The sequence below is a fragment of the Gobio gobio genome (assembly GCF_949357685.1).
Source record: "Gobio gobio genome assembly, chromosome: 16".
In the NCBI taxonomy this organism is placed as follows: Eukaryota; Metazoa; Chordata; class Actinopteri; order Cypriniformes; family Gobionidae; genus Gobio; species Gobio gobio.
The window spans coordinates 36,752,723-36,815,669 of NC_137109.1; the positions used below are offsets into that span (position 1 = coordinate 36,752,723).

General features: G+C 38.5%; 3 protein-coding genes across 6 annotated transcripts; all 3 read right to left on the reverse strand.

The window, feature by feature from the left end:
- Positions 1–22,855: 22,855 nt before the first annotated feature.
- Positions 22,856–36,780, reverse strand: cenpi (centromere protein I). Its single transcript, XM_079838860.1, has 20 exons — positions 36,520–36,780; positions 36,135–36,272; positions 35,775–35,893; positions 35,406–35,513; positions 35,226–35,274; positions 35,089–35,135; positions 34,872–34,961; positions 34,646–34,777; positions 33,975–34,100; positions 28,622–28,742; positions 28,386–28,480; positions 28,022–28,139; positions 27,322–27,386; positions 26,935–27,044; positions 25,981–26,116; positions 25,698–25,822; positions 24,757–24,805; positions 24,062–24,280; positions 23,580–23,621; positions 22,856–23,422 (listed from the first exon to the last, which is right to left on the reverse strand). The coding sequence occupies exons 1-20, from the start codon at positions 36,680–36,682 to the stop codon at positions 23,282–23,284; spliced, it is 2,193 nt and encodes a 730-aa protein (XP_079694986.1). The 5' UTR covers positions 36,683–36,780; the 3' UTR covers positions 22,856–23,281.
- A 746-nt stretch (positions 36,781–37,526) lies between these two features.
- On the reverse strand, positions 37,527–41,132 carry tmem35 (transmembrane protein 35). Its single transcript, XM_079839917.1, has 2 exons — positions 40,871–41,132; positions 37,527–39,292 (listed from the first exon to the last, which is right to left on the reverse strand). Exons 1-2 carry the CDS (start codon positions 40,988–40,990, stop codon positions 38,930–38,932), a joined length of 483 nt encoding a protein of 160 aa, XP_079696043.1. The 5' UTR covers positions 40,991–41,132; the 3' UTR covers positions 37,527–38,929.
- Positions 41,133–42,619: 1,487 nt separating this feature from the next.
- Positions 42,620–51,157, reverse strand: arl13a (ADP-ribosylation factor-like 13A). Of its 4 annotated transcripts, none has more exons than XR_013818194.1 (11): positions 51,050–51,099; positions 49,836–49,949; positions 48,109–48,179; positions 47,756–48,005; positions 47,332–47,437; positions 46,929–47,134; positions 45,386–45,482; positions 45,031–45,298; positions 43,901–44,020; positions 43,261–43,655; positions 42,624–43,015 (listed from the first exon to the last, which is right to left on the reverse strand). XR_013818194.1 is itself a non-coding variant. In XM_079839119.1 (10 exons), exons 1-10 carry the CDS (start codon positions 51,067–51,069, stop codon positions 43,591–43,593), a joined length of 1,326 nt encoding a protein of 441 aa, XP_079695245.1. In that variant the 5' UTR covers positions 51,070–51,157; the 3' UTR covers positions 42,620–43,590. The 4 variants fall into 4 exon arrangements, 2 of the variants coding, with proteins under 2 accessions (XP_079695245.1, XP_079695246.1); XR_013818195.1 differs by having other exon boundaries at positions 42,648–43,015; positions 48,100–48,179; positions 51,050–51,124; XM_079839119.1 differs by having other exon boundaries at positions 42,620–43,655; positions 48,100–48,179; positions 51,050–51,157.
- Positions 51,158–62,947: the final 11,790 nt, after the last annotated feature.

The following is a 62,947-nucleotide window of genomic DNA, read 5'->3' on the forward strand; positions in this document are numbered from 1 at the left end:
ATCAAAAAATACCTGCTGTGAACAAACGTTGAGGTATTATTGAAGGTAGTGCTTTTGGACCGACATTTCTGCCATACATTACAGCTTTAGCATCAGACACCCCGGTGTCAATCCTCCAATAAAACCAACTCCAATGGGGAAACATGTCATTTATGAGAGTCATTTGCATTTAAATTCAGATCAAAAATTGAGGATGTAAAGCTGAAAGGCCATGAAACAGAAAATGAAGCTTCAATAAACTGGGAAAACTGTTAACACACAAAATCAGATGATGATCAGATCTGCTTGAAGAGGCAAGGAGATAATAACAGATGCGCAACTGTAATGGATATTGAACTTACTAAAACACTAGAATAATTGGGACTTGATTATCTTGGAGAGCCTCTCTATCCAGGTTTAGTATACCGACAGTTGGAATGAGAATAATGACGTGGACTGTCAATAGTGTGATAGTGAATTGTGTAGATGAGGTTTGCCAAGGCTTAGTTAATGAATTCACTCCTCATAAATATTCAGTTAGTGCATTTACCAACTGCTTCTGAATGTAATTAATAACATCAAGGATTGGTGTAATACATAGAACTGATAACTATTTCAGTCCTAAGACCAAGGTGCTGATACTTCAAATCAATCACTTCAAGACTTTCCATATGAATTGAGCTGTTCTGTCCAAGATTTTCTGAAGACACACGATTGCTTAACAGATTTAATTTAGTCTTTTAGTCACATAAACATTAATCAATTCACACATCACACATGGTGAATGGAAGCTTAAGCATGTAGGGTGACCACCCGTCCCACTTTGCGTTGTACCGCACAGCATTTTCACCCCTTGTCCCGCATGTCGCATTTTGAGAAAATGAGAATATGATTTAATGATCATATTGAGAAAAAATGCATGCGTTCTTTTGCCTTTTTAACAAAGAATATTATTTATTATTTTTGCGGCATTGTTTTTCACCTATATTTAACAGCGCTTCGTCAGAAGTAACATCCCGCCTTACACAAAAACAACAGCCGTTTTTTTTTATCCTATCCAATGGTTGAAAAGAAAGGAGTAAACACGGTCACTAGTAGGTTGTGACGGCTGTCAATCAAAATGTGGAGCGGTGATTCGTTCCATGTGTTCCCTGTCAGAAAACGAATGGATAATTCTGTATATAAATTAATATATTAGACTCTCAATTGACTCATTTCATGTTATTTTATTTGATCATTATTTATTTTGTTGGATTTTAGTGAGACTTGGTCAGAACGGTTTCAAAAATAGTTATCTGCATGATGCCTGCTGCCTTTGGGCTCAGTGATGTTGAAATTAAATGACATGTAAAATAAAGATTATACAACAGTTTCAGGTTATGTTTTAGTGTTGGTAACATGCCCCACATTGTCCCACACAAACGTAGTAATCGTCCCACATTTGGTTTGTTTGATGGTGGTCACCCTATGTTCACTTGATGTGCAAGAACCAATGAGGTTCATTCTTGTGTTACGCAGCACGTTTGAGCTTCAGCAAGAACCAACAAGGTTTGTTCTTGTGCGTCAAGCAGGTTCAGTTGAGCTTCTGTTTATGTTCGCTGATCAATGTTTATATGTGTATAAAAGCCTGAATTCAATCTGTTCAACATATAAAGCGATCGTGTCTCTTCAGAAATGTTGGACTAAACCGCTCAATGCATATGGATTAGTTTTTCTAATGGATTAGTTCTCTTTATGAACTTTTGGAAGCGTCAAATTTTCAGTTGCGTAACTGTCAATGGAGGGACAGAAATCTCTCAAATTTCATCAAAAAGATCTTCATTTGTGTTCCAAAGAAAGTCTTACGAGTTTGGAACGATATGAGAGTGAGTAAAGGATGACATTCCTTTTCACAATTTTCATTTAAAGGTGAACGAACCCTTCAAGCCAGTAAAATGAGTTTCATCCAGTCTGGACTAGCGGTCATTGATAAGTCAATGCAAGACAATAATTTCAAAAAGAACTGTCATATTGAAAAAATTTGCCTATACAGCTCAAATACTGTGCCAGCTTTAACAAGATTACAGTGAGTGGATTACACAACTATGCAACATTCTTTAATCTGACACCTCTGTCACAGATGTGAAGCCTAAGCGGTGATCGTCTTCATAAAAATGGCATTTATGTCACTGCTATATATTAAACGGGCAATAAAAAGAAATGTGAGCGAGCATTAAAGTAGATCAAATGTGCATAGACACGTTTTGCCTGTAGCAACTCAGCAGTAAGACCTGGTTAGCACAAGTAACTTAATGCTGTTTAATTAAATCATGTCAAGGATAAAGGCATCCTAACAATACATTAGAGACACTTTGCTTGCTGCCCTAAAATTGATGTTTTAGCCTTTCATAGAGGACATTACAAATCAGTGTTTGTCCTCCGGAGGGAAAATACTTTCATAGAGCTACACAAGATTATGCCTTTCATAGTTTTATGCCAGGTTAACATTCGTTCGCCTTCCTGTGACTCATCACATTCCTCATCGAAACAGATCAGGAGAGGGAGAGAGCACTCAGAGGAGATCAGCTCTATAAATAAAGAGGATAAGGCATGATTAGCATATACTTCCTGCCCCCTTACGTATGCCAGTGTCTCAGCAGACAGGAGGCAGCAGATTGTTTCAAATCTCCGGCCTCTCCGGAGCGCCACAGTCTGTGGCGAACACAGCCCGCCCCTTCATGCCATTAACGCTGGGACCTCCGGAGTGTTAGATCAGGTATTGGGTGCCAAACTAGTGGGGAAGAGGAAGGCTTTATCACGTTTCTTTGAGGTGCCTGGTTTTAAACCGTCCTCGATCGTACGTGGACGTTCAAAAAGGTCAAAGCCAATCCACAAAATAAGGTCATGCTTTGACATGATCACACAGTCGAATCATTTGGATCTGGTCTGTTGAACAGCTTGCCGGCTGTTTAGAATCGAAAACTTTAGGTCAGATGAGGGAGAAGGTCAAATCATCATGCCCTGGTAGATACAAAAAGATTAACTAGAACGCTATATGGAAAGATAATCTCGTAATTTCGCATAAAGTTAGATTAGCCACAAGAATACTTTTGGATCTTTGCGAGATCACTGTTTCCATAGGAACACAACGTTTAACAGCCATCAGCACTCTCAAAATGAAGCAACAGACATGATCAACAACCAGAGAATGATACAAGAGAAGATAAATGAGGAAAGAAACAGCTAACAATTGTTAGCAGATAACACAGAGCATCCCTTGATCCGATTCATTTCTGATGTAAAAATAAATCAAATTAATATGATAAATAAATAATAAAATTCATTAATTAAAATACATTAAAAATAATAATACATGATCAAATAAAATTGTTATTGTTGCTATTTATTATTGTAATTATTATTAAATTTGTATTATAATTTAGTTATTCTACAGACATCATTTTCAGTGATATACTGTCCAAAACTTCAATATGAGTCCAACAGAAGTTTCACCTGCAGCTATAATTCATTCCCCTTTTGTGTCTTTAGTACAGTGATGAAATTTTATATAATAAAATATAGAGGAGCAATTTGAACCGTGTTTTAAGTATCACAGCTCTCTTGAGAGATGGCAGGCAAATGGTGTGCATTAATAACCTAACAATAACAAAGACGAAAAACAGATGCTGTAGGCAAAACACAAATATTCACTTAAAAGTTTCTTGTAATGGTAATACATGGTAACTCTGGTAATAAAATCAAATGCTGTAAAGAGTCATAGCTTAATTAAAACTGTATAACTAAATACAATCATGCATTAATTCTCAAAGCGATGCTTGCCTTCACATGCCGCCACAACTGATTAGTCTTAGACCGATATATCGGCCGGCCGATATAATCGGCCCGATATTTGCAGTTTTTACGTGTATCGGCATCGGCCGATACAAGGCTGCTGCGTTTGCCGATATTTTTTCCCTGCATTATTTACAGACAGGCGTCCACAGGCAGCTCTCACCGTCTTCAAACTGTCTTGCTCTCCCTAGCGCATATTAATCAAAATCAATTGAGAATTGACACGATGGTAAAAGGTTGAAAGACCGAAGTTTCACGTGGAGCATTGGGAGATTTTTTCCTGAATTACAGCTGGTGTTGCTCTACAAGAGATAAAGTTAAGTGCACATACACTCTAAAAAATGCTGGGTTAAAAATAACCCAAGTTGGGTTGAAAATGGACTAACCCATCAATTGGGTTGTTTTAAGCAAACATTTAACCCAACCGCTGGGTCAAAACAACCCAATTGCTGGGTTAGTCCATATTCAACCCAACTTGGGTTATTTTTAACCCAGCATTTTTTATAGTGTAACCATTAAATTACTAGGTTGTAAATAGTTTTAAAATTAAGTATAGTACAGTCAGTGTGCACTTTATTATGCTGCTTGCTTGTTGATACTGCGTGCAAATAGTGTAATTATTTTATTTATGCTTAAATATTTATTTTCAGAATTTATTTTCACCACTGAACTCTTTTTCTTGTTCTACCTCACCTGTTTTTACTATTTGTTATACTTTTTATTTTATTTGTTATACTTTTTATATACTTTTTTTTTGTTCAATAAATGTTCCTTTTTTAAATTGTAAATTTTAAATTGTTATCATCATGATCATTGTGTCATTTTTATGATGTAAATTGAGAGAGCAAAAAGCAGTATCGGCTCCAAATATCGGCTCAAGAAAATCGGCAGCCCGTATCGGTCATCGGCTAAGGCTGATGAAAAAAAATCGGTATCGGCATCGGAACTAAAAAATCCATATCGGTCGATCCCTACAACTGATGCGGAGGAAACTGCCAGGTTTAAAGGGATAGTTTACCCAAAAATTTTAATTGTTATTTTTTACTCACCCTCATGTTGTTCCAAACATATACAACTACACAACTACCACTATGATGCTTCAAAAAGTTCATAAAGAGATTCTAAAAAAAATGAACTGAGCAGTTTATTCACATTAGAACATAAACAGAAGCTCAACCGTACATGCTTTAATAACGCACAAGAACAAACCTCCTTGGTTCTTGCGGAAACTCACACGTGCTGTGTAACACAAGAGAATAAACTTCAATGGTTCTCGCACATCAACCGAACATTCTTGAGGTTCTGTTTACCTCAACGGAAATTACTAAAAACACTGAATTATGCATGCCAGACAAGTAATTTGACAGTCATTTTGTAAAGAAAAACTACGCACCTGGGTACATACGTATTCAAACGCACTTGCCTAAAGACTAAACATATAATGCTTGCATGCATGCCGTCACCATTCTCACAGATTCATGTTTTATGAAATTTAGACGAAGATGATAACGGTATCGTTTCAAAACTATTTAAAAACCTATTTCAAAGTTTGCGTTCTCAAGCCACCAAACACTGTTGTCATGCAAATGAATAGCCAGAATGCATTAAAAGTTAAAATGGTGTCGTGTGTGGGCCCCAAAGTAACTATGATTATTTTTCATTAGTTGACGGAAATGAATCAATCAAAACCCTACTTTAGCTGGACAATAACTTGTTTCTAGAGCTGTTGTACAGCCAAAACAATCTCTCTTCCATTAATTTCATATTATCACTGTAAAGCTGCTTTGAAACAATCTTGTAAAAAGCGCTATATAAATGAAGGTGACTTGACTTGACAACTGATGTGTGAGTTGATTAATATGTATATGTGAATAAAAGCTTAAATTCAATCTGTTCATTATATAAAGCGATCATGTCTCTTCAGAAAGTTTGGAATAATCCACTCAATTCATATTAATTAGTTTTATGATCTCGTTATTCACTTTTTGAAGAGTCGTTTGCTGCGTCCGAAACCTGGAAAATGCTGCCTTCGGAGGACACATTTCAAGATAGGAAGGCATCAAGGCACGTCCAAATCTAATGTTAGCTTCACTTCCTGTCTCCTGAGAGACCTTCATCCGATCGATTTTTGCATATATGTATCCTTCGCTGCCTTTGATATCCCACAATCTTGTTCCTTCCATTCTGTGACGGTTGAGCTGGGGAAAAATGATGCCGTCCGAAAGTTGCGTTTGCTGGTCATTTCTAGCGAAAAATGACTAATGTAGTAATTAAATATTTAAATATTAAATAAAATTAAATATTCTCACCAAAGCTCTCTCTATTTTGCTGTAGATCATTAAACGGTTACACTGCCTAAGAAGTCTGCCGAAATTAGTTTTGTGAGGTGCCTTCATGCACAAACTCTATTGTCTGATAAGGCAGCGAGGCAACAAGTCAGCTGCCTAGGTTTTCGGACGCAGCCAAATTGGTAGTTGCATAGACTTATGCCGCGTTCCAAGCAACCCATAACCCGTGTTTTTCCCAACCTTCTACCCGTGAAAGTGCACTGGAACGGCAGTCAAACCCGTGACTTCCCACCCGTGAACTTGTACTAGATAGATGTACTCCCAGTTACGAGCTCTGATGTCACATAGCGAAACAACAATGACAGCCCCATACGGATGCTGTGTTTATGAAAAAAATATACAAATAACGTTAAATAAAAGGTATAACAGCTTCATTTGATATATGCACCGTTTTTTCCCTTCCGTTTCCCTCAAATAAAGCCAGCGTTTCAACCAAAATTACCCGGAACAATTTGTACCAGGAACTTTTTTTACAGGAACTTTCCCCCCCCCCAGATCTGCTACTGTCTGCATTTCCACTGCGGTCTAAAGTACCGGGAAGATTAGGCAAATTAGTCCGGTGATGTAGGACTGCGCGCGGCTGCTCCTCCCAGTCAGTGACGGACAGTAATCATTTTTGCGCAATACTGTCTGCAACAATAACGAGGAGATGCAAGCAGCGCTGCTTTTGGTATGGTTTAATAAAGAGGTCAATAACAAAACGGCGGAAAAGAGACGAGCGCTGATACTAAAGCGTATTCTGAAAGCTCGTAAAGCTAGATTTAAAATAAGACAACGTATGTTATTATCAGTTATTACGGACATTGACCGTGATGGCTGAGACGAACGCGCGCCATCAGACAGAAAAGAGCAAGACTGATATTTACTGAACGCAGAACGAACGAACCTCGCAAAAGACTTTTAAAACTGCCGGTTGAAATAAAATGCGGCGTGAGTTCAACCAATCAGCATGTTCAGCGCCTAAGTCCCACCCCCGAAAGTTCCCGAACTTTGAAAAAGTACTACCCCGGGAGCAGGGCTGTTTGGAGGGGGAAATATTTACCCGGAACTTCATTTAGACCCTGGTTCCTGCGGTCGAAACACACCGAGTACCACCCCAAAGTTCCTAGTTCCTGGGTAAAGTTCCTGCGGTGGAAACGCGGCTTAAGCAAGTAAGCACCTTTGGCGATAGAAATTATTGTAAATTTAGCATAAGCCTCGTACGGTCCGCCATGCTTTGTTTACATCTAGCTACCATATGATTCCTTGCGCTCAAGCACTTTGGCGTGACTTTGCCTGGAACGCTACAAAGTCGTGAGTCATGGTTTGAAGTTGTAACTTGCGGGGTCAAAAACCTGCCTGAAACGCAGCATTAGTAGAGCAGTGTTTCCCAACCACGATCCTGGAGGCACACCAACACTGCACATTTTGCATGTCTTCTTTATCTGCCACGCCCATTTCAGGTCTTTGAGTCTCCACTAATAAGATGATCATTTGAATCAGGTGTGTTTGATTAGGGACACATGTAGGGTTGCCACCTTCAGTGTGGCAAAATAAGGGACACCCATTCACGATGGGTATATCAATATAGCCTAGCTAAATGATCAATTAATAATAACATTAATTAGGCTATAATCTATTAATTATCCTGTCTAAAAAATATATAATAGTTATGTCTGCCAAGCTCTGATAATGTATGGAATATTATATTAATATAGCCTATAATCCATTTAAAAAAAAACAATAGGCATGGCATAGGCCCTACCTTTAGAAGCACGGATGTCTCTCTGTAAAGTGTGCAGTTCGCCTGAGGTTCATCATGAGTTACTGGACAGACCCATTGATACCTTTTTTCTATTCAGCTCTATATCTGGAGATCCTTTTGCGTTCAAACGGTGGACGCAAGCTCTACATGTTTTTAAAAAAACGCGCAAGTTTACAGCTCCTGTTCTCGAGACTCCACCGCTATGGCAACAAAGCCGCAAAAACGCAATCACGCGCAAATGAGCTTCTCTACTACTTATTACGAAATTGATTTCTTTATATTTGCTATCAGTATTCTCCACACTGCAAAATCCTTGTGTGTTTATTGAACTATGTGTGGACCTATGTAAAAAACGGGACAAATCGCGTCCCATATTGGTTTGATACGGGACGCGTAATTTTGCTTGTAAATTCGGGACGATTCCGTATTTCACGGGACGGGTGGCAACCCTAGACAGTAGACACATGCAAAATGTGTAGTGTTGGTGTGCCTCCAGGATCGTGGTTGAGAAACACTGTAGTAGAGGGACAGAAATCTCTCAGATTTCATTCAAAATGTCTTTGTTTGTGTTTCGAAGATGAACAAAAGTCTCTCAGGTTTGGAACGACATGAGGGTGAGTAAATGATGACAAGATTTTCCTTTTTTTGGGTGAACTACGCCTTTAAGACGCTGGCAGGTAAGTTGCCCCTGAAAAAACAAGTTCCGTACATGCTAATTAGAGAAGAAAGAATAACTTCACGCCTGTAGAGGTCTATCTGTCCTCCAAATCAAAGAATGAACAACATCTTAATAGGAAATGATCTGAAACCATTCCCCTTTAATGAATGTCGCCTCTCCCCTCCCATTCCAGCCGAGAAACTATACAATGTAATGACATATGCCACTAATGAAAAACATTTTCCAATGCAGACTCCAAATAAAATCAGACAGAATTAATTACAGTGAGGCGTACTGACCTTTTCAGCTTGATAAATCATAAAGCGGCATTAGGCCTGTAGACATAGAATACCTGGCTTTGATAAACAATATCCTCCTCTTGTATTGACCCAAGAAAAGCAGTGCACAGATATTACCAAACTGAGTTCTGACTGAAAGTGACTATCTATCCAAGGTCTCTAACTTATTTTCTTTCTGGATCCATCATATATTTCATCATTTAAGCTATCAGTTTTACCAATTGCATTCCATCATTCCAACTTGAGCCCAGGCACCCTTTTTAGGGGCAAACGCATCCCACGGCTTTAAAAAAAGAATCTTTTTAACACCATTTCTAAAGCAGCTGCATGCTTTTTATACCTCTTCATTATGAATTCCCCTTTTGATTGGTACATTTCAATCACAAACCTATTCACTGAACTCATGATTGACTGGAGTGGGAAAGAGATGTGGCACTTGACAGTTGCCTAAGAAAGTTTTTACCAATCCAGAAGGAAAATGAAGCTCAAATCTTTCATAACCATTCTTTGATATATTTAAACTTGATATTTAAATGCCAGATACACAGAGATGTTTGTTATTACTCGCTTGATATTATTAAGATTGTATGACCCCCTTAAGGCAGTTTTTTCACACCTCTGATGAGTTATGCACATCTAGAATGTCTATATTATCTTGTCGCCATAAACACACAATTACATGTATGCTGGTTAGTAAAAAAAGCCAAAGCAATTACATTTATTTTACTTTTCCTATCAGAATCTAGAGCTAAAAAAGCCCTAATTACACACCTGTGCATATAACCAAAAAAGCTCAATGCTCCTTGACCTGAATACAATGCAAATACAAGGCAATTCACAACTGCTGATGACTATAATTAGCATGCATTAGCCTACACAATACTTGGACTGACCATTTCAAAACATTCACACCCATGTAGATGGGTACAGAAACTGTCATTAAGACTACTGTGTTTAAATGGTAGCTACTGTGCTTCCAGGAAGAAGAAAAAACACGCAGAGATGGCCAAACATGGAAATTTGCTAAATGCATTGGGCCATTAAGACAAATTAAAAGGAATGCACTGCAGTAGTCCGCTCTAATGCACTAATGTTATTGATTGCAAGTCATGGTTCCAGTTTGAGTCACAGTCCGTAACAATATCTCGCAGTAGAGTAAGATAGGAGAGTGCTGCAATCTCTGAAAAACCAGCTCTAAAAGCCATTCCAAATGCTGGTCTAATGCTGTTTTCTCAACCACTGATGCATAATCGGATGTTTGTGGTGATATAAATATAGCTCTGTGTATGGAAGGTGATGAACTCATCAGAAAACCAAAGAAAAGTTGGCTGCGTCTCATTCTAAATCAGTACACAAATTTGGGGACTATCAAGAGTCCACTCAATACGATTCGGTTACCAAAACTAACCGAATGTATAAAATGTATCAAAACATGAACTTCGGTTCGGACCTGGGTGCGGACTTTCAGGTGTGAAAACGCCCTGAATTTAAAAGTAACATTATAATATTTAAACATAAACAGGAACTTCCTGTAAATGGTCTGAAAGTCCGAACCATACAGAAAATGCTTTCACACTAGAAACAAACCGAACCTTTGTTCAGTTTGATCCGGACCGAAACTACCTCTTTTCGTCGGACCAAATTTCGTCTGTTTGGTCCGGACCGTGGTATGGGGGAGGTTTCACACCTGTAATTTTGATTCGGACCAAACTGAAAAGTCCGAAAATCCGGACCTAACAAGGTAGGTGTGAAAACGCCCTAAGAAAAAGAGTTTTTTAACGGGATGGCAGACAGCAGTGAGTAAAATAATAGATGCCCCAGTCACGTTTAAGTCCAAAGTCTGGAAAACCAGCACTTAAGGCAAGCCAATACAGGCAAAAACATTTTTGTTCATGCATCTGTCAATTTTATTGCTTTTTGGCTTTTCATAAAGTGTTTTTTTTTTTTTCAGATTAGTGGAAAGGAAACATTCAAAATGATACTATTAAGTGTAGCCTATCTTTTATAGCACTTTATCTATTTTCATCTCTGGATTTCAATTACAATACATATATTTAAAGGCTGTTTTCTCAAGATCTCCCAAGACTCCGGCACTGAGCAAGAAATCTCCACTTCAGTACCAATTACATACACCAAACTTTACCGTTTTATTCCTATCTACATTCTGAAGGTTTTTACAGAGGGGTTTGTTAATATATTTATATATATTTGCCTAATTTTATACATTTTATTCTTAAAGAAATTGTGAAAATTAACTTTTTTCTGGCTGTTGACAGTATTTTCTGATTTATGGAGTACTAAAAGACAAGACACGTTTACTTCCTTGAAAATAAATTACAGCACAGCAATACAACAACACAATTAAATTACCTTTCACAATAGATAAGATAATGCAACTCTGTTAAGATCATTTACAACTCTGTTATAGAGCTACATCTGGTAATTATTTGTTCAATAACATACCTTACTCACCTGCTATAATAATACAAATCTGTTTAAAAAAGCATCTTGTTAAATTGTTAATTTTGAACCAATAAATTTGCATAGCAAAAGTAATAGTAAGCAGCCAATACTCATATGTTTTTATGGTGCATTCTGGGATGTTTTCAGTGCACTGGAACATGGCCAAGTCCCTGGACAGTGTACTTCATACTAAACTAGGGAGAAAATATAAGGTGCGTCCAAATTCATGTACTTATGCACTATTCTATGCTGTTTTGTAGTATAAATAGTGCGAGTAGTGTGCTCACACTGAATTGTGAACTTAACTCTTTGCCCACCAAACATGGAATTTTCCATTTTTTGTGAGAAAACACTTCCCCACCAGAATTTTCCATGTTTTTACTGTTAGACGCTAGGGGGCACTATGCCACATCTCCTGAAAGAGTAATGAATCTCCTGATCAAAACACATACAAAGAAGTTGCCGAAACAAGCAATATCATATGTAATCATATGCATATGTAAAATAACGCGATCACCAACATTAAACAGCATAACATTACTGAATGAAATGGAGGTCTATCAGTCTCCGATGTTGAATGAGAAAATAACCATATAGTTCATACACTACACGGTTGAGTACATAGTACATAAATACGTTGTGTATAAGTGCATAGTGTATAGTGCGTAATATGGGACACAACTGAAGTCAAATTGTTGTACAATTGCAGCCCAAAGAAGGTCTACTTATATGACATTTTAAAATCTAATGTAACTGAACAATTAAGCATTCTTAAAGGGTTAGATCACCCAAAAATGAAAATTCTGTCATTAATTACTCACCCTCATGTCGTTGGACACCCGTAAGACCTCCGTTCATATTCGGAACACAAATGAAGATATTTTAGTTGAAAGCTGATGGCTGAGAAAGGCTTCAGACAGGCCTCCATTGGCATTCAGTACATTTACACTTCCAATATCCATGAAAGGCACTTAAAACGTCGTTACAAAGTCCATCTCACCACAGTGGCTCTACAATAATTTTACGATGCGACGACAATAGTTTTTGTGCGCAAAAAAAAATCAAAATAACACCTTTATCCAACTTGTTCTCGACTTCCGTGTATGCCTCCACAACGCATGCGCGAGAATATGACGCAGATCCGGCGTTCGGACACATGACCCAGAAGCGATTTGTTTACGAGCAGAGGAAGACGCGCGTGTCTAAGCTGTTGGATTCTACATTGATCGTGCTTTAGGTCTCGGCGTAGTGCTCAAAATGGGGCTTAAGTGTGTATTTCATGGATTCCCGAACGCCGGCGCTACGTCATATTCTCGCGCATGCGTCGTGGAGGCACACACGGAAGTCGAGAACAAGTTGGATAAAGGTGTTATTTTGATTTTTTTTTGCGCACAAAAACTATTGTCGTCGCATCGTAAAATTATTGTAGAGTCACTGTGGTGAGATAGACTTTGTAACAACGTTTTAAGTGCCTTTCATGGATCTTGGAAGTGTCAATGTACTGAATGCCAATGGAGGCCTGTCTGAAGCCTTTCTCAGCAATTAGCTTTCAACTAAAATATCTTCATTTGTGTTCCGAATATGAACGGAGGTCTTACAGGTGTCCAACGACATGAGGGTGAGTAATTAATGACAGAATTTTCATTTTTGGGTGAACTAACCCTTTAACACAAGTCAACAACACCTGCGTCAATATCTTCGATGTGTACAGTCACAGTTATCTGTTCCATATTCCATCTGTCCTTTGTTAGTATTAAAAAAAAATTTGAAACTATAAATATTTATTCAAGGAGGTTACACAAAGCAGTCTCCTCTAATCTCCCACGGCGTGCCAGCATGTCAGACAAAACAGTAGAGCAGAGGTACATTCATCAACGCACCTGTGGATGACAGGGATGAAGAAATAGTGCTGTTTCTCACTCAGCCACAGAAGTGACAGGCAGATAGACTTTGCAGGATGCCTGATATCTTTTCAGAGCACACATCTGTAATACTGAGACAGTGGTGTCTCACTCCATAAACAAGTGGGCAGATAAAAGAGAGAGTGACCAGGATACAAGTGCAGTCAACACTTGCTCACCCTTTATTTAAATTTGTCCATAAAGGACTGAGTTCACTAAAGTGCTCTGGTACATTTGAAGGAAAAACAAGACTTTGTTCTCAAGGGTGGAATATCTGATCCATGTGACTTATATTTCACTATATTTCAAATAGTGATGCACCGAAATGAAAATTCTGGGCCGAAACCGAAAATTTAGGATGCACTTGGCCGAAAACCGAAACTGAAGCCGAAAATGGCTTCTTTTAAAAACGTATACTTTATATATATACACAGTGAGGAAAATAAGTATTTGAACACCCTGCTATTTTGCAAGTTCTCCCACTTAGAAATCATGGAGGGGTCTGAAATTGTCATCGTAGGTGCATGTCCACTGTGAGAGACATAATCTATAAAAAAAATCCAGAAATCACAATGTATGATTTTTTAACTATTTATTTGTATGATACAGCTGCAAATAAGTATTTGAACACCTGTCTATCAGCTAGAATTCTGACCCTCAAAGACCTGTTAGTCTGCCTTTTAAATGTCCACCTCCACTCCATTTATTATCCTAAATTAGATGCACCTGTTTGAGGTCGTTAGCTGCATAAAGACACCTGTCCACCCCATACAATCAGTAAGAATCCAACTACTAACATGGCCAAGACCAAAGAGCTGTCCAAAGACACTAGAGACAAAATTGTACACCTCCACAAGGCTGGAAAGGGCTACGGGGAAATTGCCAAGCAGCTTGGTGAAAAAAAGTTCCACTGTTGGAGCAATCATTAGAAAATGGAAGAAGCTAAACATGACTGTCAATCTCCCTCGGACTGGGGCTCCATGCAAGATCTCACCTCGTGGGGTCTAAATGATCCTAAGAAAGGTGAGAAATCAGCCCAGAACTACACGGGAGGAGCTGGTCAATGACCTGAAAAGAGCTGGGACCACCGTTTCCAAGGTTACTGTTGGTAATACACTAAGACGTCATGGTTTGAAATCATGCATGGCACGGAAGGTTCCCCTGCTTAAACCTGCACATGTCCAGTCCCGACTTAAGTTTGACAATGACCATGTGGATGATCCAGAGGAGTCGTGGGAGAAAGTCATGTGGTCAGATGAGACCAAAATAGAACTTTTTGGTCATAATTCCACTAAACGTGTTTGGAGGAAGAAGAATGATGAGTACCATCCCAAGAACACCATCCCTACTGTGAAGCATGGGGGTGGTAGGATCATGCTTTGGGGGTGTTTTTCTGCACATGGGACAGGGCGACTGCACTGTATTAAGGAGAGGATGACCGGGGCCATGTATTGCGAGATTTTGGGGAACAACCTCCTTCCCTCAGTTAGAGCATTGAAGATGGGTCGAGGCTGGATCTTCCAACATGACAATGACCCGAAGCACACAGCCAGGATAACCAAGGAGTGGCTCTGTAAGAAGCATATCAAGGTTCTGGCGTGGCCTAGCCAGTCTCCAGACCTAAACCCAATAGAGAATCTTTGGAGGGAGCTCAAACTCTGTGTTTCTCAGCGACAGGCCAGAAACCTGACTGATCTAGAGAAGATCTGTGTGGAGGAGTGGGCCAAAATCCCTCCTGCAGTGTGTGCAAACCTGGTGAAAAACTACAGGAAACGTTTGACCTCTGTAATTGCAAACAAAGGCTACTGTACCAAATATTAACATTGATTTTCTCAGGTGTTCAAATACTTATTTGCAGCTGTACCATACAAATAAATAGTTTAAAAAATCATACATTGTTATTGTTTGGATTTTTTTTTTTTTAGATTATGTCTCTCACAGTGGACATGCACCTACGATGACAATTTCAGACCCCTCCATGATTTCTAAGTGGGAGAACTTGCAAAATAGCAGGGTGTTCAAATACTTATTTTCCTCACTGTATATATACGCCTTGTCCGTTTGGGGAGGAGCGCGCGCAGTCAGCGGAGGCTCGCACTGCGGAGCAAGGCGAAAGTATATCAAGGCTTAAGCGCTCGCGCACGGATGGGAGGGGCGGGTGACATTCATTTTCGGTTTACGTTTTCAGCTGTTTTTTGTTTTTTTTCGGCCCGAAACCGATAATGTCATTTTCAGCCGAACATTTTCGGCGACCGAAATTTTGGTGCACCCCTAATTTCAAATATTCATAAACCATACAACAGCTTTTGTGGTTAAACCTCACCTCGAAAAATCCTGTTTTGTCAGCTGTGGTCACCATTCTCTTTCATGTTGTGGAAATGAGCAGCATGGACATTGTGCCTTAAGTAACTCCATTTGGATTCCTCAGAAAAAAGATTGTCATTAGACTTTTTAAAGACAATAATTAAGAAAATATTTTATTTTTATTATAATTTATATTATTTAATGGGGTACTTCACTGGGCTTTCAATAAAACGTAGCAAACTTTTAAAGGGGGGGGGGTAAAATGCTGTTTCATGCATACTGAGCTTTTAACACTGTTAAAGACTTGGATTCCCATCCTAAACATGGACAAAGTTCCAAAAAAAAAGTTGGATGTTTGATGGAGTATTTCTGTGCCAAAAATACTACTTCCGGTCTCTCATAAGTTTCGGAAAGTTTTTTTCGAGTATGGGTATATGTGATGTCAGATGGGGTGGAATGTCCTTGTACGGGCCGCACGGGCTCTTCTCCCGGAAGGGCGCATGCGCGACTAGAGCGAGAGAGCAAGCCGGCTGCGCTGCAGTCACAGGACTTCACAGAATCAACAATGTCACCAAAGTAAGGGGCGTGACATTTCCGACAAACGTGCACTAGGCGGTTAGCGAATCACAACACACTGGGCCAGCTAACCAATCTGAGCTTATTGCGTATTTTTGAGGGACCGGCTTCATAGAACCCGGAAACCATCAGACCGTTTTTACAAGGAGGGACAGAGAAGTGTAGAATAAAGGTAAAATATATGAAAAATAATGCAATTTTTTCTAAACGAAGCATGAACTCATGCTACAGTGCACCCCACAAACACAATCAAGCCTTCGAAAGAATGTGTTTTACCACCCCTTTAAGGGTTAATAACCCTCTCTCTGTAGTTTTCACAAAATATCTGGAGCCGTCAACCGTTTCGCTGACATATAAACTTGCATTTCTCAGTCAAAGTAACACAGAGAATGAGTTATCTCTGCCAACATTACATCAATACAAAGTGGGTTGAAAATCTGTGAAGTTACACTTTAAAAGGACTTAGTAGTAGTAGTAGAATACTGAAGACTTTTACATTGTTACAAAATATTTCTATATTAATTAAATCCTGTTCTTTTAAACTTTCAAAAACATAGACATGTTTCTCAAGGTCCAAATCAGCGAATGAGTTCTGAAGGATCGTGTGACACTGAAGACTGGAGAAATGGCTGCTGAAAATTCAGCATTTCCATCACAAGAATAAATGATAATACATTTTAAAATGAACTATTTATTTAATTTTGAATTGTAATATTTCACAATACTACTGTTTTTACTGTATTTTTGCTCAAATAAATGCAGCCTTGGTGACCATAAGGTTAGCCAAACTTTTGAATGGTGTATATATATATAGGGCTCGACATTAACGCTTGTCCGCTTGTCCGGGACAAGTGAATTTTTTGAAGGGGCAAGTGAAAAGAATTTTACTTGCCCGACGGACAAGTATCCTGACTGAGTAAAACGTCAAAACAAAAAATAACAGAATCACCAAAGTGCAATAATGATTCTGCATTCAGTTAGTGTAAGTGGAGATCGATAGTGGATAATAATATAAAACGAACTGACGTTAACAAGGTTGCGCTGTTGACGCTCGCACAGCCTCTCGAGGAGAAAATCAAACCAAATGAGCGCTGCCGCTCATACAAAGAAACTCAGTTAACATACACATAACATATATTTATAACATACAGTTAAGCAACATCACACTAACAAGAGTGTTGTTTTCCTGAATACCATCACGACTGAAAATGACACTGATTTCATACGCCAGTTCCATAAACAATTAGTTAACATTAAGTCACTTACATTTTAGATGCAATATGGACTGTTTTTGTTCTTCAGCAGCGAAAATAGTTCCAAACAAATATCACAGCAGAACCGTAACGCATCTCACAGCAACGGCGTGTTACTGAATGATTCAATGTTTAAATGAATCGGTTGAATCAAAAATTCAATTACCTTTTCGTAAACGACCGCCTAATTCTTGAATGAATCAGCCGTTTGAAAGAATCGACTCAAAGACTCACTCATTAAGACGGTCACATGTTGCCACCTTACGGTGACCAGACGTCCCGAAAAATTTGGGACAGTCCTGAAATCTAAACTGTTGTCTTGAATCTGGCCCTAATTGTCCCGAAAATTATACTAAAGCAAAAAAAAATACTTGCTAGGCGCGAATTTAGATCAAAACGCCTCTGCAGGTACCGGGAGGAGTGGGTGGGGAAGTATCCATGGATTGCCAATGCCTTAAGCGATGAAAGTAAAGACAATACAACCTTTTTGTCCCCATTTTTGTAATAAGCCTTGATGAAGAGAGCACAAGTTGCTGCAGCCGCGAGTAGGACAGTGATGCACGCGTAAAGAAGTGATTGATTGTTCGCGGCACTGTGTACAAAAAAATACTTCACTAACCAATTATTTCGTTATTTTTCGTTATTAAGTTTATTAGCGTTAGAATATACAGAAAGGTCTGATTTACGAGTTACTTACAACAGTCATTGTTTTTTTTTCTTTTCACAATGACAATTGAGTTCACGATTTTAATGGTGTTTTTTTGTGGCAGAAAAAAAGACAGAAAAATGGCTAAAGACTAACGACAGACTGTTGATCTTTGAATAAAAATATGTTTGGTTCAGGTTTGAAATTCATTATCTTTTATTATAGGCTACGCAGTCTAATAAGCCCCCCATCCCGTCACTCCAGACCAATAACAAACTCGAACAAGTGAATGACAGAATGAAATGACAAGCGTGTGAACAGGCTTAATGTCGAGCCCTGTATTATATATATATATATATATATATATATATATATAGTACTTACACAAATTCAATAAAAAGGAATTTAAAATAAATAGTTAATTAGCAGAGGCTTTTATCCTAAGTGAAATGAAGAAGTTTAATATGAGGTACAATGTGAATAACTCATGACTTGCATACAGAGATCAATTCAGTATACTTATGGTCACCAGCCCAGAGCTTTACCTACTCCACTCCACCCCCACAAAAAGTGGTTCATTTTTTGTTTTGCATCACTTTCTCCCTCTCCCTATCCAATACACACACACACACACACACATTTTATATCACCACCTAAAATGATAAAGAACAGGCTTGCACAAGCATCACCTTTGCAATTTAGCTTTCTGCAACTTGTGGAGATGTACTTTGTGTCCCCTTATCAATCCATATTAAGACTGTCTTCTGAGTTTCAGTCCAAGCTAGTTTCCGGGGTCCTGCGCATGAGGCCATGCGGTACAAAGCAGTAAATAAAACACATAAATGTGCCACGGCAGACAACCAGCAGACACCAGCCCTTTCAATGTTAATAGGAGAGCATTGGTTACCAGAGTTTAAATAATGGCCTCCTGCTTCCATCTCTGGGGTCAGGTACCCTAGGTGGCTGGATTTATGGAGTTAGCAAATTGCTTTTCTATCCTCATTCTTTGCACCTCTTTCTGTCTGGTCATCCTTTCTTTATCACAGCACATGGATGATGGAAAGGAACAGGGGGGTGATTGGCCTGTTTTTCACTACCAGGGAATAGGAGGTGTCTCAAGGCCAGGGGAAAGCACAGAAAGGTGCTCATCAAAGGCACAACTCTGCCAACACGAACCATTACCAAGACGTTTCTCAAAGCACTAAAATGCTTTATTCCAGCATAGTTGGAGATGAGGGCACCGGTGATGCTGCTGCCAGTCAAGAGTGATTGTGATAACCGAGGATGGCACCGCTTTTCAACTCCACGACTCAGCCGTATTTGCCATTTCCCTTGACTTCTGGGTCATATATCCTATCACAACTAAGGCAAACAGAGGCCATGTGATTGCAGGCAAAAAACATCAAAAGCCAGACAGGAGGGAAACAAGAATACCAATTTATATAACCAACATAATATGATCTGTACCTGTAGAACTCGCAAGACTAGAAGACGACAGTATTGATTTTCATCAAACATTCTAGTTAGGGGTTTGTTCTAGTATCATAACTTATTCTTTTCTGGCTTGCAAGCACTGGCATTCCCTTCGAATGTTAATCTAGTTTATTTAAAACATATTACAATACACAGTAAACCTCCAAACCAAAAATTGAATAGCTATAAATAACTCACCGAACCTGTTGCCATAACTCCTGACATTTTTAGATCACTGCTCTACGTGAGGCAAAGCAAAAACACAAGATAAACTTCCCCTGATACTTCTTTGTGTACAAGGTGCCGTCTGAGCAAATAAATAATGTAGTCCAAAAGTACACGCTGATGATGTGCGGAGGGAAAACAAATCACTAAGAAAATGCGTTACAATTCAGAGTTGTAGTGGCACACACTGCACCAATAAATGTTCCTGTCAAAACACATTTCAAAATGCATCCAAAACAATGTCATCAGACAACACTTGCTGTTTGTCACAGTCACAATTACGACTGCAAGTGAGGGAATGGGCATTCATGATCTGGGGGGGGGGGGGGGGTGACAAAGGAATACATTTTGAATGATTGGTAAATGCATTTTCAGATTACACAAAATGATTGAACATTCGTGGTTCCTACAGTCCGAGACAAAATCATTTCAATTTTGAACAATTCATGATTGCCGTACTAGTTTTTTGAGAATCTTTTATAGAGACTGCATGCTGGAGAGGATTTTCAATTGTAACTCAGGTAGGCCTACCACTCTTTGGAATTAAAGAGATTCAAACTAATTATATTTAGTACAAAAGTCTAAGCCTCCATGCAGAGCATAGAGAAATTTGCCTTCACCACAGCAATTTCCAATGACTTTTCCAGGACTTTGAACATTCACAAAAACCTTGATATTTTGACTGTTGAAACCCTGAACATAAAAAAACCTAGGTGACAGCAAAGGAAGAGGATGAACATGCATGATCTGGAAAGGATCTAAACGGGGTTAGACAAGTGGAGGAGGGTTCTGACAGTGGCATAAGTTTGAATGACTTGTGAATAAAGTGGATGAGCTGATAACTCGGGCTGTAAACTCTTGATCATTTCAGCAGGATATGTAGCATTGAGATCGGGTTAGACACTTATTATTTCTCTTTTTGTGGCTGTTCAGCGTGAACCAGCACCGAAGGCTGTCGGCATTTCAAAGAACATCAAAGCACGAGTCACAATAGCGCTTTTAAAGAAGCTTCAACCTCCTAGTACACTATGACACAACATTGGAAATTTATGAACGTGATTCGGGGACAAATGTCAAAACCTAGACACATTTGCTTAGTGCTATGTCTGCCTGGAAAGAAGAGAGGAAATGACTGAATTTGGTTAATTACAAAGTAGGCTAAAAGAAAAAGCAAAGAAATACCAAAAGCATTCCCGGTAAAACCAAATTAATTATAGGAATTATCATAAATAGGCTACCTAGTTAGAAAAATTGCACATGAGCGCCGTTTGAAGTCACTCAACGCCACGAGCTAGTAACCCCGACTTCAGAAGTGGGAATTTCCGATAGCACGTGACGGCAGCATAAGAACCGATTCAAGGAGGAATAATTCCTAACCGGTTCTATCAGTGAAATCAAAAACATACCGTGAAGATTGTTGTCCGGTTACCAAAATCAGAGCCAGCACCTTTTGATGAATTAATGATTGAATCGTGTGAGGAGTTTTTTCTACATTTAAATACTATCACATTTCCTGCACTAGTAGGCTATACTAAAACTGAATCTGTTCTGCAGCTGAAACACGACAGTCCGAAATGAGTCGGTTCTTTTAGTGAATCAAAAATCAAATAGCGTTCTGTAGCCTATCCGATACCCCGAGTGCCCAGATTCGTTTTGATCAAAAACGCTTATAAATCCACTGGAGCCGTTGTGGAATTACTGACTCATTTACACAAACAAATTACTTAAATCATAATATTTAATTCGAAACTCTGAAATGACCCCATATGCCAAACGACTGCTGAGAGGGCGGTGATAGCATTTTTTTCTCCCCCTCCGAACATTTCTTACTCAAAAGTACCAAATGAGCGGCAAATGAAACAGGAAAGAATCGAAATCAGAAGGTATAACATTAACATCCCGGTTACATCATATACATTTGATCATAAAGTCACTGGCAGCCAGTGTCATAATTTAAGCGTCACTTGCAAGAGATTTTTCTGAGACCCTCGGAACATAAAGCTCTAGCTCAAGGTCTGCTACACTGACTTGACATGTCAATCGGTGAAACAAGAAAGATTAAAGATAGACAGTTAACATCAGGCCTTTGCACCGATAGAGGAGTTGGCATAACAACCCACATCGGTGATTGATTTACAGCGCGACTATTGAAACTAACGTTACGCTTTACGGTTTTAGCCATCAGCACACTTGTTAAGTACAGCAAATAGTCTTACCTTTTCTTTTTAAAAGGTGAGAAACTGCGAAAGTGAAGCACTTCAGATTTCCATTTTACACGGACGCTCAGATAAAAAGAGGAAAGCGGCGGGATGAGAGTGGAGAAGTGATGAACGGGCAGTCGGCGACGAGCAAATAATCTCATACATGAACAAGGACATCAGCCGAGCAAGAGAGCTCGCGTAGTTTTGCGCTCGTGGAATTCATCGTTTGAAGTTCTGCACCTGCCTCAATTCACGACAACGCATCAGCTGTAATCCCGGAGGTGCGCGCGTGTTCTTCATTCACTCCAGATGAAGTTTGCTGGACGGCATCGTGACGAGCTATCGCTGAAAATAGCACTGTCGAGAGAGGGGACGCGTCGTCGCGAGGTATCTCCAGAGCCCGTCATAAACACGAATATGTGTCACGCACTCACATTTATGAGACGAGACGTGAAACGCGAAGCCGTAGAGCTTTGCTCACACTGCCTTGATTCTGAGATTTCCTTGATTCTGAAGTTACCTACGGAATGCTTACTGTTCCAGTAGAAAACAATGGTCTTTATTGAATTTTAAAGGATTAGTCATTATAGGGTTTGATTTAGCAAGAAGCCTAATGTATATAATTTGCATTTAAATCACATCAAGTCTAGTTTGAGGTTTTTGAACAAACTAACTTATTAAAAATGGTTGACTATGCATCTATTAAATTCAATGGATAGAACCAAATTAACAACTTTGGTCATCATCAAATGGTGCAAATATGTGCAATCATCTCGAAGTTATCAGTACAATCAGGATTTTCTAAATGTTAAAAACAGATTTTGAAAATAATACAACTATAGGCTACTGAGTCAAATATACAAACGCTCAATCATTGCAAGCACACCTGTCCGCTAAACAAGTCCAGTGGACTCTAACAAATGCCTGCAACACAACCTTACCTCGTGCCACATCTGGGAGCAACGGATTTATTTTAATGTGAGCTTGGTCAAAGATACAGAGCCACATCTGGTTTTTAGGAATAATAAACAAGACTATTCATCAATCTCTGACATATCAGTTTTAAAATGGCTATAAATAATGGGAATTGTATTTTATATGGCAGTTAAAGCAGTCATAATCATGTCTTTTTTTTTCCTTCAAATACTAAGCTTTATCACAATGTTTTAGTTCTGTTTTCTCTGCACAAAAGATCAAATGCAAAAAAAGGCTAAAAATATACACAACTCTAGAAAAGACAAGAAAGTAAGAAAATGGCTAATAATGTACATTTAGTATTTACAGTTATGCAAGTGGTTCCTTTCTGCCCTCTTATGGAGGATGATTATAAAATATATACATGTTTTATGAATCCCCTGACACCTGGACTTCCTGCCAGGATCAAGTCTGACTCGTGGGTTGCCGGTCATCTTGACAGCTCACTGAGGATCCGTGGCCCGTGTTGGTCTGAATAAAGTTGTTGAGGCCATCAAAGCCTTGATTAAAGAGATACTCCATATACCAGTTCCAGTACTTCCCGCTCTGCAAACGTGAAAAAAAAGAACAGTTATTGTGTGGACTATTGCAACAGGATGTGACTGAGTTAAAGTATGCTCTCATGTTGATCAGAAATAAAAATCTATGAGAGATGAACATCAGAAAGGTTTTTAATAAAAAGGAGATGATATAAGATCAGTACCTTTATGGAACCAAGATCCACATCCTTCCTCTCCGGCCAACACTAATAAAGAAAACACATAAATATTCATCGTCCTCCCTCTGCTTTAAATCTCAGTAGTACACTGCTGAACGTCGCAGTCGGACCAAAAAAGGTACTTGTATTATTAAAGATAATGAAAACTCCAGTCTCACACAGCTTCCATGAATAAAAAAACGTGATTCTGTATTAATGGATCCTCTATAAAAGATACATTAACACCACATTTATCTCCTTGTCCAATCCTAAAGTTATTAGTGAAAAGTGGAGGCTTCACAGGCCCCAGTAGTGACACAAGGCTTTACACTTGATGTAATATAATCATCTAATTACCTTGCACAGCTGATGTAATATAATCATCTAATTACCATTCCTTCGCTCCAAATGAGATGAGTCGAGCATCACTGTACTATTACGAGTTCTTATGCTTTTAAATGTCACAAGTGTGAGAATGTCTCACTCACCCTCTGATGAAATTCGATGGCGTAGCTGAAAAGTGCCGGGTGGTGGATGAGGTCAAAACGGCACCAGGGTTCTGCTACTTTGCTCAGAGCAATTAGATCCTTGTCGATCTCAAGGTCGGAACCAGGGATGCACCACCAGGAGTTCCACATGGAGTTCACCATGGCTTGAAGGTTTCGATTAAACTCCTTGTACGTGTTTCTGCTAATGTGGAAGGTTTGCTGTAATGGACGAAAACATTAAACATGAAACTAAATAAGTCAAGACCACAAGTGTTTGTGGGTAAAATAGCATCTGGTGCCACTAAAGTGATCTCATGAATCACACAGTGAGAAAAGAACCACCATGTGAGTGAATAAACACCTTCGCCCATATATTTTAAATGACGTAAAATTGCAATGCTGTGATCAAGTTATTTGGCCATTTCATTCACTGCAATGCCAGTGTCATGCTTTGAGGCTCCTTTGTCTCACTGGTATTCAATAATGAAGACTCCTTTCACTCACAGCAGGTAAGGTGAAGATTACAGCAATAGCCTCCAGAAGATTCATTGTAAATTCTTAAAAGCACAGCTTGAAGGTCTTTCTAATTTGCCTATTATGAGTAAATTATTCAGACACAAAACCTCCTGCATACACACAGTTGGCTTTTCATGACTTTGCTGTGTTCATTTTATGACACAGTATCCCCTCATTACCTCTCTCTGCTTTTCGTGTTTCTTAGCCAAGGTCAGATTCTTCCGGTATCTGAGAAAATGATAAAACAACAGGATTTTATTAATAAAAATCATCATATTATAGTAGAATTCATCTATAAAAACCAAGACCATCATTCAGGTTCAGTAATACTTCAGCAAGGATGCATTATTCAAAATTGACAGTAAAGACAAATACATTGTTAAAAAAATATTTCTAAATTATAAAGGCTGTTCTTTTGAACTTTCAGAAAAGAAAAATCTCACAACTGTTTTCAACAATGATAATAAGAAATGTTTCTGCACCAAATCAGCATATACAAAGGATTTCTGAACGATCAAGCGACACTGAAGACTGAAGTAATGGCTGCTGAAAATTCAACTGCTGCATGGCTTCAAATGACTTGGAATAACTTTTATGTTTTTATGTCTTTTAAAGGTTTTTTTGTTGTCCTTTATGGAGCTTAGCAGTATAATTCATTATCCGGTAGCTCATCTTAATTTCTGTTTCTTGGTAATCACAAAGTCACAACATATGGCATCATGGTGAGTAAATTCCTTTTGATTTTTGGATGAACTATCCCTTAAAGTCTTTACAGCAGCACTGAAAGGTTTGTTTGCCGAAGCAGATGAAAGGATCTTCATACTTCATTTCATCTATTGCTTTAAGGCATCATGCCATGGCAATGTAACGCATTTGAAGGTTCAGGCTGTTGCCCTCAGTTTAGCCAGAAGCACACAGGTGTTCCACTGCCATGGGAACTGCACATGCAATGAAGAGTAACTTACCCTCGCATGGCTCACTCACCCACAGTACAGCAAACTCTTCCAGAAGATGTCCTTAATCTAGCATGGTCAGGCTAACATCTCAAGCAGAAAATCTCCAGGATTGACCAGAGTGATAAAATGACCCGTAAAGCTTATTATAGCTCACAATATAGTACCTGTACATGATGTAGCCGAGCCTATCCACACTGATAGAGTCTGTGGCAAAGAGAGCTGGGTAGAACACCCCAGCCGGAGGCATGATGATCAGAGGCAAGCTGTACTTCAGAAACATGTCACACACCTAGACATGACGAGAGTCATCAACATCAGTGTTTGTGGGACTAAATCTACTCAACGAAAATCGCCACATAAATCTTAGTGAAACTCAGGCAGAAACTTCAGTGAATGTCACTTTGCCAAGAACATCATGTTCATTAAGTTAATCATAGCTGAGTGTACCGTCTCATAGAAGGCAAGTGTCTGGTTGAGCAGAAGAATGTGGCAGTTTTCCAGACAGAGTCCCTCAGACGCCAGGAGTCCCACAAAGCGCACCAGCTCCATAACCGAGTCCATGAAGTCAGACAAGGTCATAGTCCTAGAAAGGAGAGTATATAATTCTTTTCACTCATTTTTTAAGGGCTTACACAAAATAACACGTGAAAGACGAGTTCTCCTTGCAGAACGAACTATATTTCTCCGAAAGAGAACAATAAATCAGCTTTAAATCACAGCTAGTATACACCAGATGTGTCTTTGTGCTATGCTTGGCACCAACACAATTCGCACAGCACAGAGACCCAAAGCGAAAAAAGGGAATAATGGGTGTATCACATTGATGCATGGCACACTGGCGCAGTCAAACAAGGTTTTGCCCTTGATCATAATTTCTCCTTCAGCTGTGCACTTCAGTAATGTAATAAAAAAAATAACCAAATCAGCAGCAAGAGAAAAGCAATACACGACAGGCGAGGGGAGAAAAAAATCCACCGCACTTCATTACACACCGTTTCACAGAACACTTTCGAGGTAAACGAGGTTCAGACAGAGCCCGACCATAGGAGCAGTAGATTGATCTCTTTTAAATATAAAATATAAAGAAAGCCGTAGTGGTAAACCTCAGGCAAGGCTTTTAAGCGTACAAATCGTTTGAGTGTGGTCCCATTTCTTCAGTCAGTAAAGTGCAAGTCATATTTAAGACAACAGCATTTGTATTATATCATTGCTTGATACCATTTTCCTCACATAGATGGCCTTGGTTACATCAGCAAAAAGAAATGTTGTTCAGATGAGGGAGAAGGTCATTTTATTTTGTTTGTTTGGGGTTTTTTATGTTGAAAATCTGTTGATAACCAATAAATTGGCAAAATAAGACCAGCCTGGGATTATTTACAAACATGATTTTTAGATACTCACATGGTGCTGTTGCTGTTATGACTGATATCCAAACCGCCCTCTGATGCGCTGACAGAATGCCATGTCAGCCACTTCACCAGCATGCTATTCAGACACTCGATGACACTACACTGTGAGGAGGACAATGTGAAAAGGCACATTCAGATAAGGTGGGGGAAAAAGAAAAATCAAAACCTGTTTTCAACTGCTGCAAGCTTAAATCACAACACCACTCAAACTACATCACAGGAAGTGTAAAGTGGCCTAGGCTTATGTGTGGAAAGCGTAATTCACTTATGTCTGAACTGCTTGAGCATTCATAATTCTGGCTCATAGTCATACTCGTGCTTGATACAAAATTATAGAAAGGAAACAAGTAAGAGTACATCTAAAGAACAACATACAAACCTTGAAAAATACTGTGGAGGTAAAATAAAGTTGCTTCAGTGGCTCGAAGAGAAGTTTATGCATGTCTACAGACAAAGAAAAGAAACATTATTCAAGTTATAGTTTTATGTACAGGATTAAAATAATTTTTTACACTGACCTATAATATGCTAAAAACAATGAAATGATATCCATCTTCTCAATTAAGGATGTAAAAACACCATTAACATGTTCATTTTTAATGTTATCGTTATCGGCCTCATAAGACAATTTGGCCGATATCTTAAAGCAATAAATAATAGACCTTTCAGATGCGTACTGTTCGCCATGATGGTTTTGAATTGCTTGAAATATGATTGGAATCACTTCAAAAAAGGAAAATAGAGTTAAGTGCAACATGTGCAGCGTCATATAGGCTACATAAAATTATAATGAGAACATTATAAATGCGTGCTTGGGACATGGCTTTTAATGGTGAGACTTTTGTTTTTGTAATCAGGCTCTCAAATTATAAATAAAATTTAGATTTAGATTTATCGGCAATTAGCTTTCAAATATAAAGACTTATCAGCATTGCCCGACATTTTCATTTCTGTGCATCCCTAGTAATTATCTATGATATTGCTACCTACTTTTGTTTTTAACAATTTCCCCAAAACTAGCAATTGCAAAGAGTTTTTTTAACTACTCTGACCGTAACAAAGGTTATTGAGACACTCACAAAAGCTGGGCATCAAGGGAATGTCACTGAGAAGATCCAGGATCTGCGGCCGGAGTAGAGAGCCGTCCCACACACTCAGGAACTTGTAAAGAAAACTCTCCGTGCTGGAGAATCCCTCCTGAGAACAACATACAAACACAAACCCTGTCAACATGGGACTGGAGGATTTAACAAATAGGGAGATCATTCAGGAATGCAGAAAAGGAATAAAGCAAAGCAGAGAAATGATTGATAGATGTCCTGGGGTTAGTGTAATAAACCTGCAACATGTGTCTCATATTAAACATCCAACCTTGAGGCTTGGTTAATAAACCAAGGTTAATTTCCTATTGGGTAATATAGGTCTTCTGTTGCTCGGTCGTACCTGCAGGAACTGCTGTGAGAAGAAGATGGTCCTCAGAAAGCGACAGGCTTCAGAAGTGTTGTCAGAACTCCCATCCACAGGACATAGTAAAAACTCTGCCAGGAAACACGAGAATTAACCATATTATGGTGCTGAACTCAACATGTAAAACAGAAGTTGCATTTTGAAAGGGGAATATACAAACTGGGAAAGACTAGAAGACTGTAACGTTTGGCATTACAGCATGAAAAATGTACCCTCTTGCAATGAGTGTCCAAGCCAAAAGTTAAGGCGCAGGAAGGCAGATTCATCCTGTACACAGTCCAGGTAGTGCAAAGCCAGCGCTGATCCCAGCAGCGAACCCATCTGGGCAGGCAGCTGAAAAGGAGTTATGACTTCAGCATTAATCAGCAAAATGCTATGCAATGTGCATCCGCACGACATAGTATATCATATACAAGAGCTGTCAAAACAGCTGGAGGCAAATAAACCAATTCAGTCATACTTCTGGCTCCTTTGAGACCTTCGCTGAAACCTATAGTTTAGTACAACAGTTTGGATGAAACATTCTGCCATTCTACATTTTCACTATTTCCAAAAACTGTAATTTGTGTCACTCTACGAACAGCTGCCTCTCAATATGGGACTTCAGCAAATAATAAATAAATAATGCTAAGTGACAGATTGACAACGGAAATGGCTGATTCTTTCTGTAATTAACGAGCAAATGTATCATTCATCTGTGAAACGTTCTAATGATGGGGTTGCCACAGTGAGAAAGAATCCTTCCCAATGGCCACAACTGTTTTGTTTTTCTCCACATGACTGACTCCACTACTGTCTTTCTCAAACCTCCCCTTTTGCAGACTGCAAATTCCCTTAAAAAGTGGTGCAGGAACACTCGGAAAATGTTCCATTCATCCAGAATGAAGCAAATGTCAGCGGATCTTTAAAAGAGATTTAATAAGCCTTTTCAGGTCAGTGGATCCACCAGGTAGACTGTTTGCGAGATGCCTTTAAAAAAACACGCCTGTAAACATTTGATGACTTGTCAATTGAGATTGTAATGTTGTTTAGTACTAAGAGATGCCAGTGTGTGTAAAATAAAATGTTAGAGTTGTTTTATGTTAATCTGCAAAGTTGACTGCTGTGAAAGATTGTACAGTAATATCAAGCCAATATAATGAGGAGTCAGATTTAATGGCATGCTCATTGAGCAGTCTTGTAAAGGCTTAGCTCCACCAAGTGGCCAGACCACAGTAGTGCAGATCTTTGTTTACAAATCGCATCAGGGTAATGCAATGAATAAATATGCAATGTCATTTTGTATTTAAAGATCCCAAGAAATAAATATCCTGTTTTAATGCTACAGACAATAAAAAGCAAGGGAAAACTCCCGAAAAACACAAAGAATTTAACTTCATTTCAATGTCCAACACACTGGACCAAAATAATACACTGCTGGAGGGTATTCCAGAAAGCAAGGTTAACTTACTGTAACATATATATAACACCTGTCTATCAGCTAGAATTCTGACCCTAAAAGACCTGTTAGTCTGCCTTTAAAATGTCCACCTCCACTCCATTTATTATCCTAAATTAGATGCACCTGTTTGAGGTCGTTAGCTGCATAAAGACACCTGTCCACCCCATACAATCAGTAAGAATCCAACTACTAACATGGCCAAGAACAAAGAGCTGTCCAAAGAGACTAGAGACAAAATTGTACACCTCCACAAGGCTGGAAAGGGCTACGGGGAAATTGCAAAGCAGCTTGGTGAAAAAAGGTCCACTGTTGGAGCAATCATTAGAAAATGGAAGAAGCTAAACATGACTGTCAATCTCCCTCGGACTGGGGCTCCATGCAAGATCTCACCTCGTGGGGTCTCAATGATCCTAAGAAAGGTGAGAAATCAGCCCAGAACTACACAGGAGGAGCTGGTCAATGACCTGAAAAGAGCTGGGACCACCGTTTCCAAGGTTACTGTTGGTAATACACTAAGACGTCATGGTTTGAAATCATGCATGGCACGGAAGGTTCCCCTGCTTAAACCAGCACATGTCCAGGCCCGTCTTAAGTTTGCCAATGACCATTTGGATGATCCAGAGGAGTCGTGGGAGAAAGTCATGTGGTCAGATGAGACCAAAATAGAACTTTTTGGTCATAATTCCACTAAACGTGTTTGGAGGAAGAAGAATGATGAGTACCATCCCAAGAACACCATCCCTACTGTGAAGCATGGGGGTGGTAGGATCATGCTTTGGGGGTGTTTTTCTGCACATGGGACAGGGCGACTGCACTGTATTAAGGAGAGGATGACCGGGGCCATGTATTGCGAGATTTTGGGGAACAACCTCCTTCCCTCAGTTAGAGCATTGAAGATGGGTCGAGGCTGGATCTTCCAACATGACAATGACCCGAAGCACACAGCCAGGATAACCAAGGAGTGGCTCTGTAAGAAGCATATCAAGGTTCTGCCGTGGCCTAGCCAGTCTCCAGACCTAAACCCAATAGAGAATCTTTGGAGGGAGCTCAAACTCTGTGTTTCTCAGCGACAGGCCAGAAACCTGACTGATCTAGAGAAGATCTGAGTGGAGGAGTGGGCCAAAATCCCTCCTGCAGTGTGTGCAAACCTGGTGAAAAACTACAGGAAACGTTTGACCTCTGTAATTGCAAACAAAGGCTACTGTACCAAATATTAACATTGATTTTCTCAGGTGTTCAAATACTTATTTGTAGCTGTATCATACAAATAAATAGTTAAAAAAGCATATATTGTGATTTCTGGATTTTTTTTTTTAGATTATATGTCTCACAGTGGACATGCATCTCCGATTACAATTTCAGACCCCTCCATGATTTCTAAGTGGGAGAACTTGCAAAATAGCAGGGTTTTCAAATACTTATTTTCCTCACTGTATGTAATTAACAAAACGGCAGAAAAGAGACGAGCACTGATACTAAAGCGTATTCTGAAAGCTCGTAAAGCTAGATTTAAAATAAGACAACGTATGTTATTATCAGATATTACGGAAATTGACCGTGCGATTGCTGAGACAACGCGCGCCATCGGACAGAAAGAGCAAGACTGATATTTACTGAATGCAGAACGAACCTCGCAAGACTTTTAAATTTGCCAGTTGAAATAAAATGCTGCGTGAGCTCAACCGATCAGCATGTTCAGCGCCCAAGTCCCACCCCCGAAAGATCCGGAACTTTGAAAAAGTACTACCTCCCGAGCAGGGCCGTTTGGAGGGGGAAATATTTACCCGGAACTTCATTTAGACCCTGATTCCTGCGGTTTGAAACACACCGAGTACCACCCAAAAGTTCCTAGTTCCTGGGGAAAGTTCCTGCGATGGAAATGCGGCTCTAGAATCATGCATATACATTTCATAGGTAACACTATGCAAGTCCCTATGCAACAAGGATGTTTTAGCTTACATGAACTATATGCATTATGCATACATTTTTACAGCATGTATTAATATGAGCAATACAATTGTACCTTGATCAGTCATGTTCATTCATAGTGCATTAACCAAGGTTACCAGATCAAATAAAAATTCAAACTCAATTTAATTTTGAAATCAACATACTAACGATGAGCAATACTTCCACAGCATTTATTAACCTTACTTAATGTTACAAATGGAATCTTATTGTCGTGTTACCATTTCATACAAATCCAAACAGTCAGCTTTTTTAAAAGGAGACTATCTAATAATAAAAAAACGAGTGCGCTTTTGCTTTGTTTACGTTTGTGTTGGCGTCATGATGATACTTTCTCACATCACTAATTTTATATATATGCAACATTTAGGTCTGACGTTTTTATCACATTGATTTAACTGTTTGAAAGCCTACTGCTAATGTTAGTGTCCTCTCAGCCTCGTTGACAAACATACACACTGCTGTTCTTTACCTGTCAAGAAATTAATTACTTTATAATGATTTGGCAACAAGTACTGTAATGTTCTGTATTCATACCATTTCGCTGTCGTGTTTTAAACGCGCACCTGATGTGTCAACGCTCTCTGTGCAGCTCCGCTTGCAGCCTCACGTGTTAATGTAAACACAAGGTGTCAGTGAGTCGTGCTATATAATGCCAGCAGGCCCTTCTCAGAGCTCTTGTACTGTGCAATGACAGTCCGCCCTTCTCAGCCGCTCCAGCAACCCGGAAAAACTATCGGTGTGGATTTTTGCCGATAACCGATTGTTCCACCAATCAACTATCGGTGCTGATTAATCGGTCGACCTCTATTTAACATGCGTTTACTTTATGTACCTGGAAACTGTTAAACCTACCTAAAATGCACTGTTTATTTCATATGTATTTATATTGGCCTGCTGAATGTTAAATGGATCCAGTCTATGTTCATTTGAAATGATTTAATAATGCAGCAATTAACTAGCTAATAAGTTAATGTATGTTTTTTTATTTTCAACTTTGCTGATTTAAAACATGATCAAAACACTAGAGGGCAAGTGACAAATATAATAGTTATGGAAAGTTTGGTTCTTTTCCGCGAACCGGTTCTTTCGGACAGTTCGTTTCAATGATCCGGTTCAAAAAAACGGTTCACCGGTTCTTTTACGTCCTCACGTGATGACGTAATTTCTATTATCCCGGCGGATGAAAATACATTAAAACACATTCATATGAAGTAATTTACGTTTACATTTACATGTATGCATTTGGCAGATGCTTTTATCCAAAGCGACTTACAGTGCCCTTATTACAGGGACAATCCCCCTGGAGCAACATGGAGTAAAGTGCCTTGCTCAAGGACACACTGGTGGTGACAATTCTGTACTGATGATCCGGTTGTACACGCATGCTCAGCTCATCGGTTCTCATCGAACGTGTCCGAAAGAAACGGTTCGTTCAGATTCGAGAACTGTTAACTCGACAAATGCTGTACTTGCGGTAGTACACGCGCATGCTCAGTATCAGCTGCTCGTGAGTTCTCATCAGTTCTCTCAGCACAACATGCCTCAGTTCAGTGAACTGTTGGAGTTACTAGAGTAACATATACTTCAGGTTATTAGTTTATTTCTAGTCGAAGGGACTGTCACGCATGTCAGAAAGTTAGTAACTTTAGTAACTTGTGGATCAGCTGACTCGAGACGCGAACCGTTTAGAACGATTCAGTCCGATGTGGTGAACTGGTTCGACTGGTTCACTAAAAAGAACCGGTTCAAAAGAACGATTCGTTCGTGAACCGGACATCACTAAAATATAAGCATCGGCCAATAATTGTTTGTTAAAATCAGTATCAGCCCCCCCAAAAAATCGGTGCATCCCTAATATAAACTCACAATTCTGAGAGAAAAAAAAAAGTATGAGTAACGAGTACATCTCACAAATCTGTTTATCCTTCTAGGAATTGTGAGCTATAACATTGGATTTGTGAGAAAAAAAGTCTGAATTGTGAGATCGAAAACTTGAAAAGCTACTTTTTTTTCTACTGCATAACTGTCATTTGCTGTCAACATGCCACCAGGTAGGCTCCGCCCACAAACCATGCCATCGCTGTTTGCAAACATAAAATATGTGTATGAATGACATATGTTGTGTGAGAGAAAGAAAAAGCTATGTGCATTACCTCTATATTGTGAATGTTCTCCAGTAGCTCTTTGAAGGAACGGAGCTCCTGCAGACGGAACACCTTCTTGCTGGAGTTGCTGTCGAATGCTGAGCTCAAGGGAGGTATCGCTAGATGATGTAGTTTCTATGAATATTAGAGTGAGAAACATTCCTTTTATAGACTTTGATTTACTTAATGTCCCCCATTCTCATGATTTCATACATAACTTAAGGCTGGAATACACCAGACAACCTTTGCAGGTCAGTTTGCATTTTTTGGACCGTTGACTGATTTCACAGAAAACTGCATAATGTATGATGGCCATATACTATTTTTTAAGACTTCGGACTTTGATTCCATCCAGTCTGATGTTTTATGTTTGTTTGTTTTTAAGTATTTTAAGCCGATTTTAGAATATACATTGTTTTCATGTGTCATGCATCTCATATATAAAGTGCATGTTTCTGTGTGAGTTTGATGTATGGGAATATTTGAAAGTATGGTAGTGCATGATCCTCAGTTGTTTAGTACATGACGCCCAGCTTTTCCCTGTAACCAGAGACAAAATAGACAAGTGAATGATGCCTAGTGTTTAAAGTCTATGAAAGCCGTGATATGTATTCCAGACTTTAGTTGACAGGTCAGTGTTCTGTGAAGCTCTTTACACTATAACACTGATGACATCATACCCTTTTTCTGGAGGAAGGCTTCTCTTTCACATCTAGGCTCAGGCTCTGGTCAACTAAAACTGCACCCTTGTTTTTTCTCTGCACAGCACTCAGAGCCACTTTCCAGGTGGAGTTGTGATTCTTGAATCCAGTCTGAAAAAGAAAGAAAAAAAAGCAGTCTAAGAGCCTGAAACACCTGACAGAAGAGCAATGTTCTGCTGGAGAAAACAGAAATTAAAACACTAACCCTCGCTCTTGCTGGAAGAGAGAGTGTCACTACGTCTGGGCGGAACACTTTGTAGAGTGCTAGAAGTTGTGTGAGAAATGGTTGTCTGCCCTTATAGAGGAGAAAGAGAGAAACATAAAGCACTGGTCAGATGCAATTTTTTTAATTGTTAAAAAAAATATTATACATTTATAATAAAGAATATTGAGGCGTTTATTTTAATAGGCCAGATATATACCATTTTGGCTTGAATATCCAAAAGTTTCCTGACTCTGTACGGGTGAACTGTGAAGATGAAAAAAATTTGAATAACATCATGTACTATTGTAGCATTCACAGACATATACAATTTAAGCCACTTAATCAACAACTCACCATGTTCCCGCATAGTTAAAAGGTACAACAAGTGGCAAATAAAAGGACACTGGAAAAAAAAAAAGTCATATTAAATTAACATGAAAAAACTAATTTATGAAATTAGAAAACATATGCCAGTGAACTTGACAGCACGGACATATTCTAAATTAAAATACGCATCTGCAAAATACAACTAACCAGATTTTCTTCCGTCACAAAGCTGAAAATGAAGCCATAAATGGATCTCAAGTTGTCTTTGCAGTCAATCAGGTCAAAAACAGTGAGCACCCAGCGGACAAAGAGAACCTTAAAAGAAAACACGTTACTAAGAGAGTGAACTAAAAGTTACAAGTCGCAATGAAATTAAAGTGTGAGTGACAGATCTTTTCTCCCATATCAAAGTATAATGGATTTCAAAAAGAAATGTAGGGCGGAGACTTGATTCTACAGTTGATTCGATTTTGAGATATCAAAACCGGAGACAGATGAATGTGAGTTCCAATGATTGGAGAAGTTCTGCACAAAAGGACAGCCATTTCACCAATGACCATAATCATCATCCCTTACCTGTGCATTCAATGGCATTTTCCCGACACATAGCCACGACACCCCCTTCACAACGGCCTCCTGTGGCACCACTGTGGCAGGTATTAGAAACTTCAGCACTCTGGTACAGTTCGCACTTCCTGTTGGATAAACTAAACTTAATCATCATAATAACAATAATAGATTTTATTTATAATGCACTTTTCATTCCGAAGAATCTCAAAGTTAATCATCTATGTGATGAACCACTAAAGGCACTCGCAGAATGAGGATGAGCAACCACTGACATCTGAGACTGATCTCATTGCTACAATGTTTCTCATGATGAATTCCTTCTCATGTTTTTAATACAGGTAGCTGAAGATGTCCTCATTATATTACCTGCATTGAGGCTTAAAGCCAAGTCCAGAAGCACTGTGATGACCTCCGGAGGAAGACCTTTACAGACAGCCACTGTCTCCACCACCACTATATTCCTCTCCAGCTCATCATTCCCTCTGACTACTGTGCCAGCTTCCACTGTAACATACAAAAAAAACATGTCAATAGAGATTACGACACTTAGATGTGATACAGCATCTGCTGACGAGACCGTCAACACAGATAAACAAAAGACCTAACAGTCTGAATATGTCCCGAGTCGTTGGCAGATTTGTTAAATAACCAAAAACAAGCGAAATAAACAAACATCCTCGTACTGTTAAACTGCAAGAATCTAAATTGTTTTTGTAATACGTTTCTGTTATGTCTGTTGTGCTGCGCTCACCCTGAGACAGATACTTCACCGCGAGACTAAAGGGATCCGCCTCGCCTTTTCTTTTTTCTTTTTCTGCCAAACGTAGACTCCTGTTGCTCGCAGAGGAGATGGAGGAATCTATTTCTCCGGACGGTTCGGAGACTAACCCCGTAAGGTTAGATAAATCGGCCATTTTTTCGCAACATAATATTATTTGTTATTTCTCGCGTGTTTGTCTACAGTAAGCCATTCAAACCAAACGCCAAATCTGCCGCGACCGTTTGGACATGCGCACTGGAGCACTTCCTGTACGACCACGAATGTTGCCACGTCCGCTGTTTTCCCGCGGAATTTGGCTACTTGTCTTTAACACTGTTACCGCGGGCTGTTTCTCATTTCCAAGGGTTGAAACGCGAATGTGATATTTACCCCGCGGAATGCGATTTTATTTTATCGGAGATCCCCTCTGAAACGCGATTTGGCTAGTGTTGGGCTAGTTTTGAATAGCAATTGGCCGGGTTTTGTTGTGAAAACCTGGCAACCCTGAGCGCTTTCTCAATGAACTGAAGTGGAACGGCTATATCGTTATTAATCTACGTTTGTGTTCTAACTTTTAGAATATAAGCTTGTTCGTTTATTTTTAATTTTCTCATTTAATTTGTAACTTGCATTCATAATGTTGAAGCATTTTTGAAGTTGTAAATGAAAACTAGATTCACCCGCACAAAAATACGCAGAGATGTTAATATAAAAGCACGTACTGAGCACTGCTGATCCACTCTATTTCATATGGTGCTTTGCTTTATGGTGGTTGGTAAACCAACGTTCAAAGTGCACCTCCGCCACCTACTGGACTGGGGTGTGCAGCGTCAAGGTGGTTGAAATACATAAACATACACTATAACAGCAGAACATGTATGTTTTTGACATCAGACCAAATTTACAAGATAATGAGTTGACTATATTTGATAAACCGATATGTTGCTATCAAAAGGTAAGAACTGTAAATAGGGTACAATAATATATAATTCATGAAATGTCTCAAGGATAGGCCTTTATTTTTGTTTGTAAAACTAGTTTCACTGCACTGAGCTATAAGCATATTCATGTTTTATATAGTACAATATAATAAATCATATATCAAATAGTTTAGTGAAAAGTGTGCAAGAAATGAAAATCACAAGTGTTTTTAATACTGTCATCCAATCTCAATGGTAAAACTGCATAGAGGTTTTATTGTCAGCATGCACAAACATTTTCCCTCACTGTCAAGGGGGTAACATGACCCATTATGTTTAAACTAAGAATGCACAATTCAGTTCTTGGACTATCTAGGCATTCTGGAAAAGGTTTAGAAACAGGTCAAATCCATGTTCTCTATTGGGTATTTTTACTCAATACAGACAGCCTATTAGCAGTATACATCCAAACATACGAGACAAGTTTCTCAATTCTATTCCTTCCAGCACTGTACATTTTGAATGTATCACTCATTTAACACCTGATTCAACTTCATAATTTGCTTAGTAGTGATGCATAATGTGAATGCAAAATTAGTAAGACACCTCAAATGTGCAGTGCTGTGCAAAACAGTATAGAGGAACACATTGATGTAAATAAAATACAATAGATGGGGGAAAAATTGCAAGACACAAAGGCAATTTTATCCGTTTTAGTACTGAAAATGGTAAAAACAAAAATGTTGTAGTCCAATGTCTTAAAAGAAGAAAAAAACCCATAAGATTCCAAGGACAAGATTTTTATTGGACTGTGTATTGTAAAAGTCAAACTATAAAAAAATCCTTAAATCCTTACAAGTAGAAAAAAAATATTATAATCACAACAGCTAAAGTAAGATAAATAATACAAACTGATTTTATATTTTCATTTTGATGTTTGTAAAAGATTTTGAGGCTACAGAACAGGTCTGCCATCTGAATTATTGGGCAAAGTGTCACCTTTTAACAAATGATGTACAGCAAATCTTAATTTAAAAAAATCTTAATGTAAACAGAACTGGTTTTGTATAGCTATCATGTACATTTATTCAAAAAGTAAATAAAATATCACAAAAATGGTTGACATTTGAAGTTAACACAGTATAAGTGGCATTTAGAATATTAGCCTATTCAATGCAGGGCAAAAAAATAATAATGATATGAATAAAAACAGTCAGGAGGGAATAACAGTAGTTTAATCTTTTGCTGCAAAACCCACAGCCAAAACAGTTGCCACAATGGTGATTGTGGTGAAGATTTAGATTCGATTCAAATAAGACGTTTTATAGGCGAGACATGAGGTAAGGGTAACATAAGAACTGATTTCCGGGCTGTTGGGACATAAATCACCTTTTGGGACTACTGTCTTTTTTTCCGAGCACCTTCTCTACTATCAGAGAAACGCAGATCTGCTGCCCGGCGCTCTTTTTAAAACTGTGGAGCTAAGAAACTTTGACTTTGTTCTTTTCCTGGGCATTGATCTGTTCTTCTCGTCTCTCCTCCCTCTCGGGCCGATCCTCACCCTGACGAGCAATGAGCAGCCGACACGTCAGCAAAATACCAAATACCAGGGCATGGGCATAGCGTTTTAGAGGATCTCCGACCAGCTGGTGGAAGAAGAGCACCGCTAGCATGACCAGTAGCAGAATAAAGTTGGCCACGTCTTTTGGTCTCCCTGGCACAAGGGTCAGAACAATTCCACATCCCACCTCAAGAGTACCAATAATCTTGCGTAGAAGTACAGAAGATATGCCCATTTTTTTCAACGCTGGAAGGGCCTTGGCATAACTCTTGTATGCTCTTTTCTGGAAAAGGAACATAAATATGGGATTTAGATGCAGTAAAAAATGCAATATTGCACTCTAAAAATAACCCAAGTTGGGTTGAAAATGGACTAACCCAGCAATTGGGTTGTTTTAACCCAGCGGTTGGGTTAAATGTTTGCTTAAAACAACCCAATTGCTGGGTTAGTCCATTTTCAACCCAACTTGGGTTATTTTTTATCAAGCATTATGCAAAACAACAGCAGGGCTGCCAGTGTGTGTTATGCTGCCATAATGCAGTGAATTTGGGCTCTATGAAATCTTATTTTTTCCCAAACTGCATGAAAATTTTCATTTTTGGACTCCATTTAAATAGTTATTTAAAAAGCATGTCTAGTTAATTTAAATGAAACTTTTTATTATCAAGAATTTATTAAAAGTTTACATGTTACAACAAAAATTACATGTTTAGGGCCTTATGAAACACGTTTTTTTTATAATATCTCTTTTTTATTATTTGTTTTTAGTTCTCTGGATTTCATTTTTAATGCACTCTAAAATGCTAGGTTAAAAATAACCCAAGTTGAAAATGGACTAACCCAGCAATTTGGTTGTTTTAACCCAGCGTTTGGGTTAAATGTTTGCTTAAAACAACCCAATTGCTGGGTTAGTCCATTTTCAACCCAACTTGGGTTATTTTTAACCCAGCATTTTTTAGAGTGTGTCAAGATAAATACATATTTTGGATTATAAATCGACTAAAACATGTTCTTTATTTAAGTGTGGTGTTTAGCACGTTTCTGTGATAGGTTTAGGGTTAGGGGTTGGGTGATAGAAAATATCATTAACCTAATATAAAATCAATGGAAGTCTATGCAATGTCCTCACCTCACTAATATAATGAAACAAACAGTGTGTGTGTGTGTTTGCTTTGCGGTGCAAATGGATGCAAACGTTTGATATGATTTTTATTATTTTAATGCTCCTACTGATCCAACTTCTCCATTGAATTGTAACGAGGAACTAATTTATTTTTAAAAAAACTGAATTGAATGTGTCTATGACATCAGCACAGCAGCTGCTGCACCTGCAGATGGAAGATAGAATTTGCTGGAAAGCGCCGCCATTGCCTTATCATGATAAGCTTCAAAATCATTGTTTTAGAACGATATCACAAAACAATTATCACACATCATGAGAGCTTTTGTTCCATTTATCATACAGACGATCTTCATTGTGTTGTCATAATTGACCTATTTATGCGGTAATGAAACAACGTTGCGGCTATGCACATAACTCGTTGTTCATCTGCTCCAACGATGTTATAATTGTGTTACACGATCCGACTCATTATTAGGCATCTAATCCTGTTTTTCCTGGATTTTAGATGGAATTATATGCAGTATAATTTCTATTCAACTCCATAGCCAATACGAAGAATGAATATATTAAAATACACAAGCAGGCACCAACAGCAGTCGCGGACATTTTATCATTTAAAAAAAAAAATGCACAAACAGACAATTACATTCGCACCCCCTCCTAAAACAACGCCGTTTGCGTCCAGCTGAAGCTTCATTTGCTTATTATTGTGGGTGCTGCTAAACGACGATCACTTACCATTTCACTATATGCATCTTTGCTTAATCTGGGTGTGAGTTTAATTGTACCCATGAACACGAAAAAGAGACCCAGTGCAAAGGAAAGGGCGACAATGGTTACTGTTCTTGGCGAGGCCATCTTCGGTGAAGTCTCCCTTCGATTGGCATCCGTTGTCCCGGTCCAGCTTTCTTCACTGTCCTGCTGAAGATGCTGAAGGGGGGGAAGGGCTTGAATACAGTCAAATATGGCTGCATGTCATTCGGCTACAGTATTAAGAAGCACCATTAGAGGGCGCTGTTGTTGATCAATGTCACTGACATAAAGCCAATGGTATCCAACTGCAGTGCAAGCAGTGAACAGCAGCGAACATCCCAGGACAAATCACGTTCTGTTCGGTTTGTAGTTCTCAACAAAAACGTTCAGTTAGTTTACTTTATGGAATGGTGCCTGATTAGAAATAATAGGAAATCACTTCACTGTATATTTAGACTTTCTTAATAATGGTTGTAATGTAGGCCTATTTACCCATGCTAAAACATATTTCCAATTGTTGTTTTTTTTTTTTTCAGTTAGCCTTAAAATAGAAATCGAAAAGCTACTGGTTTAACATCGGGCTAACTGGTGAAATTCTGTCGTTATTTACCCACCCTCAAGTTGTATTCATTTCTTTATTTATCTGAACACAAAATACGTTATTTTGAAAAATAAATATGTGTAACCAAACAGTTGATAGGGACCCACTGACTTCCATAGTAGGCTATGGGAGAAAAAAATATTATGGAATTCAATAGGGCACATCAACTGTTTGGTTACTGACATTCTTCCAAATATCTTTTGAAGATAGATAGAAATGTATACAGGTTTGGAACAACTTGAGGGTGAGTAAATTCGGATTTTCAATTGTTTTGTAAATGTGAAGGAAATTCAGATGCGAAGAACCAGGATACTCTGTGTGTCTTCAGCAGTATTCTTTATTGAAAACATGCTGTTTGATCGCTGCAATCAAGTCCAACTACATTGTAGTTTATACATTTTAGGGGGCAGTGCTTAGAAATGGAGACAAAGCACCTGGGTGACCTTAAACAAAGCATGCAAATGAAGTATAGTTATAGCAACCCACCCCAGACTTGTCACCAGTCCTATTCCAATCAGCATAACTATTCAACGAATGGGACAGGGACTCTTTAAGAACCATTAAAGACAAAAGGTGAGAGTCTCTGTAATCTGGCTCTTTTGACTGACAATAAAGAGAACAAGAATGGCAGAAACCTCTTGCTAAAATCTTTCACCATTCATCTCATCATCTAAATACAATTGACTTTACCTTAGTTTTTCATGTGATTTGATTTCAGGATGTAGGATCAGCAGATCTTAAACAGATTCTAAATTTGTAATCCCACAAGTTTTAAAGTGAAAAGCTTATTAATTAAAAAAAAAAAACAGGTGCACCAGCCCAGATCAGTTTAATAAATATATTGAATCCAATATTTGACAATTACATAGTATAGCATACTGAGAGATTTATAATTATTTGTTGTAGCCCAGTCATATTTTGACCAGGTACACCAGGGGTGAAACAAGGTAGAAAAAAGTAAGTTGTTAAACCCTGTGTGAGCAAAGACAGTAAGTTTAAGTCCAATGCGATAACAGCTAGTATTTTTGGGGGAAAGAAAATCCTCTCCCCATCAAAATGTCCGGAACACAATGTGAGGGCTAATCAAAACTAGCTAGAATAAGATATTATAAGAATAAGACAATAACACATTTCGATGAGGATTTATTTGTTTATTTATTTGGTGGAAAAACTTCAGGGATGATGTGAAATATGTGTATCCCGTCATGCATTTTTTTGTCTCCTTATAAAACCATCACATCTATAAAAAGTACAAATTGGCTTAAATGAATGATTCATGTTTTTAAAAAGGTACATGTACATATAAATCAAATTTCACAAAAAAAAAGGTATAGGCAACTTCTTTTTCAAACCTGTAAAGAACACATTTCAGGTTCAAAGATAAATAATGGATAAGTCATTGCAATGTACACCATGGTAAACCATCAGACTGATTCATACTGACATTTAGGTCTCACATTGAAAAATATATGAGTATGTTAAAGGGATAGTTCACCCAAAAAGGAAAATTCTGTCATCATTTACTCACCCTCAAGTTGTTCCAAACTTGTATGACTTTCTTCTGCTGAACACAAAAGAAGATATTTAAAATAATGTCTGTAACTAAACAGTTGATGGACCCCATTGACTTCCATGGTATTTTTTCCTACTATGGAAGTCAATAGGGTCCATCAACTGTCCCCAACATTCTTCAAAATATCTTCTTTTGTGTTTAGCAGAAGAAAAAAACTACAGGTTTGGAACAACTTGAAGGTGAGTAAATGATGACAAAAACTATCCCTTTAATAAAACAAAAGTATTTTAGGACACTATCATCTTTATAGGAAGGCTATTCTTTCTTTGAGACAGAACTTCCTGAAAGTATAATCTTTCTCAATCGTTTCTCTACAAGCTCTTAATACAATTACAAAACACATTATACATATTCTTATGAAAGTTGCCTCAACAAGTCTTTACAAATGAATTGATGACCTTCTACCCAATTCAAAACAGTAACTAGTTTGCAGGTGGGCTCAGTTCATCATCCAGGGGGTAAACAACATCGATTCGTGGTTCAGCATGTTCATAAGCCATCCATTTCTTGATCCATGATCCTTTTTCTTCACTATCTCGAAACAATGTCCTGTTCCTGTCGGGCTTTGAGAGCCAAAATTGCTTTTCGGTAAAGGTCTATTAGGAAACAGGCAAATTAAATGCTTTAAATTAGTCTCCTAGATTTCTACAGATCAGGGCTGTCTGTTTTGAGCAAATCCGTTTGTTTGTTTTATTGTTTTAAAATCAGTATAGAACAATTATTGCCAATAAGTATAAAGTTCATATGCATGGGTTTTAAAATTCCTCCCACAAAGCCAAAATGCATCACAAGAACAGCCCTGATCAAAATGAATAGTAGTTTAGAGGTCACTGATGCTCACCGAAAGTGTTTGAAAGATCAACAGGCTGCGCATAAGCAGTGGGAACTTCCTCTGTGTTTATCTTGTTCTTTCGTTTTACTTTAACAGTCTTCCTCTTTTTTCTCTTTCTTTCCCCTTTCCCTGTGAATAAGTAGGTTAAAAGCATGAGAGGGAAATGTGATGCAGTGTTTCACAGTTTTAAGGACATGCACTCTTAAAATAAAGGTTCCAAAAGGGGGAGCTTTGCAGCAATGCCATAGAAGAACAATTTTGGTTCCCCAAAGAACCTTTTAGAGCAGTTCTGAAAAGAACCAGTTTGTGTTTTTATACATTTTATTAATCTAAAGAACCTGAAACGTTTGTCAATTGGAAAGGTCCTTCATGGAACCATCAATGCCAATAAAAAAAACATTTTTAAAAGAGTAGTCCACCCAAAAATGACAATTCTGTCATTAATTACTCACCCTCATGTCGTTCCAAACTCATAAGACTTTCATTCATCTCCGGAACACAAATTAAGATTTTTTTTTGGATGAAATCTTAGAGAACTTTGATGCTTCAATAAAGAGATTGTAAAACGAATCGATATGAATTGAGCGGTTTAGTCCAAATGCTCTCGCTTTATACGATGAACACATTTAATTTAGGCTTTTATTCACTTATAAACATTGATCAGCGAACATAGAAGCTCAAGCGAACACGCTTGACGCGCCCGAACAAACCTCATTGGTTCTTGTGGAAGCTCAAACGTGCTGCGTCACACACAAGAATGAACCTCATTGGTTCTTGAACGTCAAGCGAACATGCTTGATCTTCCGTTTACCACAACTGACGTGTGAGTTGATGAATGTTTATGTGTGAATAAAACCTTTAATTAAATCGTGTCTCGTCAGAAAATTTGGACTAAACTGCTCAATTCATATGGATTAGTTTTATGAAAGTCTTTATGAACTTTTTGAAGCGTCAAAGAGTGGTAGTTGCTTAGCTGTCAATGGTGGGACAGCAATCTCAGATTTTTGTGTTCGGAAGATGAACAAAAGTCTTATGAGTTTGGAACGACATGAGGGTGAGTAATTAATGACAGAATTTTTGGGTGACAAATCCCTTTAAGAGTTTATAAGCTTCCGTATTCGGTTGCTGACACCAAGTACCTCTAGAGGGCTTGGAGACCTCACTGTTGGGGGATTCTGGTATACCCGAGTTCTCTTCTTTCACTTTGGCTTTGCGTTTCAGCTTTCCACGTTTCGGTGGCAGCAATGCACTGCTGGCTTTATCTTTCTGGCTGCCGTGTTCCTGTTCTGCTTCATTTCCTTCAGTCTCCTCCACCTCTTCTTCGTTTACTCCTTTGCCTGGACCCTCCTTCTTAATTTTAACCTTCACTTTCTTCTTTTTGCTTAATTTCTTTTTTAAAGAGTTCTCCTAAAATGTCAAAGGGTAAATCAATAAGCGAAGTGAGTTATATAACAGTGTAGATTAGTTAAAATTTCCATGATAAAGATTTTTAACCTTATTTAGAATATTTCTGATTGGGTGCAGAGTCCCATTTTCCCTCACAGTTTCACTGGGATGTTCTTGACGGATATCTGTTTTGCTTGTCCGTGTTCTGCAAGACAAGTTTAGTTGCGTACATCTTATTACACATACATATATCGTATCTAATTATTACAAATGAGCATATATACACTACCGTTAAAAAGTTTTGGGTCAGTACGATTAAAAAAAAAAGGATCCATTAAACTGATCAAAAGAGACATAAACATTTATATTGTAGCAAAAGTTTTCTATTTCAAATAAATACTGTTCCTTTGAACTTTCTACTCATCAAAGAATCCAGAAAATAGTGTATTAAGGCTTTCACAAAAATATTAAGCAGCTCGATTGTTTTCAACATTGATAATAATAAGAAATGTTTCTAGAGCAGCCAATCAGCATATTGGAATGAATTCTGAAAGAATTCTGGAGTAATGGCTGCTAAAAAATTCAGCTCTGCCATAACAGGAATAAATTACATTTTAAAATATATTAAATTAGAAAACCGTTCTTGTAAACTTTAATCATTTTTCACAATACTACTGTTTTTATTGTATGTTTGATCAAATGCAGCCTTGGTGAGTATAAGACTTCTTTCAAAAACATTCAGAAATCGTATTGACACCAAACTTTTGAAAGGTGGTGTGTGTGTGTGTGTGTGTGTGTGTGTGTGTGTGTGTGTGTGTGTGTGTGTGTGTGTGTGTGTGTGTGTGTGTGTGTGTGTGTGTGTGTGTGTGTGTGTGTGTGTGTAAATGCTGAAGGATGTGGATTCTGAAATCCACTGCCGCTTCAATATATACATGTGTATAAACAGATCAGCATAACATTATGACCACCTTCCTAATATTGTGTTGGTCCTTTTGCTGCCAAAACAGCCCTGACCCGTCGAGGCATGGACTCCACTAGACCCCTGAAGGTGTGCTGTGGTATCTGCACCAAGATGTTACCAGCAGATCCTGTAAGTTGCGAGGTGGGACATCCATGGATCGGACTTGTTTGTTCAGCGCATCCCACAGAATCTGGGGAATTTGGAGGCCAAGTCATACGCAACAAACTGCGATGCACTGTGTATTCTGATTAACTACTTCAGACCACCGATCAGACCACACGGGCCAGCCATCGCTCCCCACGTGCATCAATGCGGCTTGGCCGCCCATGACCCAGTCGCCGGTTCAGCACTGTTCCTTCTTTGGACCACTTTTGATAGATACTGACCACTGCAGGCCGGGAACACCCAAGAACTGCAGTTTTGGAGATGCTCTGATCCATTCGTCTAGCCATCACAATTTGGCCCTTGACAAACTCGCTCAAATCCTTACACTTGCCCAATTTTCCTGCTTCTAACACATCAACTTTGAGGACAAAATGTTTACTTGCTACCTAATATATCCCACCCACTAACAGGTGCCGTGATGAAGAGATAATCAGTATTATTCACTTCACCTGTCAGTGGTCATAATGTTATGCCTGATCAGTGTGTATCGATATATATTCCTATCTTATATAAACCAGCCCTCACCTCTCCTCTTTAGATTTGTTCCGGCTCTTCTCTATTTTTCCTCTCCTTTCCTTTTCTTCTGGCTCTAATGGTCGCCTCCCGTCTCTCATCACACGGGCACAGAGGTCTGGGTAGTCCAGGCACACGGCTCGCAGTAGCCATCTGAGACCTCGCAGGGTCTTTCTGTCTGACCAACGACGCAGATCCACTGAGGCAGAACATGGCTCCTGTAGATTAAGATCAACAGCCCAAATATGGTAATAAAACTACTGGTAACCAGTCAAGGTGTTGCCATAAACGTTAACGTTTACAAGTTGACAACATATTATCAGATCGTTTACTACTTGATCACTTCCTGAAGGTTTATCATACTGTATGTTTTGCATATGTCAGATTTTTATTTTTATTGGTCCACAGTACTCACAATATGGCAAAGGGACCGGCTCTGGTTGACCAGCCTCTCTAGAGAGAGAATTTCAATGAGTTCATTTCCCAGCAGAGCGTTCATTTTGTCCTGTTTATTGGCCAGCCTGTTATGAGATATAGAGATGGCCAAAATGAGCTGGACTGCAGACAAAATCCAATAGTCACTGATTAGACACTGAAGATGGTTTTGTACTAATAATAATACTGTAATGACTGGTATTTGACATACAGTTGCAAAGTATAGTTAGTAGAATGTCTAAAGTGGACTATAATCTGTTGAGGAGTGTCTTCTTTAAAAAGAGACCAACCTTCGGTCTGTATTCCAGAGCATGCATGAATTACAGCCATTTAAGTTCAGGTCTCAAAAAAGGGGACAGTGAACTGGTTAATCAGTATAGCAGTTGTAAAAAGGGGTATCTTACACAAGAAGAGGTTTTCCTGCTACTCTTGGATGCTTCAGCAAGTCCCCTAGAGCCTCTTTGACCTCTTTCATTCGTTGTCTGTCACTGGAATCCACCACAAAGATGATGCCGTGAACTTCACCGTAATGCTCTCTCCAGGACCCCCGAACCTCTGCAGCCCCACCCATATCCAGTATGTTCACCAAGTAGTTCTCCAGCCTTAATTCAGTGCGGACACATCCATGAGTGGGACCTACTTCTCCAAGGGGCACTGAACAAAGTTAAATAACATTAAAACGCAACAAATTGCAGTCAATGTGGTATATGCAAATCTCTCACTAATATAAATGATTTATTACAATTACCTAAATTACCTTTCAACATCCCTCTGATGCAAGATGTTTTTCCAGCCTTGTCCAAACCAACCACTAGCAATGTGATCTTCCTATGAAAAATGTAAAACAAGGTTAATTCAGTTCTGTATAAAACCGCAAGGTTCTTGAATCAGTTTTTAAGAACCTTTTTATTAAAAAAGTTTTTAATATGCTTTAAGACAAACCATGTGCAAATTCATCTGTCAACACCATTGCTGAGTATTTTCTCCTTAAAACTGCAGTTTCCCTCTCAAACGCGGTTTGAAATCTCCTGTTCTCTACGTCACAAACATGTTGTAACCAATCACTTCAACGTGCGGGCGGGCTTTAGCATATCATTACTATGCTGCAAAGCAGGGGAGTCTCAAGAGAAGCCAGGTTATCCCGTTATATTTTTCTGTTGATTTGAAAAATCGGGCACATTTAGCAATATAGCTGGTGAATTATGTATATGATGTACAGTATGTTATGATGAACTACACTCTAAAAAAAAGGCTTGTAATCATAGGGGAACCTTTTTTAGTGCTATATAGCACCAATTTTGGTGCTTCAGTGGTTCTTCAGCGGTTCTTCAGAGGTGCTATATAGCACCTTAGTCAAAGAACCGGTGAAGAACCTCTGAAGAACCGCTGAAGAACCTCTGAAGAACCGCTGAAGAACCACTGAAGCACCAAAATTGGTGCTATATAGCACTAAAAAAGGTTCCCCTATGATTACGAGCCAAGAACCATTTTTGGTGCATTATAGAACCTTTTTTTTTTAGAGTGTATATTACTTTCTCCACTGACGTTCTAGTTGGTCAAAGCGTGTTTATGTTTAGAAGACAGCCGTCTGAGATGGCGAACAGGAACATGGTTTGTGTAACATTAGCAACACGTTATCAGCTGTTTGATAACGTAGTCAAGCCAAAGGCTATATCAAAATTACCATTATGTGTCCGACTTAGAGAGTGACACATAAACTGTATTCCCATTCTGATACATCAACTTGTAGACGACCCATAATTCGCTCTTCCTCTTCTTCTTCTGAATCAGTTTCTGGTCAAACATATATATGGCTGAATTGAACCAGTATTTCTTGCCCATAGCATTTACTATAGTAAAGTGGACAGAGTGGACCAGTAATCTGAGCTGGTGTGAGTGAGTGGAGGCGGGGACTAATGTGCATATTCATGTATCTATGTATACTAAATGAAGCAAGGGTGAGTTATATTCAAGCTCTTTTAAGGCATAAATTATTTTAAATTTTGTAGCCTGGCTCCGCCCTCCTACGTATTTCCGCTCAATTTTAATTTTCCTTCAGTACTCCGTCTGGGATTGCGGTATATTGAGCTGACATGCATCACGACCAAACATTAGCGATTGGTTATGGCAGATCCCGAGAGTCTCTGGGCAGATCCAATAGTTTTAAACTTCAACAGAGAACCCGCCTTCAAGGAAGTAAACACTTGTCAATGGAGAGTGGCCAGACTCTCTCTACAAATGAAATGTAGGAGAGTCTGGTAGGACCAGGCTAAAAATGTTGGTTTTAAGGGATACAATTATAGACTACAGGGGTACTTTTAAAGTGGATCGATAAAAAATGTATTCGTCAAAACAAATTCCATAAAATGTTCCTGATGGGAACCCCTAAAAGGGTCTAAGCGCCTGACAGAACCCAGGTAGAATCTTTTCTGATCAAAAACAAAACATATAGAATTGTATAGGATTGCCTTGGTTGACTGGTACCTCAGGGGTTGCTGGAGTTTGGAGACCCAGCTGCAGCAATTGCTCATGAGGTTGAACATCTTGACCTGAGGAGGAGAGCACCAGGGAGAGCACCATCGTCTCCTTAACTCGTACCTGAGAGCAGATAATGGGGCACTCAATCACTGTACCCATGGTCTACATGTAAACCTCAGCTGTTGTGTCTCGTACAAGCATTAACCTCAAGAATTAAGGATTCATTAGTGACTTCGAATTTCTGTCACCTACACTGTAGTACCTGTAATGTTTACAGTGGCTTAAAAATGAGATATCAAACAGTCTGATAAAAGATAGGATCAGTTATGAGAAGAGCTGTTCTCACTTTGGTTTTTAAAGTATTTTATTTATATTTTTTAAAAATGGCAGTTGATAATTTTTAACACTGCATATTGCTTTTACATTTTTATTTTTAAAAATACATATTTTCTTTAACACTTTTATTTAAAAGAAATACTTTTATAAACACATTTTACAGCCAAATAAAACAAAACAAAACCATATTTCTAGCCCTCTTTTCATACTTTTTTAGCATTTATACTTCATTTTCACGGCTTTAAGAGATCACAACACTGCGAAAGTGCTGATTAGGCATTGTTTTTGAGCCAACTATAGCAGAATGAGCTCTTGAATGCCAAAAAGTTATATTCACATAGCAGCTGCCATAAACACACAGTAGTAATTACATTTACAGGTGTCTGAGATGTAGGGAGGTGTGTTGTCTTAGTGCTTGGTCCATTACTGGACATCTGTTCAGCCCAGTAAGCCTTAAAGAAGAGTCTGAGTCAATTACGCTGTTCTCATTCTGAACACATGTCCCCTTTATCCAAGCAGCATGCACTGTCTGCAACAGCCCAGTTTAAACAATTTTTCTATAAACTCTTGACTGACACCTTACATGTATATAATTAAGTTTGCTACAATTGTTAGTTCTAAACTGCACATTTGACTACAGAGACAGGACATCAACATCAACGTAAACTTATTCTAGAACCAAAAGATTGTTCGCATCAGAATGTTTCTAAATTTGTAAACAAAAACCCCAATCATATTCAGTCAACTTCCAATTACATTTGATCATTAACAGCATTGATGAGTATGCAGACACACAATGCAGAACATCCTATTCATACGTAGTACTGGTTATTAAACAAAAAAACAAAACAAAAAAATATATATATACACATCACATTACTCACAGTAGTATGTCAGAATCCATGCGTTTTTGTTTGTCTCTCCAGAGACATTTTGCACAAGGCTGCTAAAAACTAATCAGGCTCTACTTATTCTTCTAATCCTGTCACCTCATGTGGGAGGAGCTTGGAAGGAACTCCATCACACACTTACGACCAATCATATGGTTGACAAGTTGAAAATACTGCCAAGCTGCCATTCTGAATAGCTGGGTTAGGTCTCTCTAACTGGCTCAAATGTATGTTAACGTCTTAACAAATACTTTTATTTATGTTAATTAAGAGTTATATGAAATGCCCATAGACATCTGCTTGGAGGTAAATGATAAATATTTGATTTACTACTCAGTCTAAAGCACATTAGATGACATCATAGCATGACATCATGTTGTTTACACACCTCACCTTGCTTCTGAATTCTGCAATTTTAGAAGACTATTGCTGCTGCTTATCGAGAGATAAAGTCACAATGAAATGAAAATTGACATTTCATATTTTTTTCATGGAAAACTCTAGTATTTATTATAAATGATTTTTCTCTCTCTGCACATCAATAATATTTTCTTATAATCAAAAACATCAGCTTCCCCTGCCATAGGCATATAAAATATAAACATATAAAAAAACATTATACATATATTTTATATGTCTATGTCCCCTGCGGCGATGTCGTTTTTGTAGGCCAACAACCCAGAATTTTTCCATAGGCTTTTGGGTAATTGTAGAAAGTTCTGTGAATTTTAAATTAAATGGATATAAAAAAATTTTTATTAAGAATTACACCACGGTTACATGAAATCAAAGTCACCTCCATTAACTTCCATTAGCCATTAACATTAACTCTTAGAAGGCCCTATTTTAACAGTCTGAGTGCATGGTCTGAAGCCCATGGCACAGGTACACTTAGAATCCACTTTTGCTAGTTTAACGACAGAAAAAAACGGTCAGCGCGCCAGTTTTGGGTGTAACGTGCAATAAACCAATCAGAGTCTCATCTCCCATTCCCTTTAAAAGCCAGTTGTGATTGCACAATGGTGGATTCGCTATTTACATGGTGGAATTTGCGAGCGGAAAGACTGAACGTTTCTCCAGCGAGGAATCCTTTTTAATATTTAAATTAGTGCTAAGCAATCGATTAATCATGATTAATCGCATCCAAAATAAAAGTTTGTGTTTACATAATATATGTGTGTGTGCTGTGTATAATTATTATGTATATATACACACTCCTTCATGTACATATTTAAGAGATATTTGCATGTATATATATTTATATAATTTAACTTGTATATAAATATGTTAGGCCCAACTTTATATTAGGTGGCCTTAAGTACGATGTACTTACATCAAAAAAATAAGTACAATGTACTTACTGTGTTCAAATTGTATTGCAAAACACCTTTGCTGATATTGAGGTGGGATACGGGTAGAGTTAGGGACAGGTGTGGTGGTATGGGTAAGTTTAAGGGTAGGGTTAGGTGTAAGGGAAGTGTCAACTGTGTAATTACAAATGTAACTACAGAAATTAATTACAGACGTAATTACATGGAGGTATTTTTTAAAATGTAAGTAGAATGTAAAAACATGTATGTACACAATAAGTGCATTGTATCAAATGATTAACTAAAATGTTAGTAGTAGTTAAGGCCACCTGATATAAAGTGGGTCCATATGTTATATATAAATATAACATATTTTTCTTAAAAATATACATGCATGAGTGTGAATTTATATATACATAATAATTATACACAGTACATATATATGTAAACACAAACTTTTATTTTGGATGCAATTAATTGCGATTAATCGATTGCCCAGCACTAATTTAAAAATGTTTGTGTGCTGCTGCATCCCTGTGTGTGTAATAAGCAGAGTGCCCTGCGTTGTGCACTCGACTATAGGCACATATTACTAACACGCCCTTTAAATAACACAAAAAATGCTGCACTGTTGACTTTAGACCAGGTTTTATTCGGTCAATGGTGCAGTCGTGTTCAGTTGCCTCAAAATAGCAATGCGCCAACAATGCGCCTGAACAGACCTCGTTTTCAGACCAGCATGCCCATGGGCGAACAGATGGGCGCAAGTGCATTTGCAATTTAAACAACGTAGCGCTGGATGTGAAAATGAAAACTGCGTCGGGCTGAAACTAGCAAAAACTTGCGTCGCACCTGGTGTCACATTGCACCAGGTATATGATAGGGCCCTTAGCCTTTATACATTTTTAAAAAAAAAGAAATCCCTGAAAAATTGAGTTAGATAGCTAGTTTGCAAGAGTACAATTATAAACACAATGAGGCTGTAAAAGCAGACTAGTGCCCCAAAAAGTTGAATGTCTTTGCTTTAGATAATATATTAAACCAAGTTGCATTTGCAACCAATGAAATCAACTAACTTCACTTTTCTTTCTTTTTAATAATTAGATGTAACCAACCAGTTCCATTTTCAGCCCATGAATAAAGTCAGTTGTGCATTCATAGAAGAGCAACCACAAATGTAGGTCACATTAACTATTAGCATCTGAATACTTTGTCTCAATTCTCAATTTTGAAAGTTTTCTTATCTTTGATATTTTGTTAATGCAATGACATTCATACATTTAAGTGGGGCAAATTTGGAGCCATTGTACACGGTTAATTACACATTTTACATGAAATCTATTAGCATCACGACAGTCATATGACATTCAATTTCAGGTCAAAGTTTCAGCAACCACACCATGGCTGTCTTTCCTGCCCTTATTTCATATCAGGTAGACTGTAAAACCTTGCGTCTGTCCTTGTCACAAAATTTCAAGTCAAAGGTTGTTTCAAGCACAATAAACAAACTGTACTGAATCTCAACCTTTATCTCTAAATCATCTACAAATATGTGACATACAGTAGGCGTTAGTAAAGATTATCTGCACTGATCACTATTTCATCAGCTGCTTTTTATGTTCTAAGAATTTTATAATGACAGTTTAGAACATCTCAGTCACTGGAAGGGTTTGGTAAGCTGCAGTATTTCCTGAAGTGTGTATGATATACTTTTGACCACCAGAGGTCTTTAAACTTCAATTCAAGACATTTACTTTTCTGTTTAGACATTTATTATTCATCAAACTGCACTGACTCTATTGGATGAGGACTGAACTGGGCTGGACGATGACATTATTGTTTTCCCCAGAGCTGCTTTATCTGAATTCAACTCATAATTGATTACTTTTACACAGTTATTGAACAAATCAACACTGAACTGATTTCAGCTGAACAATGACACTATTGTTTTCTTGGCTGCTTTACAGCAGAATTGGACTCTGGTTGCATCATTATTTTCCTGTTTATCACTGTAAAGCTGCTTTGAAACAATCTGTATTGTATAAAGCGCTATATAGGCCTACGTCAAAGTGACTTAACTACAAAATACTTTAGGCATCCACATCTCTGAAAGATCAAATGACTGTAGATCTTCCATTTAAAATGGAAATGGATGTGAGGCCATTGTCAAAACAAAACAAAACAGAAGCAACATCCTCTTTTCTCCTTCGTAGTCTGATCTGATTAAGTAATTACTGGCAGGCGCTTACTTCATCTGCTGACTAAACTCATACAGAGACATGAACGCAGGCACAGTCCCCATCAGCTGGCCATGACACAAATGGAAACAGCTCAGTGGCCATGTTGCCTGACCTCACAGTGGCTCATTTAATGCAAGCTGGACAGCTGCACATACCATATTATCCAAGGAAGCCTGCAGCTCCACAAGCGATTGTATTTCACTAATCTCTGCTTTATCTTATGATTCACTGCGGCATTGGTGGGCATGATAAGTGTGGATCGGAGTAAGAGCAGGCCATAAGCATTTGTTTACTGATCATGGGCTAGTTGATTCTGGGACAATGAATCTGTGGGGGTGGGACTGCATAGCAACAACAACAGCACTACTGTGCGTTTCTCCTCATGTAGTGAAGACATCCAACTGGCACACCAAGTTGAAATCTCTATACTAACAATTAGATCAGAAAAAAAGAGAGCAATAAAAGTTCAAAGATGTGTTTGCATTGTGAGTTTACAAGGATGGTTTATGGTCCTGCGAGGCCCCTCTTGATTTGTATGGTCTAAATACCAGGAACGTACAAGAATGTTGCAACTGTGAGAAAATACACACGCCTCATGTGTAATAATACATTGCAAAAGCAACAGCAATTTATTCTTCATTCTTTATTTATTCCATATTGTGCCAATATGTACTGCCACAAATTCAAGCAGAGTGTCAGTATAATCTGTATATCAGGTTAACACCTGCAGTGGCCTCTCAGTTCAACATGGTCAGAGACTATGGTCAATTATCCGTCCTTGAGTAAACAAATGTATTTTGTAGAACTGGACACATGGCAAGCTAATATAATTCTCACGAGCAACCATTGTTTGCAATGTTTTTTAAGCAGAAATCAAGGTATTCGAGTTTTACAATTTGTTATTATGTTTCAAGAACACATTTCTTGAATACATTTCTTGTATTAACATGATTAATCATTTAAGTATTAAAGAAAAAGAGTGTCTATTACATATGAAAAAAATTATAATTGATATTTATATTTTTGTAAACGCTGATAGTCATTTTTGCCCTGCTGTTCCAAAGAAAATTGTATGGTAAGACCTGCAAAACATGTAAAAAATATCTCTCTGTGTTAAAATGAAAATATGCTCTCAAATAGATAACAATGTCCGTAAAATGTATTCAAGAGGACAAATTCTGACTCTAATGTGAAAGTATTGTAGTAATACAAATATTGTATTCAGCGGTCTTCTGTAATTTCTGACCAGAGAATTTTACGTTTTGAAATTTTATAAATAACATCATCGGAATGATAAGAAACTGACTTTTATGACATGGAATTAAATGGACTTTTATGGAATGTGAACACAAAAAAAATGGGAATTGAGGGAATGATTCAAGTGGTCATAAAAAAAATAGTCACACTCGTGGTCTTCAAAAATGACCGACCATAGGAAATGATGACAAAAATATGAAAATACTGAGGATTTTTGTGTGCACAATCTACAAATCAGACACTATACTGAAAAAAAGTCCACAGCAGTGAAGGAATGACAGACACTATAAAACATCAAGAATGTGATATGGACATATCCACTCACACACACCAATTCAATCTATTCAAAATGCTTCTTTGCATTATCTTTCTAACACAATGTTTAGGTTTGACTGTAATTATAATGCATAAACTAACACTTCAAATCACTATTTCGAACAAAAAATATCTAAAACTCGACAAAAAGTCGACTTTGAGATTGTTTAAATATATATTTAAATCGTCCACCTAATAAAAATATGTAACTATGTCTAAAAACAACTAGGCAATTCACAAGCTGCTCTATAGAGAGCTATACGTGGTTACACCAGTACACCAATTGGATTTTAAAGGCCTACACTATATATATATATATATATATATATATATATATATATATATATATATATATATATATATATATATATATATATATATATATATATATATATATATATATATATATATACAGGTGCTGGTCATATAATTAGAATATTATCAAAAAGTTGATTTATTTCACTAATTCCATTCAAAAAGTGAAACTTGTATATTATATTCATACATTACACACATATATTTCAAATGTTAATTTCTTTTAATTTTGATGATTATAACTGACAACTAAGGAAAATCCTAAATTCAGTATCTCAGAAAATTTGAATATTACTTAAGACCAATACAAAGAAAGGATTTTTAGAAATCTTGGCCAACTGAAAAGTATGAACATAAAAAGTATGAGCATGTACAGCACTCAATACTTAGTTGGTGCTCCTTTTGCCTGAATTACTGCAGCAATGCGGCGTGGCATGGAGTCGATCAGTCTGTGGCACTGCTCAGGTGTTATGAGAGCCCAGGTTGCTCTGATAGTGGCCTTCAGCTCTTCTGCATTGTTGGGTCTGGCATATCGCATCTTCCTCTTCACAATACCCCAAAGATTTTCTATGGGGTTAAGGTCAGGCGAGTTTGCTGGCCAATTAAGAACAGGGATACCATGGTCCTTAAACCAGGTATTGGTTGCTTTGGCACTGTGTGCAGGTGCCAAGTCCTGTTGGAAAATGAAATCTGCATCTCCATAAAGTTGGTCAGCAGCAGGAAGCATGAAGTGCTCTAAAACTTCCTGGTATACGGTTGCGTGGACCTTGGACCTCAGAAAACACCAACACCAGCAGATGACATGGCACCCCAAACCATCACTGACTGTGGAAACTTTAAACTGGACCTCAAGCAACGTGGATTGTGTGCCTCTCCTCTCTTCCTCCAGACTCTGGGACCCTGATTTCCAAAGGAAATGCAAAATTTGCTTTCATCAGAGAACATAACTTTGGACCACTCAGCAGCAGTCCAGTCCTTTTTGCCTTTAGCCCAGGTGAGACGCTTCTGATGCTGTCTGTTGTTCAAGAGTGGCTTGACACAAGGAATGCGACAGCTGAAACCCATGTCTTGCATACGTCTGTGCGTAGTGGTTCTTGAAGCACTGACTCCAGCTGCAGTCCACTCTTTGTGAATCCCACACATTTTTGAATGGGTTTTGTTTCACAATACTCTCGAGGGTGCGGTTATCCCTATTGCTTGTACACTTTTTTCTACCACATATTTTCCTTCCCTTCCCTTTTAATGTGCTTGGACACAGAGCTCTGTGAACAGCCAGCCTCTTTTGCAATGACCTTTTGTGTCTTGCCCTCCTTGTGCAAGGTGTCAATGGTCGTCTTTTGGACAACTGTCAAGTCAGCAGTCTTCCCCATGATTGTGTAGCCTACAGAACTAGACTGAGAGACCATTTAAAGGCCTTTGCAGGTGGAGTTAATTAGCTGATTTGAGTGTGGCACCAGGTGTCTTCAATATTGAACCTTTTCCCAATTTTCAGATTTTCTGAGATACTGAATTTGGGATTTTCCTTAGTTGTCAGTTATAATCATCAAAATTAAAAGAAATAAACATTTGAAATATATCAGTCTGTGTGTAATGAATGAAAATATACAAGTTTCACTTTTTAAATGGAATTAGTGAAATAAATAAACTTTTTGATGATATTCTAATTATATGACCAGCACCTGTATATTTCTTTTTTTTCATAAATATTAATTAGTACCACAAAACCCTCTCAAAATGCTAAATAAAAAAGAAAATATATTATTGAACAAAAATGTATTAGAATGATTTTACTGAAAAAAATAAGTTATATTTCAGGCCAGAAATATAGGGCCTGGTGCGTAGCAGCTGCTGCTTTCTTCTGTTATTATAAGTTTGTCCATAAATCTTTGAGCAGTATAAAAGCCGCTTTTTTTTAGTTGCTGCCATCAGTTTGCCCTCTCTTTAATTTGCAGTGAAAAGAAAAAGAAGGTGTACAGAATTTAACATTAGATGCATGCATTGCAATGCACAGCACACATAATTTCCCCAATGAAAAAGTGATGAAATGAATCTGTGACCCATCTGAAAAAGTAACCCATGAAATCAAAATGGAAGTTTTGGGGCTTTTAGTATGAATATGTTAGCCTTATCTATAAACTAGTGTGCTCCAAAACAATGACAACAATTCACATTTAGAAGATATACGCATTCAAAACTTACAGTCTCTCATTTCCACCAATATGGATCAATGATTTTGATGACATCACATGATAGCTTCTCATCAGATTTGTCTAATCAAATGCTCTATAGAATCTGTCCCACCCCCTACATTATAAATAGCAAATAGCGTGATTTTTCCCCCTCAAACCAGTTGAGCGGAAATCCTGCCCTGCAACTAATTTCATTGGTTAAGGCTACAGTGACGGTTAGGTTTAGGGGCAATAATTACTGTGATTGACATGACCAATAAAATCTTAAGAATCGGCTGCAGGGCGGGATTTCCGCTGAACTGGTTTGGGGGGGAAAATTCCATTAGGGCGAATGAAGTCTGATTTCACGTTAGTGTCATGCAAACCGCCGCAGCATGCACACCAAGAGGCAACCTCTCGCGGTCTCTCTTGAAGCAAACATGGAAGTGACTTAAACTGCAATTCAACGACTGGCCGATAGAGATTCCAAAAGGGAGTGAAATATGTATTTCCAACATGTTAAAATGCCCAAATTTACAGCAGAAAAAAATATGTTCACAGCCTGGTACAAAAAGTGGTTTTGGTCTATACAGCTAATTTCACCCTTCCTGACAACTGTGAGGGGGGTGAATTTTTTTATAACTCATCCGTTTAAATTGAGTGACAGGTGGATTGCCACTATGGTCGAGCTAGACGGGCGTGGTTTCCGCAACCAGGCACCTCAGCTCCCACCTCTTTGCCCATTTTCGGTTATCCGGGAGTGATGTGCTGCCAAGGTGGTGATGGCTGGCTCCGCCCACTTTAGTCTTCAAAAATGCTCTTCAGAAACCTACGGGTGACAACACGGACACTACATGGACAGCACAGAGCGGATCTTATGCGCGACCAAAAAAAGCATCGGACCCATTTGAATTCTGCACAGAAAGATATTTTAAAGCGAAATGGAGGAGATTAAGAGGAGAAACGGTTAGAGATTAGGAGGAAACTGCGGCTTTACTGAGCTCAATGGCTCTGGCTGAGCTTTGATATAAACGGAACGCAATTTTTTTTAAAGGGGGTGAGCTTTTCGATATGTCCCGCCCTGTCTTCCTGTTTCAGCTGAATTTCCGTCAACACACATGGGCTGCATCCGAAATCGCATACTTTCCTACTATATAGTAGGCGAAAAACAGTGTGACAAAAGAATTATGTCTGAATTCACAGTACTCATAAAATAGGCAAAAAGTATCCGGATGATCTACTTCTTCCAGCGAGATTCTGAAGTGTGCATACGATGAAAACCCTATCACATGATGCCAAGGGAGAGGATATATGAATGACAGTTAAGAAGTAACTGAGGCTGGTAACGTTAGGTCACATGATAATGACAACATGGAGAATGTAGTATATGTCTGGATTACATTCATACTCAGGACCACGGCGCGTTCTTATAGAACTAGGCAGCCGCCTAAGGCAGCAATAAAACATTTTTTTTATATTTGTTTTAATTATTGCACTTCAATCAATGAGTTCTCACTCCATTAGATATTCTAAATTAACTTTCCTTCATTCTAGCAGCGATAGCCTATATCACTCCCACCCCATTCCGCCCCAGAGCGCCATCGGCCTACATGAAAAACTCCCTGATGTACATCCAAAAATATTATATTCAGTATTTAAAATAATAATATAAAGAACAGTGTGTAAAAAAGATTTCACAACATTACAGTTTTTTTAATCAGGTAAATGCAGCCTTGGTGAACATAAAAATAAAAGACATTTGAATAGTATTATTAGCCTATAACAAAACAGGTAGACTTTTCTCATGACACTTTTAATCCAAATTGTACTTATGTAGACCCATGGGCGTTGGAAGCAAAAAAAAATGTGGGTGGGTCGTCTCTCAGAAAAACAAAATTACTGGAGTAGATGCCATTTACATTAAGTACTGTACAAATATACAGCCTTGTTTGCTAAACGTCTGGTTGGGAAAGACAAAATTATGGAAATCACCTTGTCATTGAGACTGGCTATAGTGTAGGGGTAAGACGCATGGCATCAAGTTTTGACACAAATCTACCCGCGGTTGGAATCCGCCTTTTGCCGAACTCACTCCATTTTCCCATCACATATCAGATCGGAAAGGCATTTATTTAAATATTAGAAAAGTGTAAATAAAGCGTCTAATAAGTGTTTATCGGTTAGGGGTAAGTAAACAGACATGTGCTGAATTAGAGACGATAAAAGTGAGTGGGTCCAATATCATTGATCATAAAAAGGTGACATACAATGGTTCCGACGCCCATGTGTTGACATATTACACGCTCCGGGCGGATAGAACATTAGATGGCTCCGGTAAGACCAGAGGTGGTGGATTGTGCATTTACATTAACAAAGCTTGGGGCACAAACTCTGCTATTGTTGGGAGTCATTGTTCAGCTAACATTGAGTTTCTCATGGTTAAATGTAGACCGTTTTATCTACCGCGGGAGTTCACTTCCACCATTATAACTGCAGCCTATATTCCCCCAGATGCTGATGCCAAGCTTGCTATGAAAGAACTTCACGCAGCCATCAGTAAACAACAGACTGATCACCCGGAAGCTGCTTTTATTGTTGCAGGTGACTTTAATCATTCAAACTTAAAGTCAGTGCTACCCAAGTTTCACCAGCATGTTTCCTGCCACACCAGAGGAAACAAAACCTTAGACCATGTTTACACAAACATGGCTGGCGCTTACGTTGCGACACCCCTCCCCCACCTGGGACAGTCAGATCACCTGTCTTTGTTCCTTACCCCCAAATATGCACCCCTCATCAACCGTGTGAAGCCCTGTAGCACTCACACCCATCGTTATGAAGTTCTTTGAGCGGCTGGTCCTGGAACACCTAAAAGACTCTCTACCATCCACATTGGACTCACACCAGTTTGCCTACCGCAGCAATAGGAGCACAGAGGATGCCGTTTCCATGGCACTGCACTCTGTGCTCACTCATCTGGACAATAAGAACACTTATGCATGCATGCTGTTAGTTGACTTCAGCTCAGCATTCAACACTGTCATCTCAACCAAGTTAATAGCCAAACTTGGAGACCTGGGCATCAACACTTCAATGTGTAACTGGATTTTGGACTTCCTAACTGACAGACCCCAGAATGTTCGATCAGGATTCACCTGCTCCACATCCATCACACTCAACACTGGTGTACCACAGGGCTGTGTGCTAAGCCCGTTTCTCTACTCCCTCTTCACCTCCGACTGCAAGCCTGTGTATGGATCTAATTCCATCGTCAAGTTTGCGGACGACACTACGGTGATTGGTCTCATCAGCAACAACGATGAGACTGCCTATAGGGAGGAGATCCAGCACCTGGCCACATGGTGCACTGAAAATAACCTGCTCCTCAACACCACCAAAACGAATGAGCTCATCTTGGACTTCAGGAAGGAGTCAAGAAGACCAACACCTCCAGCCTGGTCAAGAAGGCTCACCAGCGCCTCTTCTTCCTGAGGACACTGAGGAAGAATCAGCTCTCCTCGGCTATCCTGGTGAACTTCTACCGCTGCGCAATTGAAAGCATCCTGACCTTTTTTTATTTATTTTTTTTATTTAATTTTTTTGCTGCATGGTTAAAGCAAAATATGCTAAATTCGGTTTAAAGATCAGCTCAATATATAATATAGGCCTATAATCTTTAAAATAGGCCTATCCTTTTATTGAAACTAGGGCAAAAATACATTTTGAAAGATTTCACCCGTTGGTAGGCTACTTTCGGTTTTGCCGCGGAGATCCTTGTGATAAATAAATGTGTTGTATTTATGATAATCCGTGTAGATTTCAGTTGACGAAAATAAATAATAAAAGCGTGATAAGTCACGAAAGACAACTGAATTACTGACAGGATGCTGTGCGCGCGTTCCGAGCGCAACACGGACAATCATAGCGTGCCCAAACGGCCAAATAAACACAGAAATATATCAAAATGCCAAGTCGAGTATTCACATAAACACAGTAGATGTAAGCACTGTGTGCGTACACTGCACGCCACACACAAATTTATAACCGGACCTCAAAGTGAAAAATTTAAAATTAATCTGACCGAATTAATATGCCGGTTCTTTTTAAGATTCAATCTGATTTAGTAGTTTTTCGTTTTGTTATCTTAATGTATTAATTATTTAGGCTAAGTGAGAAATAGGCTATTTAGTATTTATTTATTTTATGCTTTTTATTTATATTACTTTATTCAGTTTTTCTCTGTTGTCAGAAACGCTGCAGGTGCGTGAAAATTTGATGTGTGAATCC

Bases quoted from the DNA above. Each gene is read 5' to 3' on its own strand.
- cenpi (XM_079838860.1), bottom strand. From the start codon at position 36,682: ATGGCCGATTTATCTAACCTTACGGGGTTAGTCTCCGAACCGTCCGGA. The intron at 36,273-36,519 runs GTGAGCGCAGCA...TGTATGTTACAG, and splicing joins GGTGAAGTATCTGTCTCAGG to TGGAAGCTGGCACAGTAGTC. The intron at 35,894-36,134 runs GTAATATAATGA...TTTATCCAACAG, and splicing joins GGCTTTAAGCCTCAATGCAG to GAAGTGCGAACTGTACCAGA.
- tmem35 (XM_079839917.1), bottom strand. From the start codon at position 40,990: ATGGCCTCGCCAAGAACAGTAACCATTGTCGCCCTTTCCTTTGCACTG. The intron at 39,293-40,870 runs GTAAGTGATCGT...TTCCTTTTCCAG, and splicing joins AAGATGCATATAGTGAAATG to AAAAGAGCATACAAGAGTTA.
- arl13a (XM_079839119.1), bottom strand. From the start codon at position 51,069: ATGGATTCTGACATACTACT. The intron at 49,950-51,049 runs GTGAGTAATGTG...ATCTGCTCTCAG, and splicing joins ATGGATTCTGACATACTACT to GTACGAGTTAAGGAGACGAT. The intron at 45,483-46,928 runs GTGAGGGCTGGT...CTTGTCTTGCAG, and splicing joins AACAAATCTAAAGAGGAGAG to AACACGGACAAGCAAAACAG.